We start from the raw sequence: 56,478 nt of genomic DNA on the forward strand, positions 1-56,478 counted from the left end.
AAATGATTATTTGCTACTTGCCTTTGTAGGTTGTATTAAGGGAGGGACATTCTCATGTTAGCAAGCATTTGATTGGATAAAATAAGCCAGTGCAGGATGAGTCATCAATATTTTTGCTCTGTTGCCAGGAAGAGAAAGCATATATATATATATATATATATATATATATATATATATATATATATATATATATATATATATATATATATATATATATATATAAAGTAAGTAGGTAAAAGTGACCTTTTTAACATAAAACATACACATGATCTCTATGCTAACACGTGTGGACAAAAGGCACAAAACTCCAATTTTGATTTCATTGGTGGTTTCATTTTTTACACATATTTATTTGTAAGGGGAAAAGGTGATATAGGCTCAGAGAAGAGAGAGAGAAAAAAAAAACATAATTTTGAATAGTCGTTATGGCATTTTTCTAAATGAAATTTAGTCCACCGAATCACATACACGCAACATTTTGGAGACGCAAGCAGACGGAACCTTCTAATGTAAAACAGGTTGGACAGGTAAAATAGGTAACAGTAGGTTATATAAAATATGCGAGCTTTTAAAAATAAAAAAGACACAGTAGATATGTCCTACGTATTTTTGACAATTCTGTAGTTTCCCCATCCCCGGTAAAGTGATTCCTTTATTTTTTCGATCCACCCCTACGTAAAATGTGGTACATTCCACACTGGAGGCCGAGTTGGGACGGTCGTCGGCTTACAATGAGCCGCATGCCATCACCTTCAGAGCGGCAGAGGGAGCACACAGAGACCGCGTCCGCTGTGTGTCAGAAAGTTTATTCAGTCTCACCGCTCCAGCAGGCCGGGACAAATCTACAGTTTTATGATTGGACTTTAATCGCGGGCTCTTCATGCATCAGTCGTATCCATAATATTTTCCCAAGACCTTTCAGTTGATTGGTTTGGGGATTTTTGTGAGCAGAGCAGAAACAGGGATCGGTTTCGTGTGCCTGCGGAAACCCGGAGCGATCGAAGAAAGTTTCTCCCTGTCTCACGAAAGGAATGAATGCATTTTAGAGAGGAAAATCCGTATGATTTAACGACAAACATGGATGTTGACACACAGCCGGGCATAAATCAGTTGACTCCCTCAGAACCACGTAAGTCGGCGTTTATGTTTCCTTAATAAATCAGTATTTTCATTCCTAATTTATGATTGGTATATGAATAACGTAACGTAGTCAGTAGAATAGAGAAGCATTTAAGTTACCTTCCACCGACAAAATACGTTCAATATAATCGAATCGTAGGAACCATATATATACTATTATTTAAGATAAACTTTAACAAGGTGTGCAGTTAAGTTGCGCATCCTGAAGCTAGTTTATCAAATTTAAAATAATAATAATAAATTAAATTAAATAATGCTAGGGCTTTCGCTGTTCTATAGTGGTTTATATTTTGCATTAAATAAATAACGTTACATATTCATTCATTTAATATGTATTTACGTCACTTATGTAACTTTGTATTGTAGACACACACTTATTTATATTGAATTTGTGTGTATTATTTCAAACCATCCCTAGAAGCTAGCATCTCTTGATCCAAGATATGACGTGTTCATGGGGGCATACATGACGTGTTACAGTGATTCAATCTCAATCATGAGATATTCACGCGGGAATTTCACAATCCATTCAGGCTGAATGGACAACGAATTCGGTATATGACGTATTCATAATGTTTCACAGTACTAGCTATTACTTATCCAGCGATGATCTGCTTGCAAGCATGATGTTTTGTTGTCATTATCTGCGGATGTTACGGATTAGCCTATTGTGACGCTTGATTGCAATGCATCGCCCCGTTTCTGTGACATCACTCTTGCAGTAAAATGATTAAAGACGAATTTCAATTGATCCCTATGACTGATTCATCATCAAACACTTCTGGTCGTATGCAAGTGATTTCTAGTCTACATCATCCTGGCAGTGACACCATATAGTCGCCCAATAAATAGAAGCATATGATCTTCAAAGTGATTTGGATGGTACATTCCCTGGTAACACTGAGTTAGGATACACCCTGCAATTATGCATGTCCTGATAAGCATTAATATATAGTAACATGACAGCTGATCTATTTCTCAGCTCAAATTGCAGTGATTTAATGGATCTGCTGAGAAGACAGAGTGGATCTTTATGTCTTGGGGTTTGGCTGTTGCTGCTGATTAGGAGGGTTTGTTATGTAACATGGAGCCCTCCTGCAGCATCATGAGGTGTTGCTTCCTTTTTGTGCTTTCTTTTGGCTTCTTGCTGGAGGGGAACAATCCAGATCCTGTTCTTCATCAAATTGTGGTATTTTTGATACTCTGCAGTGTTTTGCGGGGGTTGGTGATTATGTTTACTAGAAGCCATTCAGAAGTAATTGGACTTTGTCATTCATTTGTTGCAGATTTCTTGTCATAGTGACTGCTCTCTGTATGAGGACCATTACTATGAGTAAATATCCTTGAGACTTTGTTAAAACACTTAAAGACTATACAGTTTAGTCACTTGCAAAACTTCCAAACTGAACATTTTGTCCCAAAATGGACTTGTTTCTTTCTCAGAACCTGAACAAGATGCTGCTTTTATGTTTTTGAGGACTTCATTCACTGTCGACTGTTACTCATTAACTTTCTTTTCATCCTTCATAGAAAGGCTCAGTTTGTGCCTTTAGACTGATTAATCACCTTTCGTTGTCCTTTCGTTTTGTGCCAAATACAAAACAAGACGCGTTGCATGCTAGCGCACACCAAGGAGCCCATTATTCAATTGTTTGAGAGAAAACAGAAAGTAAATTTAAGTTCTCAATGTTAATAGCTTGCCCTGAATGGGAGCTGAGGTGTTTTCAGTCTGACGAGGTCTGCTCTGTTGAGTTCTGCCCTGTCAGGACTTTTGAAGAGCATCTTCTAATCTCTCTTTTCTTTAGATCTGCATTCAGGCACGAGTGCTGCTCGCTTCCCCCCGCCTTTCGTTTTACACCCCCAGCTGTCTGCACTGTTTGGCTGTCTTTCCTTATATTCTCCCTTTGCTAACCTGAGAATCAGTCTCTAGTGTGCTTGAATCATTAAGATTCATAATCTTCACTGAACACTAATAAATTGGCACTTTAATGACCCATTTTCCTCCTTTAGTTGGTTTGTTTATAGATTGAAAGTTAACTAAGAATTGAAATGAGTGGTTGACTGCTGTCTAATCACAATGATGTTGATATTTAATTTAAAATATACTAATTACTGACTGAAAGAAATGTTTAAATAAATGCTTATTTTACATATTTATTTATACAAATAGCAAGATTTGGGGAAAAATATCTCACATTTTGGACCAAATATTGTCTGATTAATGAGCCTATCGTTATTTCAGGACAATGTACTATTTTGAAAGTAAATAAAGTGCAAAGAGAACTGTTTTCAGCAATGTTTTATATTAAAGCAGTGTTGACTTTTTTTTATTCATGATAATCCAAGCACCATGGTGTTCAGGTTTCAACAGAACATTAAACATGTCAAAGTCTGTGTGCTCTTGTTGCTGAGAATGTGCCAGTTTTTATTGTGATCAATAAATGTTGGTTGCTGTTAGTAAATGGATATCCGTTTGAAATAGTATATTTGTCAGAATATGTCATTTAGCAGTTCTGGGCAATTCAGTCTGCTTAATAGCATTCTATATAAACAAGTCTATGTTAATAAAATATCAAAAATCTTTTGCAGTGTGGCTAAATGTCATTTTGAGTTATACCTTCCAGAAAAGAAAAATAGAATAATATGTTCAGGCTATTGCACAAAAAAGTGTTTTATTTGGAAGCATGATCCATGACATTATATGTTTTTTTTTTTTTTTTTATTATGCATCATAAATATTGTCAGTTCATGTCAGTTCTGTTGAGGCTAAAGAGTTTGTCAGACTGACACAGGGGCCGGTTTCTGTTGTGTAACATGTAGCAACCCCCATCACACATTCTTATACACACACCCCTCTCTGTCACGCCTGTGGAACAATATCATTGTTTCAAAACCCTGAACCAACAGGCTCTTATGTAACAGCAAAGGACCCCATTTTTGGGATGACAACAAATGACTTTGTAACAGGATGAAGAAACCACAACTTTGGAAAATATACTGTACACAAAAATAAGATAACATGGTATCCCATTAGGCAATTGGCAGATTAATTAGTTCCTTTTTTGAAGTGGTGGGAAATTTTACCTTGGCTTCATACAGATGTTTTAAAATGATTGTCGACAGCCTGCAGGAGATTGTGTTAATTAGCTTTTAACAATCAAATGATCCAATTTTATAAATCCTAACTCCAAGCTTCAATATTCAAACACACACACACACACACATGCACCAGTGGTAACTGAAGCACATTCAGCCTGAGAAATAGATGCGGTTCTCTCTACTGCATCAAATCTGGCCTAGAAAATGTGTCTCTGGAGTAATTAATCCTCTTGGAAGAATTGAATTTTGTCAGACCCAGAAAATGGTAAGGAAATGTGAAGAAAAAAGGATTTTGCAGGTCACACACTGTACTCCAGATTCTTTCTAAATTTCTTTGTTCATAATAGGAAGGCTTGACTCTTGATAATCCAATTTACATGACCTCAAAAATATTGCACGTCACCTATGGTTTATACTGTGTATTCATTTTTCTTCCCACAATGCATACAAAAGTTTGCATTGGTTGGGAAAAGTAATTATAGTTCACCCAAAATGAACATTCTGTCATTATTTATTCACCTTAATGTCATTCCAAACCTATGGAGATGCTAAGGGGAAAAAAGTAAAAATAGATTATTAAAAATAGTTCCTGCAGAAACTTGAACTGACTCGAAGCATTTTGCGTTCCCTAGCAAAAGTAATTTTTTTAATGAGAGAACACAAAGCATTAAAATAGTTTTTCCTCTCATCTCTTGTATTTTTTCCCCCATCATACCCCTTCATACAAACCTTTACGGCTTTTTTTCTTCAGCAAAACATAAAAGAATGTTTGAAGAATGTTTGATTTTGTCCACAATGTAAGTCATTGGGGTCAAAAACAATATTACATAGCCAACCCCCCCAGTTTATTATTTTGTTTTTCCACAAAAACATTGTCATGCAAGTTTGGAACAGCATGAGTGTGAGTTTCCTTTCTGGGTGAAAAAAGTCAAAGTCATTATTCACTGAAGAGCTTGAGGTCCATCCTATATATCTCTGTGCTTTCATGAGAAAATCATTCTTCGTGTTTATCGGAAGATTAATTAGATGATTATTAGAAGATCAAGAGTGAATAATAGCTTAATTTTTTTGTTTGTTTATTTTTGGTGAATTGTCCTTTTAAAACTTAAGATATTGATGTTCATCATTTTGATGTTGGTCTTGTAATATGGACAGACATTAAGCTATCTTAGTACGGATACAACATTCATATTTGTCATTTACAGCAGGCGCTGTGTTTTCTGGTGTGGCCACTGAGAGCTAGGAATGCTAAACATTCCTCACTGAATGTGTGTCTTCTGTTCAGCTGAGGAGTGAGAGAGAGATGAAGGAAGAGAGAGCTGACAGGGTAGGAACAGTGTGACAAGATTCCAGAGCTCATGCTTGCATACAGATGGAATCACGTCGGGTCTTCTTTCCCGTGTAGCACACAGATGGTGTGAATCACAGTCCTGAACATGATCACAGACATGAAGCGCTTGCAGGACAGCGTGTTTCCGTTGTCCCTATTAGGATAAAGGCATCCATCCGCACCAGAATATGTCAAAGGACACACACCAAATGCACTGCCACCATCTTTCTCCATTACACTGAAGTCTTTGTTCTTTTTAAAAGAACATGATGGACTGAACTGTTAATTGCTGTTGGAAGGCCACATATAAAGGGTCACTATTATTCTGACAGAGTGCGCTGAAATGGGTTTCTTGAAAAATCACATTTGTCTCTGTGACACTTCTAAGTAAGGAATAATTGACGACAGGCCGTTGAATTTTTGGCCCGCTTATACTACGGTTACCACACCTCAAGACATTGATCTGATGATTTATTTAAAGGGATTCGTCCGGTTTTTGTACTTAAATTGCTATTCTACCGCAACTCATTCAGTGCCTCTTTTGCTAGTACCAAAACGTCGTTTTAAAGCTGGTAATGGAGGCTTGAGACATTGATAGCATTCTAATGCAGTTATTACTGAAGTTATTAGAAAGCGAGCGAGAGCGACAGAGAGAGAGAGAAAGAGAGAGAGATTGTGTGACGTACCTCTGTGCAGCTATAAACACCCTTCTGCTGCAGCATCTCTAAACAGCACTGTTATTACATTGCTAGTGAGAAATGTCATGTGTAGCCTTTCAGTTGCTACACTGTTTAGGCTAACTGATAAAATCGTCAGGGCAGCACTGACAACACCTTTTTGTGCAAACTGCTTGACCGTTATTATAGTTTTACTATGCAAAGTGATATGGAACTGTAATGCGGTCAAGAGCCTGGAACTACGTTCGTCGTGCGTTTCCCAGAAAATAATTGCACACCTCAGAACGTTCGTTACCCAATCAGATTCAAGCATTCAACGGCCCCGTAGTATAAGCAAAAAATTATCCCTTATGTTAGCCAATCAGAAAAGTTTCGGGTGGGAGAGATCGCTTAGATAGCTTTAAAGGGATACTCCACCCCAAAATGAAAATTTTGTCATGAATCACTTACCCCCATGTCGTTCCAAACCCGTAAAAGCTCTGTTCGTCTTCGGAACACAATTTAAGATATTTTGGATGAAAACCTGGAGCCCTGTGACTGTCCCATAGACTGCCAAGTAAATAACAGTGTCAAGGTCCATAAAAGGTATGAAAGTCATCATCAGAATACTAACAAAATACTTACAAAAAGTTTTCCCGTCGCTTCATATAACCCAGAGTGCACGTTTGATGGCAGATGGAGTATTCTGATGACGACTTTCATACGTTTTATGGACCTTGACACTGTTACTTACTTAGCAGTCCATGGGACAGTCACAGGCCTCCAGTTTTTCATCCAAAATATCTTAAATTGTGTTCCGAAGATGAACGCAGCTTTTACGGGTTTGGAATGACATGGGGGTAAAATTTTCATTTTGGGGTGGAGTATCCCTTTAAGATGGGAAAAGCTTTATTGTTGATTATGCAAGGAATTCTGGGAAATGGAGAATGTGAGAAACTAGGAACCACTAGAAAAAAGTTGACTCTTATTCTATCCTTGCTGAAAAATTTTATTGTAAACTATCCTAAGCTAGTTTGCCGGTCTTACATGTAGGTTGTTTTGAGCTGGTCTCTCAGCCTGATCAACATAAAGTGCCGAAACCCCTTAGAAAACTGACTTTCAGACCACCTAAAACCAGAAAAGTAGCTTAGGTTTAAGATGTTTTTTTAAAGGCCTTTTAATACTGGTTATCTATTAATGAATTGAACTTTACATGTTCCTGATTTTAATGAGCTCTTCTGAGTGCTCTAAAGCACTTGTGTGTATTAGTTGGTTCTTCACTACACACTTCATTAGTCTCAGATGTTAAGATGCAGAAGATGAAGCAGATCACGTGTTCAGTGTTTAGAGTCTTCACAGTTTTAAGCCCTTTATGAATGTGTTGGTTGTGGATTTGTGCATGTTAGTTACATCGTCAACCAAAACATTAGCTTAGTGAGCTGTTTTGCTGTCTAAGCACCTTTTAAGACAAAGTCCTATCTAAAAATGGACCCTCATGAGTGACTGTTTTGAGGCAGCAACTCTATACACCACATACTGTATTTGCAAATTGATTTCAATACAGTTTGACCAAAGTTTAAGGCAGCCATATTTATAGTTAGCAAGCTTTTTTTCTATGTAGGTAAAAGATATACAAGTATAGGTCCTGTCTACTTTGGGAAAGATTGAGATGATGTATGTCTGAGTGAAACAGATTATCAAAAAATAAATAAAAATTAGGGCGGGAACCCTGTCACTCCTTTGCCTGTTTTACTCTCCCTATGTGGGAATCTCGTGTTTTGATGTCTGGATGTTTCCTAGTTTTAGTCCATAACAGCTGTACTGCACTTTGAGCCCTGCTGTATGTCATCAAAGGCTGGATTTACAGTCTGTTTCTTCTGAGAGGGCTGGAGGTGTGAAGATCATATCATGGAGAAGTCGGAATGCAGTGACAGTCAGCTGATGTGTGCTGTAATGTTAGAGTCCATCTGACGCAACTAAATGACAATGATCTGAGTTTCAATTGAGCATTTTTGTTTTGTTTTCTCACATGCTGGTTTCATTATGTTATTTCTATAGGGATGCACAAATGTTCAAATTATGGCCAATACGGAGTAGCAGATAATTATTTTCATGTTATGGTCAGAATTACGTTTTGTACTATTTTGTTCAGACACATTTTGTTATTACATTCAATTTAAAAAGTAGTAGATAATACTTTTAAGTGAATTTAAATGTAAAAATGGGGGAATGGGCATGTATAATTAAATATCCAATATCAGCATATATATATATGTGTGTGTGTGTGTGTGTGTGTGTGTGTGTGTGTGTGTGTGTGTGTGTGTGTGTGTATGTATATATATTCATTGACCAACAGAAATAAATTAAAATATTTAATATGTGCCAGACAACCAATATACTACTGCTGTATATTATGCATTCCAAACTTTCTTAATTTTTTTTTTTTTTTGAAGAAAAATGAAACATGATGCATGCAGATCTGGATTGTAAAGTCTTGATGAAGCACAAAGTAAAAATGTCAGTAAGTTATAAAGATGATGTTATTCAGATCTACACACAGAAGATACATTCAAACTCAGATCTTAATGTGGTGGAATTAGTTAGAAACCACTAATGGAGATGTCAAGCTTTTATGATGACGCCGACTTAACCTCAGATCGACATTTGATTGTTGATATATTTTGTTTCAGCCATCAAATCAGACTGGTTACATTAGCTAGATACAGATGCTAGCAGTACATAAAATTAACAATCGATTCAAACCATATGACCATTTTGTTGGCCAAACCAAAATAGTCTCCACATGTTGAGGTTGAATATTGACTACTTCCATGATTTGATCAAATTTCTAAATGTTTGTCTAAGGCCTAGTGTTTTTAATTTCCCATGTAATAGTTTAGCTCTCAGTTTGCAGATCTTGCTCTTGGCTCTGGTTTTCCCCTGCTCATATTGTGAGTGCGTTCACAGTACATGTAAGTGCTTTAGTGCTGAGGTTGGTGTGTTTGTGGATCCCATAATTTGGCTTCTGCTGATGATTGTTGGGTGGAGTTGGAAATCCAAACACAGAGTTTAGCAGAATCTCCAGACTGTCTTGAATTGATGGTTTAAAGGCCAGGACACACCAAGCCGACTTCAAAGAACTAGCGACGACGAAAGCAGACGGTGTTGTCGCCTCTCGTCAGCAACGTCGGACCAAAAAGCTGCGCTAGAACACACCGACAGGCTACGTCCGACAGCAAACTAACATCTTTGTTCTGCGCATGCAAGTGAGGAATTAACTGTCTATTTCAGCAGCTATCAATAGTAGCCTACACATTCGTCATTCAAAAAGATAAACCGAAACAAAGATATACGAGATAAACGCAGATATATGCAACGTAAAGAAAGCAGTGCTTGCTTACCGTTTTGAATATCAGTAACGTTGATAACTTTATTCATTTCACGTATTAAAATAATTGGGGAAGATCACGTAACATTTAAAGCCTTTTGTCTGTACCACCTTCATTTACATACAGGTCCTTCTCAAAAAATTTGCATATTGTGAAAAAGTTCATTATTTTCCATAATGTAATGATAAAAATTAAACTTTCATATATTTTAGATTCATTGCACACCAACTGAAATATTTCAGGTCTTTTATTGTTTTAATACTGATGATTTTAGCATACAGCTCATGAAAACCCAAAATTCCTATCTCAAAAAATTAGCATATCATGAAAAGGTTCTCTAAACGAGCTATTAACCTAATCATCTGAATCAACTAATTAACTCTAAACACCTGTAAAAGATTCCTGAGGATTTTAAAAACTCACAGCATGGTTCATTACTCAAAACCGCAATCATGGGTAAGACTGCCGACCTGACTGCTGTCCAGAAGGCCATCATTGACACCCTCAAGTGAGAGGGTAAGACACAGAAAGAAATTTCTGAACGAATAGGCTGTTCCCAGAGTGCTGTATCAAGGCACCTCAGTGGGAAGTCTGTGGGAAGGAAAAAGTGTGGCAAAAAACGCTGCACAACGAGAAGAGGTGACCGGACCCTGAGGAAGATTGTGGAGAGGGACCGATTCCAGACCTTGGGGGACCTGCGGAAGCAGTGGACTGAGTCTGGAGTAGAAACATCCAGAGCCACCGTGCACAGGCGTGTGCTTTTGAACCAGAAACAGCGGCAGAAGCGCCTGACCTGGGCTACAGAGAAGCAGCACTGGACTGTTGCTCAGTGGTCCAAAGTACTTTTTTCGGATGAAAGCAAATTTTGCATGTCATTCGGAAATCAAGGTGCCAGAGTCTGGAGGAAGACTGGGGAGAAGGAAATGCCAAAATGCCTGAAGTCTAGTGTCAAGTACCCACAGTCAGTGATGGTCTGGGGTGACATGTCAGCTGCTGGTGTTGGTCCACTGTGTTTTATCAAGGGCAGGGTCAGTGCAGCTAGCTATCAGGAGATTTTGGAGCACTTCATGCTTCCATCTGCTGAAAAGCTTTATGGAGATGAAGATTTCGTTTTTCAGCACGACCTGGCACCTGCTCACAGTGCCAAAACCACTGGTAAATGGTTTATTGACCATGGTATTACTGTGCTCAATTGGCCTGCCAACTCTCCTGACCTGAACCCCATAGAGAATCTGTGGGATATTGTGAAGAGAAAGTTGAGAGACGCAAGACCCAACACTCTGGATGAGCTTAAGGCCGCTATCAAAGCATCCTGGGCCACCATAACACCTCAGCAGTGCCACAGGCTGATTGCCTCCATGCCACGCCGCATTGAAGCAGTCATTTCTGCAAAAGGATTCCCGACCAAGTATTGAGTGCATAACTGAACATAATTATTTGAAGGTTGACTTTTTTTTGTATTAAAAACACTTTTCTTTTATTGGTCGGATGAAATATGCTAATTTTTTGAGATAGGAATGAGCTGTATGCCAAAATCATCAGTATTAAAACAATAAAAGACCTGAAATATTTCAGTTGGTGTGCAATGAATCTAAAATATATCAAAGTTTAATTTTTATCATTACATTATGCAAAATAATGAACTTTTTCACAATATGCTAATTTTTTGAGAAGGACCTGTACTTTATCACTTTCACTTCAATTCTCGGGCACTGACTCGTTCGCTAAACTGAACATCCAATCAGAGCTCTCACTCGCACCGACGGTCCCGGCGGCCTGAATCTGGCAAACTGCCGCCGACATGAGCCCGACGAGAGCCGACGTGCGGAACACAACAAACAAACTAGCCCGACTGTTGCTCGCCGTCGGCCCGACGTTGGCCAATGGCCGGTGGTCGGCTTGGTGTGTCCCAGCCTTAAAATTAACTAGTTGAAGATTTTTCTGATTTCTTTTTTCTACCAAAATCATACTGGTTCTCAAGGTTGTAGGGGACCGGTTTGTTTATTTTTATTTTATTCTTTTATTGAAAGACGTTAATACTTTTATTCAGCAAAAATGCATTAAATTAATCAAACGATAGTGTATGAGGTATGTTAATTTGTACTGAAATTGGTTGCTCTCGTATGAGAAAAGTCTTTGAATGCTTAACAAACTGCACTAGTCACCAAGGATGACAGCTTGCATCATGACAGAGCAGGAAGTTATGAATGGCATCCACCGCTGCATGTCAGCCGTGAACTTCATCCGTGTGAAGCCCTACCATATATGGCCTTGTTACTTCCTCTGAAGATCGCCCTTTAGAGGAAAACATGCAGGGGTATTGTGGTTACAGACCCAAGGGACGTTCTGTTGAGTTCAAACCACACGCAGTCATCCTATCTCATTGTGTCTGTGGTTGTGAAGAGGGATACTGCTATTTAGCAAAGAAAGTTGTCTCTGAATGGTAAATAATATCATTGTCATTGCACAACAGAGTTGTTTACGTTTGTCAAGCAACATCACATCTTGTCACATTGATAGAATTTAATTGATGTTTGGTTCAACAGATGTGCACATATTGGCTGTTTTGCAGTGGCTTTAATCTGAATCCACACTCAGAACTATGATTTGTATTGTTAGTTTAACTGCTAAGTGTTTTGAGTTTAACTCAAATGTTACATCAGTTTTTTCACGGCGCCAGACTTTATGATCATCTTTTGCACTTTTTCTTTAGATTTGCATCCCTTCAAATTCCAATAAAAAATAAATAAATATAAAAATGAGATGAGAAATGCTCTATTTTTCTTGTCTAGTGTATTTGATTCACTAGATTGTCCAAGAGCAGACATTACCACATGGTTATTCATTATTTATTATATAAACTACTTGAATCATAATTTATTCTGTTGCAGTAATATAAAGTTTCTTGAACAGTGACATTATTTAGCATTTCTGTTATGTTACAGGGAATTTATATATAAAAACACATTATATATGCATGTATATATGTAAATGTATGTATGTAATAAATATACCTATATAAAATGATTAATGATAAATAATTAGTTTTAAGAATATACACATGCACATATACACGCACAGATATACACGCACACACACATACACATATAGTTCACACAGTCATACAGTGCACTTGTTGGCACCTCAAGCTTGAATCTGAGGGGTTTAAGTAAATTTGTTTTGACGCATCACATTTTAGCAAAGTCCAGACAGTCAGAACTTTAGAGCACCATTACAGTTCACAGTCTCTCTCTCTGTCTCTTTGGCTCTATCCCAGCAGCTGGTGTTTACTCTGGGCTTCCAGTGAGTCTGCTCCTCTCCCTCACACTTCCCCGCAGAAGAGGCGCCCTGCCTGCTTACATCATCCATCCGGGGTGAGGAGCGAGGGGCCGGGGGGTTGAGGATGAGGTAATTCATCAGGCCTCTAATGAGATGCAGATCCATTCTCAGTCGGCCTCCCAGTTCTTCTGTTCTCCCCCAACCCCCCACTCACATCTTCCGATCTCTGATTTAACGGTCACTACTTGCTCCCACTTCCGGCTCCCTGTTTGTCTCATTTCCATATTTGAAAAAGAGCATTGCTCAAGCACTATACCCTTCAGGATCAGTGCACCCTTTTTGGTGAGACTGCTCTGCGCTCTTCATTTAACTGGTTTTCTTTGGTTTTAGGGCAGCGTAATGGCATGTTTTCCTTGAAAAAGAGTGACAGAGGTGCTTTAAGTAGAACGTTTTAGGAGTTTTGTTTTTTAATTTTTAAAGATCACTGTTTTTTTTTTATTGTATTGTTCATGTCTCTATACTGTTAAAATGGCAGATTTTGTCTTAACATGAAAACATATTAACATATTTGCCTGTTTTAGCCCCGCCCACTGCCAGTTTACCCAACTGTATGGCACCCAGGGTTGCCAGTTGGCGGAAAACACAGCATATTTCATTTTATTCATCATCAAGTGTGCTCTTTGTGTCATCAATTTGGCAACCTGCGTGTGCGTCAAGTCTGAGGAGGAGGGGCCGGGAGAAAAAAACCTTCTCCGATATTTTGAATTTGGACTGCAATACCTAGTTCAACCACTCTGTGTCAATCCTACATACAGCACCTTTAAATCCATTTGATTAATTCATTGATTATTAAATACACTTTACATCTATGCTGGTGACTGGATGCATTGCTTCTAATATTTCTTTCTTTGTATGTGTCAGTTGCCTGCTTGATTGACATCATGGTGCACTGCTATAGTATCAGTCTATTTTCAGATATGATAATAATGAGTACCAAGCAAATGCGTAATGCAACAGAAATCAGCAGTCACGTTACAGAATTTCCCCTAATGGCTGTACTCTTAGTTACTACTACTTTAAAACTCAACATTTATGCATGCAACCCAGATCTTTTCTCATGCTTAATGTCTTTATTATCATTTCATGTATGTCTGGTGGTAATGGTATTTTTAGCTCACCATGAATAATGCAATGCATGGCAGCGTTTACTTGGTTTGTCCCTGGACAGAGAGGAAAAGGGATTCCGGGTGGATCAGAATGAGTAAATCTCGCCTTAAGCACAACTGAGGGCTAAAGCAGACCCTGAGCTGAAAAAACTCCAAATATTAGTCACTGTAAAACTCCCAAAACATTATTCATTCATTGCCATACCATCGATTCTCATTATCCCAGGGACAAAACAGTCCACTGCAGAATTTTTTTTTTTTTTTTTTTAGAAAAACTCTTCCACCTCACAGCAGCTGAATAGAGTTGTTGAGGTGGAGAAAACACAGCCTCTGAGTAAATACAGGATTTTTTCATATTTACTAGACAAGCTGATTTCTACTCTATATGGTGTAGTATGTCTGGAGCATAATGATTTGTTGAAAACCCATGGTATATTTGTGATGTTTATATTTTATATAACAAAATCACATCTTTTCAAGTTTGACCTTTAAGTTTTCTAAAGACATTAGATGTCTCTGATTTTAACCTCAGTACTTAGTTGCTAAATTTAAATAATTTCAATAATTTCAATTTCAATTTAAAGTCAATTGTATTGATTCAGAGCTTTGATTCAATGATTCAGTTGTTTTGTTTACTTCCTGAAAGTTGCTGGCATATTCGTCATAAATGTTTTAGTCATAAACAACAGTAGTTTTGGACTCCGGCATTTGTTATGTTTTGTTAAATTAGTGCATAATAAAAATTATTGTGTTTAGTCCTTGTGTTCGTTTGCCTTAATCATCTTTTGTACTGTGCTTTATTTTTTGCTTAACATATTTCAAATCTAATTGGCACCAAAAATAATAATAATAATAAACAATAAAAATAATTATTTAATATCATCAAAAGGTTGAAAAATATTGCATGTTCTTTTTAAAGCTATATTGCCACGCCTTACTCCGACTTCTGTCTGTCTTTCTGTGTGTGTTTATAGATAGACACTTTATTGAGTCTGTAATGTTGGCCAACATCAAATCGGACTCTAACCCAGGTCACTCTTTTATCGGTGAAAAACAGGATATCTGTTGGACCGCCTCCTTGTGTGTGTGGACTGTCTCGACCTGACATCATGGCTTTAAGATCTCAGAAATCCAGAATCTCGTGTTCTTGCTCATTTTCTTGGATAAAATTTTAGATTTTTATAGCTTTAGTCTGTTAAAACATCCAGGTAAGCAACACGCTTATCAGTAGGCGTGGGAATCTTTAGATCCTCAAATTTAGCTTTAGTTGGATTTTGATCAGGAAGTCACAACAATGAACAACAACAATGATCAGCTTTGAGAGAGTAAATGATGTCCCATGATTGTGATTTAATATATTGTGATTCTTTTAAATATAATTAAAGATGCAGAATGTTGGTTGCACCTTTTTTTGGTAAATATGTGCCACTGAAGCAATTTTTACAGTGCATAGCACTTAATGTTAGTTATTTATTCAATATTTATTCCAGGGCATGAAAATGAAACTTTTGGCACTTGCGTGGTCATCTAATGTCTATGAGTTGGCAGACGTTGGAATGTTTTCCTCTTGCAGAAAGTAAATGGTTTAGTCTAGAGTTTCTGATGAACAGTAAAGAAGACTGTCTTTCTACTAAATCAGTGTTCTTGAGGGGAGTGGAAGGTGGCAAGGTCACCATTATTTTCTTGTGTCAACAGAGCAATCCTTCAAACTACCAAAAATCAATTAATTTGATTGCAGTTAAGGTTCATATTGAGTTGCCTGGGGCGTGACTTTAACTCATTTAATCTTTGCTGTACTGAAACATTCTGTCATGGATCATGTGTGCTAATCGAAAAGAAATCGATCTGGATTTAATCTCTGTGGAATGTAACTGTGAATGACTCTTCTGTGTAATCACACATCTAGAAGACACATACACTCGAGCTTTGGAATGAAGTTCGACTGGTCTTCATCTCTCGGTTGACGTTTGTCACTTTTTTCGTCTTCTATCTTAGATCCCCCAGCTGTTCCAGAAACCAATCCCAGTGATCCCAGCTCAGAGGAAGTCATCACCCCTTCAAAAACTGAATCAGGCCTTGAAGCTAGCACGCCTACAAAGATGGACACTGCAAGGAAATCAACTACCCCTAAACAGCCAGACGTCATTCCAAAGTCCCCTGTGACACCCACTCCGAGATCAAGTGGTAGCCCTCAACACAAGAAAGGTGGGTACCTTCAATATTTTTATTTTTTGTATTGATACTTTTCATTATGATCAGGAAATTGCTTCTTTTGGCCTCTTAATTACCCTTTACCCCAAAACCGAAGATCAGAATGAAGTCTAATCATTAGTAGCTGGATTTACACGACTTCTAGTTGGACGAATCTTGTCTTTTATGGTCATTTAGTTGATTTATGAGTAGCAAATGTGGCCCAGATTTGGTTGATAGACCATCTTGGTCAAGCTGGTTTGGGTTGGTAAACCATCTTGAGGTGCTTAAGGTGTTTGAACACAAAACTTGTTGACTTGCTTGACCTCCATAACCTGGTATGGAATTTTTTCCAACATAACATTGATAGCAATATACCATTCAAAACCGTTTTCTCTTATATGAGAAGCTTTCAGGAAGTCTCTTGAGAAAGGAGCCAGTCATTGAGGATTTACCCCTGACCAAAGACTTGAAAGCTAAAGGCATTTGTTTATTGACCCACAAAGAATTTCCACAGTCATGCTTCTGTAAATGCTCCCAGAATTAAGTTATTTCGACTGTATTACATTAATGTAGAAACGTATCCGTTCAGTGAGGAAAATGTTGGTGCTAATGCTGATTTGTGGAGGCTGGCGACAGGCAGTTCCTAATCTGCCTCTGATCATCAGCTGAGGTGAAGCAATGAAACCTGAATGGGCATCACATTTCACAGTGCTGTGCCAATTGGAGGGATTTAACTCTCCTCCTTGGTTCTGTCATGTTCTTAGTATAAAGCCTTCACTTGTACGAGTACACGTAGATGCCTTTTGATGGGAGAGTTGTTTGGGTTTGAGAAAGGAAGTGGCTTTTCTTTGACTTCTTCATTGTTGTCTCTTTATACAAATGAGGTTGTGGTTGTAGAGTATTTGGCAGTTGTTAATTTTGTGGCAAAAGCTGGTACAGCTGTGTTTGACTAGCTATTTATACTTTGTTACTATGCTTGATACTGTGTATGCAGTTGTAATTTAGTGTTACGTTGTTATGATGTTTTGATCTGGTTCCTTTTAATGATCCATTCCTACTGATTTGTACAGCATTTGTGAATCACTCAACTGTAAAGGATAACCAATGTTTGATGAGTTGACATGCAGGAATCACTTTACCATAAAGTAACCTAAATTAACAATAAATTAATGACTTAAAAAATGTATTGTAATGCATAAGTGAACACACTACTTGCCGGGACTTCTGGGAACAGTTTTGTCTCAAACAAATTAAAATGATGTTTTTTTTTTGTTTTTTTTTATGTGTTTTTTTTTATGATGTATGTCATCATTCAACCTCAGATGGTTTTATGTTATTAAAATGCTTTGTACTACTGGTGGTTCACAGTTCAGCTCATCTCACAATAAAGTATATTACTGCTGTCAAGCATCTTGTAAAACTGAACACTGTGTTCCACTGAATATTGTCCTTCATTGATTCTGGGCCGCTGCTGCCTCTCCCACATATTAGTTATGAGAAAGAACATAAGTTCAGACATTGACTCATACCGCTTGCTGTTTCAAAGCTGAATAATGTCTTTTTTTTCCTCACCTAGCTCCTGCAATTCACCTGTATTCTGGTTGTCTGGAAAATCCATCTTAAATTCACATAGTATAGGTTTGGTAAGGATTCTAATGTATACGCACAATTACAATTTACATGTACCAACCTCCCATTTATGATTAGTTTAAAAAAATTATTGTTTTAGCTTACGAATCCTTCTCACACCCCTTGTATTTAGTAAATTATCATTACTTATTATTATCATCAAGAAGTCATGACTGCACCTAGAGATTATAATGTTCAATATTATTAAGTAATTAAAGTGTTACTCCACCCCAAAAATGAACATTTTGTCATTAATCACGTACCCCACATGTTTTTCTAAATCTTTAAAAGCTTTGTTTATCTTCGGAACACAATTTAAGATATTTTGGATGAAAACCGGGAGGCTTGTGACTGTCCCATTGACTGCCAAGTAAATTGCACTGTCAAGGTCCAGAAAAGTATGAAAGACATCATCAGAATAGTCCATCTGCCATCAGTGGTTCAATCTGAATTTTATGAAGCGACGAGAATACTTTTTGTATGCGAAGAAAACAAAAATAACTACTTTATTCAACAATTTGTCTCCTCTGTGTCTCTCTGCATCACTGTAGCACCATTTTGGAGAACATCCACTGAACGAAAGATGCATATGCTATTCTGTGTCAGCCGCGACACAAGGATACATTTTCTACTTTACACTTTTACACTTTGATTTGAATGAAAACAGTGCATCCGTGCAGCGCAGCTGACACAAAAGAGCGTACGCTGATTGCGTTTAGCTCATATTATCCAAAATGGCGCTACGGTGATATGGAGAGATGCAGAGGAGACGAATTGTTGAAAAAATTATATTTGTTTTCTTTGCGTACAAAAAGTATTCTCGTCGCTTCATAACATTACAGTTGAACCACTGATGGCAGATGGACTATTCTGATGATGATTATCATACTTTTCTAGACCTTGACAGTGTAATTTACTTGGCAGTCTATGGGACAGTCACAAGCCTCCCGGTTTTCATCCAAAATATCTTAAATTGTGTTCCGAAGACGAACAAAACTTTTACGGGTTTAGAACAACATGGGGGTAAGTAATTAATGACTAAATTTTCATTTTGCAGTGGAGTATCCCTTTAAGGTGATGAATCAGTACATAAGTAATTTTTCTCTTTCTTACATTTGTAAAGTATTATTGTTGTTGTTATTATTAAGTATAGTTTTATTATGATTTTACTTGTATTTGTTGTTTGTACTTTGATTTTGATAGATTTTATGTAATTTAAAATTGATAGCGCTGGTCTTGATTGAATGCTGATTGGTCAGTATCAATCAGTCCTTTTTGTTCATGCAGATTATGTGTTTTAGTGCTTCAGGAGATGGTAAGGTCAGTGACTATGCATCTCTCTGCTGCCTCAGACCCTCTGGAAATCCTTTCTGGGTCAGTCTGCTGCTTTTTCTGTCTGTGCTCAGTGACTCATCAATGAGACAGAACATGGGCCGCTCGTCAGGGCCCACAAGACTCGGTGCTTCAGCTTCCTGTGCTCTATAAATACTGAATCGAAGTGGAGCACAGTTCATGGAGAGGAACACTGCTGGAGTCTTATGATCATTATAAATTAGTTTGAGTCATCAGATAAAAGTTGTACTAGACTTTGTGGGTCATGATATGCCAGCTCAAAGACTTAATGGGGCCAATTCAATGGGGTGCAGTTTTAAGTGTTGACTCTGAGTGAACTGGTTTGAATGTGTAATTAAAATAAAGCATGTTTCTTTGCTGTGTACTGTACGTCACAGTAGGTTGTGTAATGTGTTGTGTAAATGAATCAAATGCACAGGGATCAGAACATGTACAGACAATGAAGCTGATGTCGGCTAAATGGCAAATATTGTTGGGTGATGCTGCTTGATAAATTATGTTCTGGTATATTTATGATGACATAGTTTTGCAAGTGATTAATATATTTGATTAACTACTGGTTAATAAAAATATAGCTCTAATTATTTGTGGTTTCTAGGTTGTTGAAGTGTTTGAGCAAGTTCCAATAGTATTATTCAATAGTATAAAATCAAATGAATTAACTGTCTTTCAGTGCAGGTAAAGGTTCACTCTGAATGAATGTTAAATGATTGTATCTGTACTGTGAGTCCTCAGGGCTCTCTGCTTCAGTCGGAGCGTGTGAATGTTGCCAGTCTCTGCTGCTGCCAGCTTCCAGTGCTTTGTACTGCTGCAGATGTGAGCGCAGTCTTTACCACACAATAACCTCTCTCATTCCCGGCACCCTGCTGTCTGACTGTCTCTATCTCTCTTTATCGCTGTCCAGGAGAGCTTTATTGGGTAGAAAGAAAAATTTAGGAAGCAGAAGTGTCAATTTCAGAATGTTTCACCAAAACTAAACATTTTATTCTGCCTCTTTTCTCAGATGGAATGAAGTTGGATGAGCGGCAGAAACAGGCGAAGGAGAGGAGGGAGGAGAGGGCCAAATATCTCGGTAAGACAACACAAGGAAGACAGTGAGACAGCTCCCCCTGCTGTCTGGGGTCTAGATGTTTTTGGACAAAAAACACTTCAATGGCATTCATGCATCAAACTCCTGAGGCTTGTGCAAAAGTGCAGGAAGGCTGGAAAGAAACACCTGCAAACATTCTATGGCTTTTATAGATTTTAATTTGTCATTGTGACATTTGACATTTCAGACTAACAAGCATATGCATGCAGTTTACATATTTGCTATTTATTTTATTTTTACCCCCACATTTTTTAGTTTCTATTTTATACATCTCTGTTTTTCTCTTATACTAATATGCATTAATATTTTTAACATTTAAACATTCATATTTATTTATTAATAATTATTTAAAATGTATAATATGATGACACTACAAGCAGTTTCAAGTAAAAGCAGTTTCGAAAAAGGATGGATGGATATTTATATTATAATATTTAAATATTAATGATTATATATAAACATGTACTTACAGTATATTATGTTTGTTTTAAATATTTATATGTTAATATTGTATGACAAATACATGTCAGGAAACACTGTTGAAATCCCCTCTGGCTTGGTTGCATACAGGCTCTTTTTACTGTTTTCTAGGCTCCTAATTAGTAATAATATAAACCTTTCCCCTAGTAATAACAATTATGACTATGAAATAACTTCTAAATGTTCTACTGCTTCTGTGTCTTAACTAAACCAGCACTTAGAGATTTTCTCCTCTTCAGAGAATTATAAATATCTCACATGCTCCATGTTTTGTTTGTCATGTCACTGTGCTTGTTATGGCTGCGGAGATTGCTGTGCTGTGCTGCTCTGCTTTGCATGATTGACACAATGTTTTTGTCTTTTTTCTCACCTTCCCTCCCCAGAACAGCGTAGCCAGACTCAAGGTAAGCCACTCCTCCGTCTCTGGTGGTGTTGGTGACTGATGCGCTTCATCCCTTTCTCTATCAAATGCTAATTCTCTTGTAGAGCTGTGTTCCCTTTCCATTGTGTCTCATATAATCATAATTAGTGACAGATTGTTGTGTGTCTTAATTTTGAGTGAAAAGCTGCCACGTTTGTCACACTCCCTTGCTGGAAAATTATGCTTACACCAATTTACGATGAATACTATTTCTACATAACTGGGCAAAGCTGGCAATTTATGGTCATTAGCTGGTTCAAGCTGGTTTAGGTAGTTGATAAGATGGTTTACCAAAGACAATTGCTAGTAGATCACCTCGGCTAAGCTGATTAGGACCTGGTTGAGCTGGTTAAATATGTCTGTGTTTTCTATACAATGATTATGTATAGTAACACATTTTAATGTTTTAAAGATTTCATTTAGTTTATTTTAGAATATTGTAGAATTTAATCAAGTGTTTATTAGTAATGATGAACGATTCAGAAAGTGAGTTGACTCAGCAACTGTTCAGATGAATTCAGGGAGTTCATTCAGTAATAAGACTGATTCAAACCTGATTCAAACATTGATTCATAAAAAAAAGACAGATCATTGGGGTCATTGCTCAGTGACTTGGCTCATATTGGCCACACCATATGTTTGATTTGAAGTATGACCTGTTTTTTCCAGCAGGGCCAGCTGTGTTCCTGATTTTATCCTAATGCCTTGCTTTCACAATTGACTCCCTGTGAATTTCATACAACAAACATGATGGGGCTTGTCAGTATCTTAATAAACGGATGTAAATGTGAAAATCAACCAATTTACACTTTGATTTTTAGGTTATTATCTCAAATATAAATTAAGATTTTATTTTTTGGGATTCTTTTACACTTTTTTTTTTTTTAAGTGAATCTGTTAAAACGTCATGTAGGTTGTAATTTATTATTTATATATGACAATAACATGATACACTGCATTCGTGTTGTTTAGCTTTGGGGTCAGTTATAAGTCATAGGTCCACCAAATTTGAACTTTTGACCGCTAAACCTCCCTTCACATGTGTATGTTTTTCAGAAAGCTTGTTTTCGTAGCAGGGTTTTATAAGTTTCCCATAATTACAAACTGCAGGATCCATTTAGACCCAGAAATAACATCTGCTGCTGTCTTGAAGTGACTGAACTGTGAATAAATCATGATTGATGTGAATATAATCATGATAAACACAAGTCCTGCTACATTCCAGTCACAAAAGGGTGAAGTGTGTCATTTAGACCTAACAGTTCAGGCCATAGTCAATTGAACTCATCAGTCCATCTCTTCTGCCATCACTATGGACCTCCACATTAATGTTTAATATTTGTGTGGGTTGCAGCAAGTGAGTCAAATGTTCATAGTAGGACAAGTGGTGTAGTCTCTCAGACTGTGGGTCGTCTTTCAGCTCATCTATCTGCCAGCAGGGTTATGAAAGTTTGATGAATAGCTTCACCTGGGCACTCTCAGGCCATCACTATTTTATAACTGTGGAGCTCAGAGAAAAAGATTCAGAACCTCCAGCCTCAGTCAGAAGAGATGAAGGCTCCCAGGGGAGTGTTTTTTCATGTCAAGCCTTGCTTTCACTCTTTATTGCAGTGACAGCACATTAATGATTTGTTCAGCACTTTTTGTACTCTAAAAGCAGGTAGTATTTATTCTGAATCAACATATTTAGGCCCAACAGTTAATGTACAGCTTGATTTTGCTAGCTTTAATGTCAAAGTTGTTTTTCTTTTCTTTCTAGACAGCTTCTATATGGTGTAAAGTGAAGCTAGTAACATATTAGTGTCCCTGTCATTGTTGCATTTGTGTTTGTTGGAAGTCGCGCCATTGTCATTTTATGAAGTCATATACCATAATTAAAAATATGTTGCATTTCAGGAATGAATTTTTTTTAAACCCATGTATCCCAAAAGGATTCTTATATACTTAAGACACAAAACAAATGCTAAACGAATGCAGATTTTAATTTATTTTAAGCAGTACATGACTAGGATATGAAACATGCTATTTGAGACAAAAAGCTCAAAGTTTAATAAACTTACTCTGACAGCTTTTTGTAAATGAATAATGTTCACTGTGTGCTTAAATAGGGGTTATGTTATTGCTGATATTGTAAAGATTTAGTAGTAAGTACTAATGATATAATATAATATAGCCCTTCTACTGTAGCATCTTGAGAGATTTAAACCGGATCGATGGGAATACAAAATTTGACAGCTTGTAAGATATTTAATCATACATTACCAATCAAAAGTGTGGGGTCAGTAAGAGTTAAAAAAATTAAATTAATACTTTTATTGAGCAAGGAACCATTAAATTGATCGAAAGTGACATTAAAGACTCTAACATTGCTATAAAATATATATATAGATCAATTAAGTGCTGTTCTTTTGAACTTTCTATTCAGTAAAGAATCCTGAAAGAAATGTATTACAATTTTCACAAAATATTAAGTATTTAGATTTGTTTGACCGATTTTATCAAACAACTATTGGCCGAGTCCGATACCATTCAATTTAATTTTTGCTTAAAAATTAGGAAAAAATTTGGTTTACTCCGAGCAGAATCGGTATTTGAACGTTTCTGTTCCTGCGTTCCTCTGTGAAACCGGTTTGAGTAGAAAACATACCTGTTAATAAAGTTATTTTTTAAACTTTTTCTTTGCCAATAATAACAATGAAGTACAGCGTTTCTTTTACTCAAAAAGAAAAAAATAACATGAAGAGAGTCTTGAATGATCTCTCTGAGTCATAGCCAATACATCATCATCTTTTCTAGATTTACCAAAGACCAAATGTATTAAACAAAATAAAAAACTGTCAATTCAATAAAAACATTAAAGATTTTTTTTTCAAGATATTTTAAAATGTTTAAGCATGGATAAAAAAACACTACTCCTATAAGCGTTTTGAGAGAGAAAAAAACAGCCTAAATTAGTAGGCTGTACGTAGCATTTTATTATTTAATTCAGAAATAATGTAGGCTAAAATGATGGTAAATAAAAGCAAAATTACAAACATAATTAGGCTATTTTAGTTCCCTTCTCTCCACAACAAATCCTTCAAAGTTGTATTAAGGCTAAATATATGCGTCAAGCCAAAACAAATTAATTTAAACTCTAAACTGAAGCCTACCTCTCATTCTGCATGATTCCAAATGTTTCCATATTCGCAAAGTATCTGGATGCTAACCTATTATTTATTATGTAAACTATAGGGTTTGTTCTCCACTCATAGAATCGACGTAAAACACCATCCTTAGGCTATATCAGCAGAAAGGTACGCGCTGGTCACACTGAACGGCACTGTACTATGGACTAAATTGAGCAGTGTAATTTTTTATGTTTCTTTAACTGTATTTTATTTTGATAATGAACAGGCTGCGATGTCAAATTTGTTGTATGTGCATGTGAGGCACCAACACGATCACTGCATTGTTTTCCCAACTGTTACTCCGTAATTTATAGTCATATTACAGCTGGTTTGTCATACAGATAGAAGCCAAACATCATTCAAAACTGTAAAGCTTTTGTAAAATAAAGAAAACTGCTTTCTGCCATCTCATTTATTTCCCTGTGAACTTCGCAGCACATTAACAACAATTATCCGAAACTCAGCACAATTCTTTTCCTCCGTTTTGATAATCTGTTAATGATTTAAGTGAAATATATTTTGTGTATAGGCCTATATATTCCTTTTCATGTAGCCTATATAGTTTATTTTAATGCTGGTGCATTGCCATTGCGACTTGCCTAAGATGAATTTAAAGCTGAGCGCATGCATTTCACTCGTTGGATGCTTCAGTGTCACATTTGCATATGGCCATACAATGCAGTCTGACAAACTATATTTTGTAAAGATTTTATTTTGTTTTGGCAAGTATTTAATTATTTTGCCCAGAGAAAAACATTGGATTATGCAACAGACATGCAACTCGTTGTCTCCATGCATATAATTAATGAACCATCGGTATCGGCCCTTTTCATGCTATTTCCGATATGCAGATGATTTTAAAATAATTAAAAATCCTAATTACAACTGTTTTCAACATTGATAATATTAAGAAATGTTTTTTTTTAAGAAACCAGCATATTACAATGATTTGTCATTACAGAAATAAATTCCTTTGTTAAATACATTTAAATAGAAAACATATTTTGAGTTGTAATATTTTACAATAGTACTATTTTTACTGTATTTTTGATCAAATAAATGCAACCTTGGTGATCATAAGAGACTTCTTTCAGAAACATAAAAAAATCTTACCGTCCCCAAACGTTTGAATGATAGTCTATGTTAAAATGATAGTTCACCAAAAAATTTAAAAAATCATTTTCTTGCCCTTGTGTTATTCCGATTCCAGAAAATCAGTTCAATTTAATATGGTAAAATGGACCGGAGAGGGCTTCACTCTTACTGGGTGCCAAAAATGTGTGATCAAATATCTAATAATTGAATATGCATTAAGAATTGGCAATGTATTGAATGATGGGTCTGAATTGATAACTTAAGGTAAACATGCTGGCCTAGTTTTGGTAGCTAACAGGCTTTTCCTTCTATCATGTAGCTGCTAAAAAGTCTCAGTGGCTGGAAAAGGAGGAACGGGCACGGCAGGTGCGGGAACAGCAGCTGGAGGAACGGAGGAGGAAGCTGGAGGAGCAGCGGCTGAAAACAGAGAGGCGCCGCACAGAGCTGGAGGAGAGACAGAGACAGAAACTTGAGAAGAACAAGGTGAGAGAGTAGTGGTGTTCAGTGCACCCAAATGACACAACCTGTTCTTCTAATTTACACACTTTGAGGATCTGAGTCTGTGAGGTTTTTGCCAACATGCCAGGCATTGTGTTCCCTTTCCAGCTTGCCAAGTAATGCTAGATGAGTTGTTTATCAGTGAAAGTGGAGCAAATTGGGCACTGAGTTTTCCCCTTTGAAAGATCAATACCATCTCCTTTGTTCCTCCTAGTGCCCATTACATCTAAATGTGCAATATAAAGTGTTTGCTACACTTATGTTGCATTTTAAAGTGATATTATATTGGCATTTATTTATTTATTGTTCAGGAGCGGTACGAGGCGGCCATCCAGAGGTCTGGTAAGAAGACATGGGCAGAGATTCGGCAGCAGAGATGGTCCTGGGCCGGAGGCTTGAGCGGCAACTCCAGCCGAAGCCAGAGTGAGTTATATAAAATGCACTTACATAAACACAAAAACGGTACCTGTAGGTATTGCTTCTGGTTCCTTTTCATATTAACAGCATCATCCATGTTAAAAAAAGAATAAGCTGGATTGTCTTTGGAGGTTATTGTGATGGAGTTTACTGAGTCTCTCTCTGAGACTCTCTCTTTTTGTCGTTTTTGCACATTTTACCCTATAAAGCGCTTAAGAATAGACAATAAAAAGAGAATAAATGTCTGTTTTACATTTCCATATAAAGGAAAGGTATCAGGTTCTCTAGTTTCTCAAGACTTTTCACATTAGATGGTTTCTTATATGTTGCACAAAAAAAACCTCACTCAAGTCCTTTATGCTCAAGCCAGACTAAACGCTCTTTACTAATATGATAATAACCAACAGATCAGTTGCTTTGCTTCTGGGGATCATAGGGACTTTAATGTACACCTAGGCAAATGCAAATACTAACTGGGATCTGCAAATGCTTTTCCATTTTTACCACAGTATCCTTCCGTAGCGTTAGTTTCAGTGAGAGTTGTGCCCCACAAGAATCTCTCAGATTCGATTCGATTTTTTGTTAAGAAATTAGGCCTGTTATTCCTTAAATAGTGAAATTGTTCAAAAGATGAAGAGAAACATCTTCATAATCTTCAGTTGTGTGCCTTTGTGTATTTTATGGGTCCGTATATAACAGAAGGTGAGAATGACTTACTAAGAAAGCTTGGAAATAGGGTAATGAATTTGGAGCGTTCTACCACTTCCCCCAGGACTCAAGACCTCAATTTATAGGCTAACCAACGCTGTTTCTCCAAGGATCTTATTTTATAACTGACTTAATTTAGTTTTTCTCCTCCCAAAAGTTGTGCACAGTCATAGCAGTCTCTGATGGTGCCTTAAGAGGCGAAGTGGAGGCGGTGACCCAATTATAAAGTCTGTAGACTCTGTGATAATGAACTTTGAGCAGCCAAACTCAATAAAAATATCATCTGAGTTAATATTCAGACACTGCAAACATAACTGGTTATCCAGGATACAGATAACCATCTTTGGCTGCTCAAAAAGTAGTTTAAACATATATTTTGACATATATATTTACTTGTCCTATATATCAGTGGCTGTTTTGTTTGTTTAAGGGATTAGTGGTTAATTTTTTGACTGCCCCCCATCATTCCGCCTTGGTCCCCTCAGCATTGTGTATGCGGTGTTCTCTGGATTTTACAGGCAGATGCTCAATATCAGCGGTCAACCTGCCCAAACATGTGGATTCAGTCGTAAACAAGCGGCTCTCCAAATCTTCTGCCACTCTCTGGATGTCCCCTAGCAGAAGTAAGGACACGCCTCCGGATCTAGCCCCTCCCTCACGTCTTCAAAGGCTCCTCCCTTCACATAATTATGATTTTCCATTTTATCCCACCACCTTTGATTTCCCCCTTGAGACCAATCACCTGCTCGTCCTCAGTGATCATTCAATCATTCCCTCCTTCCAAACCGTCTCCTCGTCAGTGTCTTCAGTTCGACCGAATTTAAATTTTTAAATCTTCATCGTCTTTCACCGTCAACCGTCCTCAGTGGTGTTCTGTTTTTGTTTTGTTATTTTTGGTGGTGGTTTTCTCTGTTCCTCATTCTTTTTTCTTGATTTAACTTCTTTAATGGTGAATACTTGCATACTTCTCTGTACCTTCACCTGCATATGATGCATGATGATGCAGTGGTCCCAGAAAGTATTTGGACACTTACACCACGCTTAAAATGTATGAATTTTACAGAATAAAAAATTGATGCTAAAACTTTTTTTTTAGAACAAACTATTATTTTCTAAGTGCCCAAATGCTTGTCTGTTTGAACAATATTATATATTGTTTTTTTGGTTCTTTTATTGGATGTACTGAGGTCATAAAAACTCAGTCGTAAGTAGGGCACACTCTATTTGTGAGTGCACCCTAAAACAATAGATGGAGGAGAGCAGAAAGTAGAGTTTATGCTTAGTGCTGAGGCAGCTAATCGAGTCTGGGAAGTTTTCCATGAGCAGAGACTTTACTGCAGAGTGCTGATGAATGTTCAGCTATGGGCAATATCTCTCTCGATCTCTCTTTCTAAAATGCCTCTCTACCACCTAATTGTTCTTTTGCTCTTGCTTTTCGCATCTTACCATGCATTTACCTGTGGCTCTTTCTTGTTTCCCCTTTTTCTTTTCTCTAGAAAAATCACATAAGTTTAGATCAAGGATTATTGTAGGGTTATTTTTCATTTTTGTGTAGATTAATTTATAATACTAAAACTAAAATAAAAGTAATAGATGAAGATGTAATAAAAAATAGAGAGAGATTTTAAAGGGGTCATATGACGTTGCTAAAAAGAATTAGTTTTGTGTGTATTTGGTGTAATGCAATGTGTTTATGCGGTTTAAGGATAAAAAAACACATTATTTTCCACATACTGTACATTATTGTTGCTCCTCTATGCTCCGCCTTTCTGAAATGCATCAAATGCGGGTGTATGCTGATTGGCCAACTATCCAGTGCGTTGTGACTGGACGAATACCTCAAGTGTGTGATGGAAATGTTACGACCTTTACCATAGGTAAGTATCGCGCCACGTAAACATAAAACCATGTCTGCATTTGTGATCGGAGAAACAACAAACAACAAGTGCTACTCTACACTGCTCAAAACTCGCGTTTGAATCGCCAGTGGCAAATTCTTTAAATATGAAAACGTACTTACAGGCTGTGAGTCAGAAGCGCCAGACTGTCCTTGCAAAGTTGGAACTGCCCAACTTTATAGAAACAGCCTTTGAGCACAGCCTTCCTAGGTTCAGGAAACAGTCCTCCGTAAAATGCGCTGCACACATCTGAATATTTGAGTTGAACTGTTATGGAACAGTGTTGTAAATACAACTTAATCACTGATTGCTAGTTGTGTCCTCTTTTGGAAGGCCAACAATACTACAGCGAGAATCAAAGTTACGCCTTCTTTCTTTGCGTGAACATTTGGGCGGCATTATGCAAATCTTCCCACACAGTGACGTAGACATGTGGGGATGTGTTTAAACGAGGCGTTTTAGGAGTGAGTGGACGAGTCTTAACTTTTATAAAGAATATCTCTTTGGGTTTGAGACTTTAGTCTTTGCAACTTTAGGGATCTTATCTATTCACGAACAGCTTGTAAGACTCCAAAGAGAAAGGAAAACTCGAAATTGCATCATATGACCCCTTTAAAAAAAATTTAATAAAAATGAGAAAAACATTTGATAAAAATAAACCAAAAATCTTAAACTAAAACTGAACATTTTAAAATAAAATCAAAATATTACTTAAAATAACACTGTTGATAATCTGATGTAACTGTTTCTCAGAATTAGCGATAATGTGTATTTTTGGTAAGTGTAAAGTTTTATTGTAGTGTTTTATCATCGTTGTTGTTGTTGTTGTTGTTTTTACATACATAAACCTTTCATTCGTTTCTTTGTCCTTTTTGTGTTAGTAGTTCACCCAAAAAATGAAAAATTCTATCATCATTTACTTGTTGCAAACCTGTATGACTTTCTTTCTTCAGTGAAACACAAAATCTGATATTTTAATGAATCTTCACACAGTTCATAGTGAAAAACCACCATAAATAAAGTTCATATGACACTGGTTTGTAGCAACATTTGGGTGAATAAATTGCAGAATCTTCTTTTTGGATGCATTCTTCTTTCAAACTTGAGTTAATTCTCACAAAATTATTTTTTTTTATTTGTTTACTGGTTACCTTTACTGGCTTTTCTAGCATGTGGCAGTGTTATGAAATCCTCATCCTCAAAATCATCAAGGGATACAAACACAGTTGTTTGTCATTGCCATGATCTTATCATTCTAAAAATGTATAATAATATCGCAATTGTTGTGTGTTGGGAAAGGGATTGTTGCACATATACTTTATTAGGAACTAATTTTTAATCTTTTCTTGCAGCTCGTAGCATGCAGCTGAGTCCCTGGGAGAGCAGCATTGTGGACAGGCTGATGACGCCCACTCTCTCTTTCTTGGCTCGTAGTCGCAGTGCTGCCAGTGTGCTGAACAACTCCAGAGATGCCCGTGAGTGACAGGATACAATCAAAGTACCCTTTATATTTGTGATTAGCCTCAGTCTTTTAGCAAAATCTTTAAACACTAAGTTGCAGTGTTCTATTTTTAGGGCCTGTGCAAGTCAGAAAAAATTTGACATTGGGATTAAAATGTGTTTTCTTTCATGCAGAGTCTCCGTTGTGTCCACGCTCAGCGTCTGCCAGCCCTCTTTCAGCGTGTGCTCACCGGGCACATCACCGCTGCTCTGAGCGCTGGAGGGTCACCACCAGCACGCCCAATATCGCCCAGCGGAGACGAGACTCCACACCTGTGAGTCATTTATACTCCATCCATCCTGCCTGTTATATCATATTTTGCTGTGATATAAGAGGAGGTGAGAAATTCATCATTCATCCACACGTCCATGAATCCATATATCCAAGTCTTGATTTCCAACCCGTTTTGTCTCATGTACACCCGTACAGCACTAGTCTTCATTATGAAACGTGTTAATGTGGCCTTGTTAATGTAATCATTAATATTATTAAAGTGACCATTATTACAATAATTCACTTTTGAAAAAAAAAACAGCAGATACTGTGAGTGAAATATCATCTGATCAAATAGACATTTTAATGAGACATTAAAATTTTGAGGTAGCAAAGGATTACATCTGCTCTGTCTTTATTTTTTCCCCCCATTTTTTTTTTCAAGATGAGGAAGGATAAGAAAGAAAAGGAGAGAGAAAATGAAAAGGAGAAGAGTACTATCGCCAAAGAGAAGGTGCTGAAGAAGAGACAGTCCATGTCTTCAATGAAAACCAGGATAGAGTCCAGGTAATATAACATGTGAATCTATAACCTAAATTTAATTGTTTAGTTTTAGTCTTACAGCTTTTAAACACAGTGGGATAGATATAGATGTATTAGTCCCTCCCCCAACTTGTGTGTAAGACAGACTTGTGTATAAGATAGTCTTGTGTATGGATTAACTGGTTCTTGCCATGAATATAGCCATAGATGCTGGAATGGTGTTAAGAGGAATATAAACAAACAAACAAAAACATGTTGTATAATACATTTTTCCAGGTTAGCCATTAAATTGAGTTTCTCTTCATGTTTATAGTCCGAGTCCAGTGTCCAAACTGAGATCTGCGTCTCCTGTGACGCCTAAAGGCCGTGCTTCCTCCCCAAGTCCTGCAGTATCTCCCAAACCTCCCTCAGCTCGAGCGAGTCCAAGCACTCCTAAAGCCAGACCCAAGAGGACCAGGACCCCTGCCCGCGTGGAGACCCGCACTGCCTCGCCAGTCACCATAGAGAGGGTCAAAGAGACCCGCAGGCCTGCAACGCCTGAAGAACCGAAGAGTGAGTGTGGTGATGATGATTGTGGTGTTGCCACATGATTCTCTTTTAACAGGAGTTTTTCCATTAAAACATGCAATTTTGTCATTTTACACTTTTTTTCCCCCTCCCTCCAGTCCTCATTTTTTCCCCGCTTCGTTTCTCTGTGTTTTCTCCAGCGTCGTCTCCCATCCCCGCCATTGTCCTGTCATCTGTTCCGGAAACGCCCCCTGTTGCAAATGCACCAGTAATGACAGTTTCTGCGCCCTCTGTCCCCGAGGAGTCCTCTGTTGTCCCTGCTCTCACACAGGTGGCTTCTCCAGCTCCTTCTCCAGGAAAACCCATGGCTGGCACCAATAACCCAGAGGAAGCCACCCGCATCCTGGCAGAAAAAAGACGACAGGCCCGTGAACAGAGAGAGAAGGAAGAGCAAGAACGTAGAGAACAGCAGGAGAGAGAAAGGTTACCTATTTTATATTCATTTAATTTGTTTCTATTTTATTTTATATATATATATATATATATATATATATATATATATATATATATATATATATATATATATATATATATATATATATATATATATATTTATATAATTTTTTTTTGTGTGTGTATATATATATATATATATATATATATATATATATAAAAGTATATATATATATATATATATATATATATATATATATATATATATATATACAAACATTTATTGTCATTTTATTAAATTATTTTATTAAATAATTTATTTTATTTATATTTTTATTTTATAGAAATTTCATTTTAATTTAAAGTAAATTAATAAAAATAAGTTTTTATAAATTTATAAAATATATATCTTAGACTTTTTTTCCCCATAATTGACACTTCATTGGGTGTTGTCACTAATTAACATCCATATCCTCATTTTCATATGAAATTTAAATGGACTGCCAGTTCCTCAACACAAACTCCATAATGCAGCAGATAGCCTCACGTGGGAAACATTGGTTTAAGTCCAGCTTGCAACATGCACTGATTCCATTCCGCTTTTATCACACCAATAACTATCTGTCATTTCCACTATATCTGTCTAATAAAGAGGCAGGATAACAGTTTAATCTCTATAAAATGTTAACTTTTAAAACTTTGGACCCTTTGTATCCCTACCGTCAAAGCCAAACTCCACCTCAGCTAACACACGTTCTGGTATGCTTGTCCTGCTCCATCAGGCTGTGCTCCAGGAATAGTCTCTGTGCTGTGGAGTTGTTGACGTCTGGTGTTCTCAGTGACAGTTTATGAGTTTAGCACATTTATAAGCCAAAAGGGACTTTGGCAACAGCGTAATGAGAGTTCCACTCTGTTTATGCTCCGGTGCCGCTGGTAACTAGGGGTGTGGATATTTTGGTCACGACTAAAAAGATTCACTGATTCATGCTCTCCATCCACTTTGCCTTTTGCTTGGACCATATCTGCAATTTAAAGTTTCATGTTACCAGCCATAGCAAAATGATCAATTTTGCAAGAGACACCAAAGTCCACTTGCATTCCCATGCCCTTTTGTTTCAATAATTCACAAAGTTCAGTGTTTAGGGACTTTTTTATCTTACGTGTGTACAAGGACTGACTGTCTTCCATCACACAGGCTTCAGCGTGAGGAGAGGCAAGCACAGGAAGTGGAGGAGAGGAGGCACAGGGAGGAGGAAGCGCGGCTCATGGCGGAGCAAGAGAGGTTAAGAGAGGAGGCTCAACGCCTGCAGGATGAGAAGGAGGCACAGGAAAGAGCCAAAATCGAACAAGAAGAGAACGAACGCCTCCAGAAACAGGTCAGAAATGCTGGACTTCCCAGAATACTAAGCAACACACTTCACTGTCAAATAAAAGCTGTATAAATGCATATACTAACAGTCACGTACAGTACATATATAGTACTATGATTTATATACTATTATTCAATTTTATTTTCATAGTTTTAATTTTACTTGTCAGGAACAACACTGGTCTTTGGGGGTTTTTAGGGTTTGATCCTTAAATGACCTACATTTTCTATTAAATGCTGTAAAATATGAGCATGCACTTGTATCCTCACTTTGTAAGGATGATGAGACAAAAAATGCTACACAAGTATGTCTGGCATTATTATTAACAGTGCCATCTAGCGTAGTAGCATTTTTGAGGTTTTGCCACCACCTGGTGTTCAAAATGGAATTTAACTAGATATTAAGTAGGTATCAGAGTTCCCACAGTCATGGAAAACAAAGAAATATAAAGACATTTAGTGATTTTAATTCAAGGCCTGGAGAAGCCATAGAAAGGAATAGGATATTAAAAAAGTCATGGAAATTGCTATAGCTATCATATAATTTTCTAGTTATTTTATGTTAATGTTTCATCAGCTGGTATTTAATTAAAAAAAAATATTTAAAAAGAAACTCAACCACTAATCATAAATAATAACATTTAATTTATTAGATAAAATATCATCAGCTGCAGACGAACGAATGACTGCAGAGGAAGTTGTGTTCAGTGTGAATCTGATCGTATGATCATTGTATCTGTAGAAAGAGGAGGCTGAAGCAAAGGCCCGAGAGGATGCCGAGAAACAGCGACTGGAGAGAGAGAAACACTTCCAGAAGGAGGAGCAGGAGAGGCTGGAGAGAAAGAAGGTCAGAAGGGTTTCCACTTCACATTTATATTTTTCTCTATAAGGTCATTTTGAAATCATCATGCATCTTTAAAACCCACATTACAGGGAACTGTTTGCATATCTTCACAAACTGAAAACTCAGCAGTCTATTTAAATCCTTTCATTTCCTCTCCTTACTAGGCACATATGCCCACAGTAGCTTTCAGGCAAAATATGTTTTCAAGTTGACTGTAGGATCACAGTGAAGTGCGAGCTCTCAAGAGTCATGCATCTGCCGTAAATCATACAACACCTTGACATACACCTCCTGATCCAGTTCTGTGAACCTGTTAAATGGAGGTTAACCTCGTCCACTCTGTTCCAGTAGTATTACCCCACCAGGACACTATGTCCCGCTACAAGTCAGTTTATCAGGGCTGTGCTAGAGCCACGACCCAACTGTCCACAGCTCATGGTGTGATTTTTGGAAGACACAATGTCCTCTGAGCTTGACACACTGTACACTGAAAAAAAGATACAACTTTTTTTTTAAGTAAGTGGTTGCAAACAGTTTATTTTAGCTACATTTAAATAAAAAATATATATATATTTTGAAAGTTAGTCAACTACAATTGTTTTAAATGTAGCTCAAATAAATTGATTGCAACCACTTACCTTTAAAAATTTAGTAAATTCAATGAATCATTTTTTTTCAGTGTATAGTGTTTCTTTGAATTCAATAAACACCTGCCGCTGTCTTTTGGACTGCTTAAAGCGGCAGTTTCTGATTTTGAAACTTTGAAAGATATATAAAGAACCAGACAGATGTCTATTGATAAAAGTAAAAATCACCTTTTGGAATTGGGAATGATGTGGAATAATTAAATTAATTAAATTAAATTAAATTAATTTTGTTTCTAATTTAATACATTATTTTTTATTTACAAATGCATAAAAAAAGAGATACAGAGGGCCAGAGAGATATATGTCCGTAAACAGTACAATTTGGAATTTCAAATAATGCCTCACAGGAATACGGAGCTGCATATAGACAGACATATAAATGAACTAAGTATTAAATATTACATATTAAATGAACTCCACAAGTTTGTGTGAAACCTGATGACCATGTTCTGCAGAATGATTCAGAAATGATCAAAAGAATATCTTGTGCTTCATGATCAACAATTTACAAGATCAATGTGACAATACTTAATTAGTAACCTATAAATAGTACAGAATCTTAAATATTTCTTCTTCATTTTACGTCATCATGTTTCCTTTGTTTTAAATTTTATTTAAAGTTCAAAAACTTTTATTTCTAGGTTTAAATTTGATTGTGAAACTCTTGAAACATTTTCCATGCTTTACTTAAGTCTCTTCTGTGCATTGTTTTAAGCGTCTGGAGGAGATTATGAAAAGAACACGCAAAACAGATGCAGGAGACAAGGTACAGTGCCGTTCTTATTTAAAACGGCCTCACTGCGGCAGTAGCAAGGCTCCAATTTCCCCTTGTGGTTCAAGAGCTCAGAATCTAATTGTGCTCTTTTCTTTTCTTTCCTTCATGCAGAAAGACACAAAATCTCCATCTCAAGTCAATGGAAAAGATTCTGAGATGAATAAAGGTATGACGTTAGTTTAAAATGATGTTGGTTTAAAAATCTTAGCATAAATAGTGTTCATATCACTACTTACAAATAATCTTTAGTTGGATTTGCCATTCAGTGCTTTGTTCAGGACTGATTGAACATTTATATTTAGATCTGTTTGTATCAGCAACAGCCGTTTACGTCAGTCCCACATAATGTTTTCCCTGGCTCTGTCATTGTAACTTTTTTATTTCTTTGGAGCTAACGTTCAAAATCATTTTCCCTTGTTAGGAAAAGCATAAATAATGGTTCCGACATCCACACCCCTTTCAAAACCTCCCCTTTTCAAGATTAAGCTTCTATCTGCAATATTTCCTCAAGGTTGGGAGATGGATTTGTAGCTCCATAGCGTGCAAAAATGTGTACACACCTCTGCTTGTTGCTTGCATCATGTTGAATCCTTGTTGCCATTCAAAACCAGTGCTTTCTCTACTGGAGTATGAAAATTGGCACAGCGGCATGGTGAATCCATCACAGTCTATTTACGTAGAGCTTTGACACTCAGTAGCTACTTTCACCCAGCTGCTAGTATTATTCACTTTAGCCACTAGAAACACATACACCGTCATTCAAATTAATATTTGATCAAAAATAGAGTAAAAATTATTTATATTAATATTGTTTTAAAAGTGTAATTTATTCCTGTGATGGCAAAGCTGAATTTTCAGCAGTCATTACTCACACGATCCTTCAGAAATTCCTTCTAATATGCTGATTTTGTGTTTAAGAAACATTTCTTATTATTATCAACTTTGGAAACAGTTGCTCAATATTTGTGGGAAAACCCTGATGCATAGGAGATTCAGAAGAACAGCATTTGTCTTAAATAGTAATTAAACATTATACATTTATTTACTGTCACTTTTGATCAATTTAATGCATCATTGCTGAATAAAACTATTAATTTCTTTTTAAAAAAAATCTTACTGACCTTCATGTAGGGGTAGTGTAAATCCAGATACAAAAGGACATTTTCAAAGCAAACTCCTATTATGTATTATGTATTAACTAGCTGTTGTTAATACAATGCACACTGGGAATCCGGGAAACAATTCCAGATGAACTGCTGAAATGTTTACACTGTCAATTGTACAACCATCTTGGAAAGGAACATTGATTTGGCAAAGGAATGCTAAAACAAACAAGATTGCCATTTTAAGAAACTATTAGCATGACATTCTGTCTTTTCCTAGCAGCTGCTGACTACCAGCCAAGCACGGCATTGAAACAAGATGGTGTGAATGAAAGGCAAGTCTTGTGTTTGCATTTTTATATCCTGTCAGTTTACCCAGAGGTGACAGTCTTTCTTGAACACATGGGATGCAAACTCTGCTTTATTTCCAAATTTGTAGTGGTTTAAACCATCTGTTTTCTTTTGCAGTCTGTCCGTTCTTGTGCTGAATGGCATTCAGCCTTCCAAACACGAGAATGGCCTGTCAGCAAAAGGGGAGGCGTCTCACTTCGAAGAGATCATTCAGCTGTCCAATCACAACAACGGACGGGAGAAATCAGAGATCGACAGACCCGACGAACCAATCATGGCCTTTGAGAGCGGAGAATCATTCCTTAAGAAAACAGGCCCCATTAAGCCTCAGCATGTGGCAGGTGAGCATCGAAAAAGTTTCTAATATGTCAGTGTCAATCGCTTCTTAGGCTGTGACTGGTGATCAATTTGAGGCAATTTGCAAATGTTCCATTACATTTTAACAGTTCTTGTTGTATGTTAACTATTAATGTTTCTTTTGGTGGAAAAGAGTAATTGTCATTGACTTTTTTGCACTTGGAGGGTTAATTGTGTCTTAGATGCGGGTGTCATGGTGGGTGTATGTTGCCCTGTGGGTGCGTCAGGCAGGGGTAACGGGGTGAAGAGCCTGGCACTGAGCTGCATTCCTGAAATGGTGTCATGAAGACCTGATCCGGCCCCACGGGCACCCAAGACTAGAAACAGGACCCCTAGGCTTAGCTCTTCACCCCCCTTTCCCTCGGCCTGGTCAGCATTACTTGGTGCCGCTCCCCTCAGCACGTACCTCCACCTGTCCTCCTGCAGACAGCCCTCCAGCCATTAATCATCCACAAAGAAAACACAAGGGGGTTTACCTCATGCCATGCCAGCTCTCGTAAACTGAGATGTACATTTTTAATCCCAAGTGATATCCAGGATCTTTGCTTTGCTATATCTGGGGCGCAACCCTCATCTCATGTTAGGTATAGAATTATTATAGACGGATCATGTGAGTGCGAAGATAGAAACAACCATTTTCTCAGGACTAAAGCTCCTGAGATAAATTAGTGTCCTAATTTATGAAAAGCTAATTAACTACATTTTGTAATACATTAAACGCTTGCATGTCTAATCGACATATTCTTCCTCCAGAGGTCCTCTGAGGTCGTAAACTGTTGGACGTAGCCTTAAATCTGCGAGTCCCTCAGCACAATCTGCCTGAGGGACCCGGTGGAAAGAAGCACAGCTTGCAAGAGTCCTGTGCCAAACCCGAAAACTGTCTTCTGTTAAGACTGTACAGAGCAACCCCACCATCAGAGCCTCTGATGGAAATTACAAGGAAGCTACACAACAATCAAGCTGAGCTAAACGCCAACGTACACCATTCATCAAGACCCTGACCTCACACACTCACACACTATGGCAGACCAATTCATTCCTCTTTCTAATCAGCACAGTACAATGTTAGGTTTTTTAGGTTTGTTTTTGTTTTAAAAAAAAGGCTTGTGACAAACAATAATCCTTGTCGTTATTCATGCTATTATGGGTTGAACGCAGAAGTACTTTGGGTGTTTTATTTTTCAATGTTTAGTTATTTAACTTGAAGAAAATTGTAACTACTGGGTACAGTTGTATGTGAAAAATGTAAATTGGAAGAGACGATCTGTGAATAAAACAGAATGAAAGGGACAGTCATGTCTGCACTGTTTCAAGAGCTTTTCAGTGATATTTTTAATATTGTCTGGAAGTGAAATGCCATAGATGTACAAGATTAATGCATACAGATGTAAAAATGGATAAATGTCTAAGTGCTTACTTGCATAACAAATGTGTTACATCCAAATATATCAACAGCCAGATTCACCATGCATGCACGTGCAAATGCAATACTGAAGTTTGTTTTAAATTTGAAACTTTAAAGATGGCTTGGCTTTATCATTGTAAGAAACTGTTCTCACTAACTGACATGTTCTATGTTAGAGCCTTATCATAATATTCCTGGTTTTCTTGTTGGTAAAATGCCTGTTATTTCAAGTTTATGCCTATTTATAAACCGGAACAGATCGACAATACCCAAAGGCGTCGTATTTAACTCCAAATGATGGCAATTTATGGCCACTCTGGAACTTTTGTTAGACCGTGAGAGCGCAAACTATTGGCCCTGGTTGTTGGCATAATAATTTTGTGTAGTGTTTCCAATCATGGTCTATTCTGAAGAGCTGAAACTGAGTGTCTATTACTGATGCCCTTAATAATTCATAGTTTTGAGTAATTAGTCATGAAAAAAAAATAGACAAAATCATGTACGATTGAAAAGGCCCATTCACACCAAGAACGATAACTATGTTGGCGTCCACACCAACTCACAATATCATTCTGTCTATTATAAGCATGCATTGCCATTCTGACATCTGCCACCTTAAATGCTGGAGCTCTTTAAAGCAGAATAGATTCTGATTGACTGTCATTGCTTTTATCATTCATCAGCTGAGAAAATTCATTTTGAAAGTGATTCCAATTAATGATATTGTTCCTCTGTGCTGTTATCGTTATAGATGCTCTGCTATTTTTAAGTTTAGAACAATTTTTTAAACTCTCTTTATTATCATTGTAGTTCTCATCCTTGCTCTGAATGGGTCTTAAAACTTTTATTGAAGAACAGATCTTGAATTAAACTAGAATTATTATTTTTTTTTCCTTGTAAAGAAAAACAGTCAATGTCCAATGCAATGAATTGAACGGGGAAAAAACTCCTCCTTTAGACTGCTGTATTTGCAGCTTAAATCTGAGTGATATAGCAATGATCAGTGATATGGAGGTAATGCATATCCTATTGGGAAATCTAACCAGGTCCAAAATGGCTCAGCTGTCCCTACTTCTGGTTTTCCAGAAGGCCATCGAGCCGTGAGTCACATACTTGTACCAAACTCACGGCCAAGCTCACATCCCCCTGGCCTCTGTATAGCATGACATCTAAAACCACCTCGATTTATGGCTCTCTCCTTCTAAAGCATGCGTTCAGAACTCACATTGCACTAAACCACAATCACCATGGTTACTTTTCAGAGATTTTGTGTTGTCAAGAAGAGCTTTTTTTTTCGGCTCTTTTCTCTAGGCTCAAACTCTCCATCCTGTTTCTTTCATTTGTTTTACGCGTTGACGTCTGTAAGGCGAGACTTCTGTAAACAGTGTAACTTTGACCTTTGTAGCACAGTTTGTCAGAGGTTATGGTTTATTATTGTCCATTATGACACATCTGTCATATTCATACACGGTAGGGGGCAGCAAATCAACATGCATGTACAGACTCACTGATCAGGTTTCTCTCACCCGAAGACATTCAGACTGGTTGCCAACATTTATTTTACTTTGCTGCCTCTGTTTCAAAGAAGAATGTGAAGTATGGGACTGGCTATATTTTCCAGCCCAGTGTTGCCAGAAACTTTATATGGGCCCACAAATGACGGGTTTGTTTCAACATTGTGTTGTTGCTGTGGGGATTGCTCCAATTGCGGATATCGCTTGTGTTGTCCTGCTGGGGAAAATAAGAGGGGCTATTTTTAGGCCAATGTCAGTCGCTAGTGTGTTATAGCACTGCCAATGCCAAGGTGATGAATTAATTTACAAAGAATGAGGACCAGTGGAAGGTATACGATTGGCGTAGATGTGACGGAAACAAGAAGACAGAGGATCTTTCAAAGGTCATGTCACTCCAACAGTCCTGGAATAGCTTGGGTGTGAGATGGGGAAACACACCATAAAGTTTTTGACATGTTGATTAACAGCCCGTTATCTCTTCAGGGCCTTTCTGAAGTTCCTATGCTAACTTCCAGTGATGATAAGTCAATTTATCCCATGGGACTTACTTCACAGATAAAAGCTGTTTTAAGCAGGTTATACAATTAAACCCAAATGTGTTAAGCTGCTATGTTCTTTCAGTTGTGGACTTGTGTGGACTAAGAATTATAAATATTGTCTACTTAGTTTATTGGTGGTTATTCATAATTTTATTAAAGCATTATTTGCGCTTTATAAGTGTAAAGAACTGGCTATAGATTTTAACACGACTGAGGCACAACTGACACTTCCTTTAGAAAATGTAAAATAGTCTATTTATTGTCTACTTTGTTTATTGGTGGTTATTCACGCTTTTATTAAAGCATTATTGGTGCAAATTAGGATAAGGCAAATTAGGTTAGAGATTTGAACACAACTGAGGCGCATCTGACATTTTCTTAATATAGCTATAGCCTATATAGTCTACTTTGTTTATTGAGATTTTTTTTTTTTTTAATTAATAACTTACATTTTAGTAATGGCAGCAATAGTCAACTTTTGCCCTGCCAACTGAGGAAAAAAAACAATAGTGACAGTAGATTACACCATTGTGCATATCATTCCTGAATGAATCAAGGTTTGAATCACTCATACAGACAAATCCCAAATGGCCTGCTTATATTATGCCCTAAAAGTATGTACTCTTTTTGGGAAGAAACAGTAGACACTTTTGAGTGTGTAGCAGAGTAGATTGCATTGGGACATAATACCACATCATAAAAATGTGCTCTGGCCGAGTTACGTACCTTCTGTACCTTACATACCTGACTGTTTTCAGCGCAGATATATAGAAGCGTTGTGCCTGTCAAACAGCCTGTCAATCACAGTTAACAGTGGCTTGTTTCCCTCCTGAATGAGTGTGTTTTTAAACAAATAAGATGAATGAATCATTGAATGACTCACTTATAGACATGTTTGAATTCAGAACAACATTCTGCTTCTGCAATTACTTTTATATGATAGAGTATTATGCCAGTAAGCATTTCCTTGCCACTTGTTTTGTTTCAGAATGAACGATTTTCTTGAATGAATGTTTCCAATGACTAACTCATAAAAACACTTGTTGTTGCCATCTACTTGGCGTAACAATATAACCTGCGCAAAGATTCACTGAAAAATTCCCACCACTAATAGACTCAAAAAACTTTATCTGGAACACACACTTAGAGTGATACAAAGTTTCATTGATGCTAAAAACCCAACAACCATTTGGTGTTTGTTGGGAAAATTAGTGTTGAACTAGCCTTAAACATCTATTAAATGTTGCTGAAAGACAAACATGTCCTCCATATCGCCTCTTTTCATGCAGTACAAGGGTTATCGAGCGGTCAAGCTCTGTGGTGAGTGAACATCCATCGCTCCACACTGTGAGTTTCTACACCATCAAAGGACTTCAAACAAACTGCTGTCCCCAGCCCTACTCCCTCTCACTCACACTCACTCCCAGCTGTCTTATCTCCCAGGCAATAAGTCCCCTTCCCACAGCTGTTATCGTACAATTGCATATTGACGCAAAGGCCCAGTATGGCTGGTGCTCAAAATAAGCCCATTGGAAATTTTTATTGCTGTTTGAGTGATGGGTACTTTCCAAACAGGCCTGTTTTGCACTTCTCCCAGTGAGAGAGGAGTCTTTCACTTCAGCTTTGGACTTTCTGGTGTTCTCACTCCAATTCACATGATTTTTGAGGTGTTTGGCTAAAGTGCCATTATAGTAGGAGGTCACAGGTATGGGGGTGGTGAAATTTGTGGTCACTGAGCAGCTGGAGGTAAATGGGCAGCAGCTGGATAATCTTTGGTCTTGTTTTCTTCAAGCATTTGGGCGTTGGTTGGCTTTGTGATCAAGCACCTTTGCTCCACACCAGTGTGGCTTCCCCTAAATCTATTATATATGCCTTTGGAAGTCACATTCTTATTTTCATTTCAAGTCATTGGGCCCCTTTCATGAAAAACATATTGTATGACTCATAAAATTGTATGATTTTATAAAAGAGTATAATAAAGTGCAGACTGGATTGTGGAAAAACAGTGTGATACTGTGAAACTGTGATACTTGTTGTTGTTTCAGCATACTTTGCACAACTACTGATGTGCTAGGTATAATGTTTGTTCATGACTTATTAATCAAATGGAAAAATTATGAAGTAGAAACTGTGGGATAGTACCATGTGCGTTTCCTGTTTGCACATCCTGAATGATTTGCATGCAAACTGTGATTTGAATGCAAAGGATCCATGTCTTGAACATACGCCATACCTCAAATACATCAGTGTCTTCAACTCTGGACTCAATGTTAAGTAGCATTAAGGAGCTATGAGGATGCAGGATCCAGTTTTGCTAGCTGGCTAGAGAGTCTTTTATCACAGCAGGAGAACAACAGCTGTGTCTCTTCTTTTATTCTCTTGCGTTGAGAAAATTTGCCACCTCCAGTGTATTAAAGGCAATGGCGAGAGAAAGATTCATGGTCAGCTGAAAACCATCTTGTCTGGCACTGGATTGTTGTTACTGGCTGATCTGTAGGGAACACTGACTCAGAACTCAGTACAGATCAAGCTTACAGATCAACTTTATTTGACAACAAACTTTGCTATGAACTGTCCATCATTGTGCCGTTCATATCTTCTTTGTAACAGCAAAACTGAACGTGACATAGGTTGGTGTATTTTTAGACAATAGGTATAGTAGTATTCAGTATTTAACGATGAGTCTCTTAACTTTATTACCTTATGACTTTATGATATGGTAGGATGAACACAAATTCAGTGGCCACTGGCCAGCAAAACCCCCAAAATTGTAAAGTGACACTAAAAATCATGTTTTAAAACAAACAAAACAATGTTATATATATAACGTTTTTAATGTTGTTGAATACATACAGCTATAGTAGGCTATATATAGTATTTTAGTTTATAGTATAGTATACTTACAGTATATTTAAACAATATAGTTGTATATTTTATGATTTTATATTAATAGATGGATCATGGATAGATAGATTGATGATTATGCCAAACTATGTTTTTCTACATTTCTTTTTAATTTAAATTTCAGCTGTTTAATAAGATTTTTTCTTTCTATTAAAGTCTTCAAACAATTACATCACCCAGACATTTTTAATTACAATTTTTTTATGTATTTTTTTAATAGCTTAATAGATCCCGAATAAAATGACTGCCACATCACTGTTTCCACTGTGTAAATGAAAGACTCAAAAGAAAAGGAATGAAGCAGAGCTTTCATGAGGCAAGTCGGTCAAGGGTTAATAAACTTCCGTGTGAATATATGTGCATGTGTGCATACGAGAGACACTTGAGAACAGGCACTTGTGAACTGTGGACAGTGTGTTAAAAGGTCGGGAGTGTTTGTGAGGATCACCTACCAAACTGCAGGCACAGCAGGCCTGCTAGAGTTTTCTCATTCATTCAACTCCAGTGTATGCCACAATACCCTTTGTGTGACTATTGCTGAACTTACTCATCCCTTACCCATCCCTTCTTCTACTTGTTTTCCATGTAAACCAATGATTCAAATTAATAAAACCATTAAGCCAATAAATTTGAGCAGCTGTCTAACAAATCTTGTTCCCTCAGTATTGCATGCTGTGGCAAATTTCAGATTTCCATACCATGGCCATTTTAAATCTGTCCCAGATTCACTCTGTCATGTAAAGGAAGATTTAGACCTGGTGTGGATGAATATATCTACAGATGTTGATATTTATCACACATTTTGTGCATACTCAGACTGTAATATCCTTTTCAGCTGCATAGCTGCGGACATTAGGGCTTATATAAAGGTCTCTGTTGGCCTTTATATACCCAAGTCCAGCTTATGAGAATGAAAGCCATGAGCACTGCAGTGACAAAAAGCAACAAAACCATGTGTCCAAACAAATGCTTTTTTTCTGCCATATGCACTCATGAAAACACTCCCGTACTTTCAATTCTGAACTGCTCTTAATTTATGAGTTTGATGAATGACAGTGACTACTTAAAAATGAAATGTTAAAATGAAATATACATCCATTCATCAAAACAAGCTATACTTTGAAACTTTGTAAATATAAAACTGTGAAATTTAATAATAATTTCTACTTTAATCACAGACATTTTAGAATTAATTAACTCAAAAAGAGATTTAAAAAGATACATTGAAAAGATACATTTACAATAAATATGATTCAAATACTAGAGTAAACCCTATAATTTATAAAGCTGAATTAAAACTATAGTGACTGTGTTTAAATATTCTACTCTAAAAGGCATTAAATCTGTTGGAATCAAATCTGCATCAGTTTTATTAGCTTAAACTAAACTGGACATAATTAAATTATATTAATAAGCTAAGTAAAAGTTAAATAAGAACTAAAAAAAGAGAGAAAAAGCTCACTTTAAAATTAGAACTGTAATTAACACAGACTACACAGGACTACATAAAGTGCATGTGTGCATACTGAGAGAGCAGTGCAAACAGCAAAGATGTGCAAAAAATTAGTGCAAAATTGTTTGTGCGGAGGTAGATAATAGATTGGGATGTGTGTGAGAGTGGTTCAAATCAGTCCAGTGTGTGAATGAGTTCTCATCCCCACAGTCCTCTGGAGTTGAGGAGTCCTATGGCTTGGGGGAAGAAGCTGTCACGCAATCTGACTGTGAGGGCCCGAATGCTTCTGTACCTCCTACCAGATGGATGCCATCTGAACAAACAATTCACCAAAATAATGATGCTGAAAATTCAGCTTTGTTCACAGCAATAAATTACATTTTAACAGATATTTGGATTTTGCAATGCCACACATTGGCAGTAGAGGGCAGTTAACGTGAAGTCCGACCAAAGCCACTAGAAGACAAGCCTGCAACCTTTAGCCAAAAAAGTGTAATGGCTAATGCTAACAGAAAAGAGACCAGAGGCCATTTTTTTTAATGGATGTCAATGAAAGAGAGGTTTCACTACGCTGAATAAGCAGCTTTTTAGAGGAAACAGTTTATCATTTAATAAATCGACAGCCTATATTTTTATAGTTTACCACGAAAAAAAAATGCTGTTTTATAAGAGAAGTCACTGACTTTTTGCAACTGGTGAGATTCAGCTTATGGCACTTCTCATTCATTCCTATGGTATCCGATCCATAAACGGTAACTGAGTGTCGTACAACTCTGAAATTTAATGACGTCAAGGCTGTAAAGTGATTGGTTATTAATGCACACGTGATCCAAGTTACCCGTTATGCTTTCTCCAGTAGTTAGAAGTAATACAGTAATACAGTATTAAGTAAGTAATAAGTAATACAGACCCTCTCATCTCCCATATAGTAAGACAATCTCTGGTCCGACTCATTTGCGTGAATCAGTTCAACCAGGACAACTTGTTTCAATGAACCTGTTCAAAAACAGATTCCATGGTTTTTTGATGTCATCACGTGGACAGTGCGGTCGCGGCATGCTCTAAACATTTCAATAAAACCGTATGGAGGAACATATTGGTGTTTATTTGCAAAGTCCGTAAAGTTTATTGTATTTTCATATGTCCCAGAACAGTTTGTGGAAGTCATGATATAGATCATAAAATCTGCCTATTAACTTTTGCCCGAAATGCTGCCTTCATGTGCAGTGAGAATTATGTTGTTTAACAAGCCACTGACTTGGAAGTCAATCATAAATGCTCCTCAAATAATTTTAATACCAAAGTTACCATGTTGGCATAACCCCTGCATCAACATGGCAAAGAAGAGGACAGTTTCAGTAGAATTGGCAGGTAATTATTAATTTTTCCCCAAAATAAAGCTTGTTTTAAAAGATACATTCTGTAATCCTTTGCTGTATGTTGTACTTTTTACATTGAGGAAAAACATATATTTGACCTGACATTATCATCGGGTTGTCCGAAAGTGGACCCCTGTTCAATGAGTCATTGAGTTGTTGATTCGAGAATCACAAGGATTGATTCAGTCATCAATGAATCATTAAAAATAATTTTGTAACTTGTTAATTGCAGTTAAGTAACTGTAAGTATCTGTTATTACTAACTGTTAATAGCTTTATACGTGGCAATGCTGTTTATGTCACGCCCCTGGACTCATTATGTTGTGTTTTCCCTCCACGTGTTCCATGTCCCAGTTAATTAGTTACTCCATGCACCTGTGTTTCCCCAATTATCCTGTCTTTATAAGCCCTAGTCCTTCCAGTTTGTGTTTGTTGGTTCTTGGATATCTTCCATGTGCTTTATTTTTCCCATTTGGATTATTAAAGACTCTCATTTCATGAACTCCTCATCTCCTCATTCTTGACTCCTTGTTTAGTGTGACAATTTAACCCTTAAAGAGAAAAGTTTGTGTTTTTTAGCAGTCAGCATCAAGTCATTAGCATTAAGGCTATTGTATTAAATTAAATAATTGAATTTATTTATTATAAATTATATATTATTAAATATTTAATTAAATGAGTTTTAGTCATTTCGGTCTGGCTGCCTTGCTCATTTAAATCTTCTGAGCATTTTTCTGTTTTCCTATTATTATTTTTTCTTCTTCTGATGGTTGAATAACACTCAGGTTCAAAACAAGCTGTAATTCTCAGAAAACAAATATGTAATGTAAAATAAATGCATCCTTTAAAGGCTTCTTTTCTTCAGGTTAAGAGTGGAAAATTATCTTCGCTAAATTTCCGAGGCCTTACAGAGAGCTGTTTATCATGGTCAGAGCTGTAGGCATGATGGATCAGCATTCACAAGAAGCTTCTTGTAAGCTCTTTGTCATGGAAATGTTGATCTGCCAGCAAAGTCAAACTATATTAAATATCACAAGATAAAAAGAGTGACATTTTATTTGCAGGCATTCAAATGGAAATAAAGAAACATTGCATATTAGCCTATGTGTCATTAAGTATTGCAGAACATCATTGTATGCTTGGAAAACATAGCAGATGGCTTTGTATATGTATTTCTGGATATTATATTTCTATCTCCTCCATAACCCAGAGTGCTTTTCTGTTCTTCCTTACTCATAGCGCTGGCATGCCACATCTTTTTAAAATAAACTCTCTTCTGGACACCCACCGTGGCAACAAGGGCTTTAGCAACGAGTCAGATTTCTTTCGAGGGCTGCTAGGCTGACCTAACCGCATTAGCCTTCGGCACGATGAGAGAAACCTACAGTACGTTTATAATTGAGATGCCAAGTATTCCAGATCTACAACTTAACATCCGCAGTGTCCTTGGTTCTCATATCCCTTCCCAACATTGTGTTGCCTGTATTCATGGCTGTTTCTTGCCTCTGGGAAGGTTTATAGCGGGAATTACATGTATTTCGGCTTCGTTCTAAGTGCTTTTATGAGAAACTGTTCACTATGTGCTGTGCTGTATACTGTTTTATTTCAAAAATACTTGTGTTTTTAAAAAGAAATTGGTACTTTTATCGAAGATACATTAACATGACAAAATAGAATTAAAATATAGCCACACAATTTAAGACCAGACCCACATCAATGCAAAACAAAATTGTGATTCAGACACATGTAAATACATCATGGTCAGGACTGTAGGCATGATGGATTCACAGAAAGCCTCTTGTTTCTTTGTCATGACGTTAATCTGCAAGCAAAAGATGAAAAGAGTAGCATTTTATTCACAGGCAACTAAATAGAAATAAAGAAACTTAGCCTATTATGCATATATTTTGGAATATTATATCTCTATCTCCTCCATAGCCTGGTGTTGTTGTGTTTTTTTGTTGTTGTTGTTTTTTGGTCCTTACTCATTACACATATTGAATAGTATTGTATTTAAAAAAAAATAATGAATTGAAAGTTTAAAATTTTTAATTTGAAACTGAACTGGTTAACAATTAAATAAATTTAATATTTTCAAAATAACCTCAAAAAACACTCCAAAATATAAAAATAACCTTCACAAAACCTCCAAAATAAAAATAAATATATAAAATAATTTATTTTACTGTGCTTTTAATACATATGAGTTTCTAGAGAAATGTGTTTCTTGTGTCCATTTTTAAAACAAAAAATACTTAAATTAAAAATGAAACATTTATTCATTTTTTTTTTTTACTGTGCTTTTAATCGAAACAGTTTCTCAAGTATCAAAGCTGCACAATGGAATGATTTTAAGGATTATGTTTTGTGTTCTTAGTTAACCAAGGAATTGCTGCTGACAACGAAAAGGGATGAAAATAATTTGAAAAAGTCTTTACAAAAAAAGGTATATAACACATACTGTACAATCTTCATTGTCCATCCCTAAGTTCATAATGTATTTCTAAATAAAGCCATATGTGTTACATTTATATTTTAAATGTCTAAACCAGGTTATGTGTTTCTAAGCCACTTCTACCCAAAAATCCACCAGAATAATAAATAGCTGCTTCTAGCTGGCACAGAGTACCGTAAATGTAGTAGATGACGCTCTGCAAAGGGTTTTTCTGCAGTTTGTACTTTATTCAATCCAGAAGTGAGCCTGTCCCATATCCAGAAAGATTCTGCCATCTCTGAAGGAGTCTGAAACTGAATCAGTCTCCTCAAATAAAATAATATATCCATCTAGTCTAGATTATAGAAGGTCACTGCTGCAAATATTTACAATAATTTTTGTTCATGAGACTCACCATCAACAAACAAAACCAACTTTTCTTGCCATACCAAACCATTAAAAATATATGCACAATCTGAGACCAGATCTTCATGAATGTGATGCAAGATTGTGACTCAGCATGCTAATGGAAACCATTGTATTCCTTTGCGTGACTAATGTGATCTAAAGAGCAAAGAATAACGGCTTTAAATATAGTTTATGACCGAGAGATCAGTGGAGAGTTTTCTGCTGCCTAGAAGATTCCTTCAGGAACAAGTAATATGGTTTATTGATTATTCTCTGACATGACTTTGGCAAGTGTGCCTTTGCAAAAGGGCATTTTACTTTGCTTTAATTCTGGTGTGCACAAATGTCCATAACAGATTCTTTTGTGTACTGAAGGATTAGTTGACTAATGGACAATGACATTGATACTTTACATAATGGATTGAGAAAGCTTGTTGTATGAAACTGCTCAAATCAAAGGGATACTCAACCCCAAAATGAAAATTGTTGTCATTAATCACTTACCCCCATGTCGTTCCAAACCCGTAAAAGCTTTGTTCATCTTTGGAACACAATTTAACATATTTTGGATGAAATCTGGGAGGCCTGTGACTGTCCCATAGACTGCCAAGTAAATAACAGTGTCAAGGTCCATAAAAGGTATAAAAAGTCGTCGTCAGAATACTACATCTGCTATCAGAAGTGCAATCTGGGTTACATGAAGTGACGAGAACACTTTTTGTAAGCGAAGAAAACAAAACTAATGACTTTAATCGACAATTCCTTTGTCAACGGTCATAATCCCACAAGGATGCGCTTTTTTGGCTTTGATTTAAAAGAAAACAGCGCATCTTTGTGGCGCGGCTGATACAGAAGAGCATACGCAGCATATGGTGTAATGGAGAGACACAGAGGAGACTGCTGACAAAGGAATTGTTGAATAAAGTCGTTATTTTTGTTTCTTTGCTTACAAAAAGTGTTCCCGTCGCTTTAAAGGTTAGCATTAAGAAAGAAAAATGAGAAAAAGGGTGTAAATATGCTATGGGGAAAAATTACTTTTGACCGGACCCAGTGTGAAACCTTCACACAGGGTTTAACAACGTTTTAAGGAAAAGAGCCTCATGATTTGACAATGGTGTCACTTGTCTGCCCAGCTGCTTTGGAAAGCTGGAAGCTTTGCGTTCTATATTTTTGGGATGGCCACCATCCTCTCTCCTGTTGCCCACTGTAAGCAGGATCCAAGTGTCAAATGTAAATTAGGTAAATGCATTTGAAATCAGAGCTGTCAAATATGTTGAATGTTTGTGCTTGCAGGGGGCTGACCGGTGTGAATTGTTGTGATAAGTGTATGTAAGACGAGATGTGCAGAGACAGAATGCTACCACTCCATTTGCTTAACTTTGGAAAGCACTAAATAGCCAGAAGTGCAAATCTGGAACTGGTGAAATAGAGACAGAAGCAGAACAGTGGATCCATTCAAACCATTAATTTGCCCTGGCACCATTTTTAAAGGGTAGAAAATGAGATCATTGAGTTTTGGTGTTTGAAGGAAGGTGAGTAAAATGTTTGAAAAACAGGAAATATTTCAACAGGAGCTAATATTCAAAGTCAGTATTAATGTAATATTTGATTTTTTTGGTTTTTAATTAAATTACAGATTTATCCCATTTAACCTTTGTGAGGCCTTCTTTCCTTCTAACAGTAGTTGCTGTACTGAAATTAAAGAGCCATGCCATGTTTTTCTGCTTGAGGAATGGGGATTTGAAGAAACACCGTGTGCTCTAAACCCTGCCTTGTTCCATGCACCTTTGGCCTGTTGAAGCCAAGAAAATGCTGAGTTCTAGCTTTCAAACTTTAGTTTTTAATCCAGGACTAACAAAATGTACCGGAATGGACCACCGTATACACACTGGATAAAAGTGCCCTGCATACTGCCTGACCAGCCTTCAAGCTTCATAAGAGATTAGGTCTAGGAGAGCTGTACATATTTTACATTTTCCATGTGGAATGTGTTCCTCGATTAACATTTCTATCAGTCAGATTTTAGGTTTAGGACTGAGACTTTTACTGTGTTCACAAGCACAACAATATTCTGGTATTAATCTGAATTATCGCACAGTGCTCTGTCCATAATACTTAAATATGATTTGTCAGTCATGCCATATACAGTAGTAACATATTTCCTATTATCCAACACTGAATATCAGACTGCTTGTGTAATTGAAACCAGAGTTACTTTCATCCCAGTGGGCAGCTGATGTTGAAAAGACATCAAATTCACATCAAGTTTGATGTCAAAAAACAGGTCAAATATGCAAATCAAACTGACATCCAAAATTAAACCAGTTTTAGTGTGGGATTAACTTTCTATTTTCACCCAATTACTACTGAAAGAAATTGCCTTCCAAACTGCAGAACAAATTTAAAATGTTGTTACAGCATCTTGATCAAGTCTTAATTAATATTGTATAATGTTTCTTAATAAAAAATTGAGCCAGGGAAGTTTTGAAAAATAGGTGATTTGACACGTAACAATCAATTATCCATTACCTTCCCCCTCCAAAAAATAAAAAATTTTTTTTTTTTTTAATTTCCCAGAAAAACAATGTATTCCATTGCAGAAGTTTGCGTTTGTCTAAGAAACTTTGTGTTTGCTTGGTAACATTTGCATTTTTTCACAAAACTTCAAAATAATGCATTATTCAACTTTAATTAATGCATTAAAGTATTCATTTTTCCAATAATTTAATTATTTTTTCTTCTTTTTTTCATTACCATGTCCCTTTAGGGGCTTCGTGGTTAGTCTCATTGGTACAACAATTGTTTTTTTACATTGCAATGGACTGTTTTTTTCCCTTGAAACTTAATGGGTGCTTAGATCCAAAAACATATTTAGACCCAAATGCCATTTGGCTAGTCAATATATATTAGAACTTGCAGCAGACAGTGAAAAATGTAACCCAGTTTCATGCTGTAAGTGGTAAACCATCTACTATAACATAATGGACTGAAGCCACAGTAGCGAGTATATATTGAATGTAAACCTAACAGCAGGATGGAGTCTACATGGTCTGAATAACAGACAAATGAGGTGTTAATTAGCATGATTTTTTTGTCAGCAGCTTGACGATAACGACACATAATCTAATAAATACCGTATGAGGTCTTTTGAGATTTTGCCTGTTCTATTGAGAGGGAAACCATTATTTTCAGTTAAGTAACCAAATGTGAAGAGGAATAAAATCCAGATGGGCTTCTTGGACTTGGGTTTTGGCTATTGGTGACAGCAAAGGGAGTGTGCGAGAAAAGAGAAAAATTGTAGTTTAATCTCTGCTGTTACATAACTGATCTGTCTGAAGATGTGCCAGAGAAATTTAACCCTAATACAAATGTGAGCAAAGCTTACGAGCATATCATTCTGATTATTATAAGAGCGATTTACCTCTTCAGTCAAGTCACTGCGACCCTTAATCTGTGGTTTAATGTCTTAATTACTTCTTACGTAAAGTCTGCATGCAACACGTGTAATACTATTTACACTCTCAAGTTCTATGATCTAATACAAAACTGCTTTTACTTTCACATTTAATTCTCTAAAAGTAATGGTAGTAAACCCATGGGGTATTGTATTACCCCTGGAGTGATGTACTTCATGATCAAAAAGGGAATATGTTCTACTTTGAGTTTCATTGTGTTTTTATGTTTTCAGTGTGTGGTTAGCTGGAGCCATAACTGATTACTTGCAGACTGTATAGTAGATTGTTGAAATCTAAGTAGATGTTTACCATGCTCTTCTGAAATGCATGATTGTGACTGGTCAGTTGTGACATTCTGCGGTCAAATATTTTTGTATAATGATGACTAAACTGTATAATTTACAGTTGTCCTTGGCAACAAGTCTGCTACACTTGATTATTTTCACATGTCTCTTATCTTAAATTAATATTTATTTTTTAAAAGTTGAATTGGAATATTGTTCAGCCATGTGACATTATAGGGATGCACTGATATTATAATTCTAGGTGATACAGATAAGGCAATAATTATTTTCATGTTATGGCTGCTAATTAACCGCAAAGAACTTGATTGACAGGCGATCTGATGAATCAGAATGCGATTGTTGCTATCTGTCATCTTGTCCGACAGCTACGGCCAGTCTGGGGGTAAAAAAGATGGACTGAATTGAAACTTTTTCAGTATAGCTAAATATTAACATGTACACTGGGTTAAGCTGTGCTGTTGTTGGCTGTCACAGTAACAGCAATAAGCTAAAGGAAGTACTTGTTTTGCATACCAGATTTGTCCATGTCCGGCACTGTATGCATGGCTTGCAGCGCTTAAGTTAGAGTACTGAGTGTGAAATAATAAAATATAGCATATGCTTTATATCATTACTTATATTCTTGAACTGTCTGTTTTTTAATTGCTGGGAGTCATTGTGGTGAGTCGAGCAGCCACTTGTTATTAATGCAATTCATCTGGGTTTACATATCCCAATGGTAAAGCCTGCTAATTAAAATCAGTCAAAGGAACATCAGTATTTGACTGGAAAAAGTAACCCTCTGAATGTTTACATCCTCAAGGAAAAGCTTGTCCAGAGTTCAGAACATTGGTATAATAACCGTTGTGTTTCAGCCAGCTTTGAATGCTAAGTTGTTCCAATTTCTGCAATATTCTGCATGAAATGCTATTTGAACAGGATGTTATTAACATTGGAAAAGTACAGCTGTTTATGTTTGCATGTGGGTGGTGAAAATTAAAGGTTTGGTTTACTTGCTAGTTTGCTTGTAATGGAAACATATATCAAGATATTTTGAGTGTTACATGTTAAAGTAGAAATCTATAATAATTATTTATACTGGAATATACATATTTTTTATTAAACACACACACACGCACACACACACACACACACACACACACACACACATATATATATATAGTAAACATTTATATATTTATAAATGTGTATATATATATATATATATATATATATATATAATATATATATATATATATATATATATATATATATACATACATATATATGTATGTATGTGTATGTATGTGTGCATGTATATTCTGTTTAAACGTGCATGACTCTGGGTTGTCGAAACTCTGTAGGTGTCAGTGGTTCATTTTGTAGTATTTCATACTAAATACTTTTCAACATTGATTTAAAATGATTATGATGGACAGTTCACTTATTTCTGGCCCTGTGATTTAAAGATGCAACACAGGACAGGCATGTTTCGGCAGGCATTTAATGCCATGGCCCTATCTTGGAGCTTTTAGTCTAACCATCTCGACTTTGCCAAATTTAGTGCTGGTTCAGTTTCCAGACTTGACGTATGGCAGCAGACTCAGTGATTGGGTCTCTCTGGCTCTAAAGGACCATCGCTGCAGAGTCGGTCTACACAGGAAGTAGACAGTGCCCAGTTCCTCCCCCCACCCTCCATCCCAGCAAAAGAGTGTCGAGAACAGCCTGTTCCTTTAATCTACATATGCTGCACCACAACTATGTCAGTTGCTTGAAGCATCAGCTGAAATACAGAGTTGGACATCAGTGTCACAACCCAAAAATGATGATGGCCACCCACCGCAACCTCATTCCTTTGTGGTGTAATTAAATTGATAGCCTTTCTCTCGTCCGGCCTTTTAACAGATTAAATGCATTATTGTTGTGCTAGACAACAGAACTGTTGTTTTATTTTCCTGTTGTTCCCACAATTTTCTCCATTTCTCCAGCTCCAGATGTTTTTTTTTTTTTTTTTTTTTTTTTGCACCAAAAGCATGTTAGTGGAGGCTGGGTTAGAAGCTTGAGTGAGTCATTGTGGGTTGCAAACTGCATTCCATCCTGCTCCTGAACATCTCCTGAACATAAGCTCACCAAGATCTCTTATGCTTTTTTTTTTAAAGAGCAGGTCATATGGTATTTTAAAGTGTCCTAATATTGTATTGTAGTCCCCTACAAAAGGTTTAAATGCATCTAAGGTCAGAAAACACTGTAATTCAGAATATTCTGAACATTGTAAAACAGAATTCTCAGAATATACATTTAATATTAGAATAATTTTTCAATTATTTAGAAAAATCTGTAAACAGTCTGTAAACCCCTCCCTTCCATAAGCCTACTCTGCTCTGATTGGTCAGCTGGCCATGTCTGTTGTGATTGCAAGCACAACTTGATCAGTACCTTTTTCAGTGGTAAGCTGGTAAGTGGTACTTTACATGATGTGACTGTGACAGCAGTTTTATTGCATTCAGTATTATTATTATTTACGTATTTGAGGTGCACGTGTGGGAACTGTGTTAGAATGCCCAGTGAGGCTGAAAACACAGCATCTTCTCGACATGATGTAAACACACTAACTAGCAAAAATGTTTGTGGGCAAGTCAGAGTGTTCCTATTTCGCGTCCAGGTGGGGATTATGCAAATGTATTACGTATGTAGGTAACAGGCAGAAGATTAAAAAATATGACGATTTGTTAAGGTGGTTCAGAGTCGACTCTTTATTTTGAGAGGCAATGTCTTTATTTATCATGCACTTTTTTGATTAACAACTTTGCAGACTGTTTACACTGAAGGATAGCTATGTTACAAACTACAAAAAATATATTTTCGAAAACCCATATGACCTGCCCTTGAAAGAAAAAGATGATGATTTCAACTGATGCCATGACTTTATTTATTTTATTTTTTAAATTTTCTTACAGCTCAGTATCTGCCATCTGTTGTTTGGTGTGTCTGCACTCTCTTGTTTTTTGTTTTTATGTTGCTGTTTAAAT

The 56,478-nt window shown here is 36.8% G+C and overlaps 1 protein-coding gene across 6 annotated transcripts; it reads left to right on the top strand.

The window, feature by feature from the left end:
- Positions 1 to 726: 726 nt before the first annotated feature.
- Positions 727 to 39,219, top strand: LOC109092119 (MAP7 domain-containing protein 1-like). Of its 6 annotated transcripts, none has more exons than XM_042741393.1 (19): positions 727 to 1,129; positions 16,055 to 16,264; positions 20,238 to 20,306; positions 21,188 to 21,208; positions 25,810 to 25,973; positions 26,300 to 26,411; positions 27,632 to 27,736; positions 30,364 to 30,486; positions 30,647 to 30,786; positions 31,171 to 31,292; positions 31,582 to 31,820; positions 31,976 to 32,258; positions 33,424 to 33,604; positions 34,340 to 34,444; positions 35,804 to 35,854; positions 35,975 to 36,029; positions 37,247 to 37,301; positions 37,435 to 37,658; positions 38,428 to 39,219. In XM_042741393.1, the coding sequence occupies exons 1-19, from the start codon at positions 1,036 to 1,038 to the stop codon at positions 38,436 to 38,438; spliced, it is 2,364 nt and encodes a 787-aa protein (XP_042597327.1). In that variant the 5' UTR covers positions 727 to 1,035; the 3' UTR covers positions 38,439 to 39,219. The 6 variants fall into 6 exon arrangements, with proteins under 6 accessions (XP_042597327.1, XP_042597328.1, XP_042597330.1 ...); XM_042741394.1 differs by having other exon boundaries at positions 37,250 to 37,301; XM_042741398.1 differs by lacking the exon at positions 727 to 1,129 and adding an exon at positions 15,116 to 15,267.
- Positions 39,220 to 56,478: the final 17,259 nt, after the last annotated feature.

The sequence above is a fragment of the Cyprinus carpio genome, chromosome B16, assembly GCF_018340385.1.
Source record: "Cyprinus carpio isolate SPL01 chromosome B16, ASM1834038v1, whole genome shotgun sequence".
NCBI lineage: Eukaryota > Metazoa > Chordata > Actinopteri > Cypriniformes > Cyprinidae > Cyprinus > Cyprinus carpio.

Excerpts from the sequence above, each read along its gene's own strand:
- LOC109092119 (XM_042741393.1), top strand. The coding sequence starts at position 1,036 with ATGCATTTTAGAGAGGAAAATCCGTATGATTTAACGACAAACATGGAT. Across the intron at positions 20,307-21,187 it reads GGAGAGGGCCAAATATCTCG|AACAGCGTAGCCAGACTCAA; the intron begins GTAAGACAACAC and ends TTCCCTCCCCAG. Across the intron at positions 26,412-27,631 it reads CAACTCCAGCCGAAGCCAGA|GCAGATGCTCAATATCAGCG; the intron begins GTGAGTTATATA and ends TGGATTTTACAG.